The sequence below is a fragment of the Tamandua tetradactyla genome, chromosome 25 (genome assembly GCF_023851605.1).
Source record: "Tamandua tetradactyla isolate mTamTet1 chromosome 25, mTamTet1.pri, whole genome shotgun sequence".
NCBI classification, from domain to species: domain Eukaryota; kingdom Metazoa; phylum Chordata; class Mammalia; order Pilosa; family Myrmecophagidae; genus Tamandua; species Tamandua tetradactyla.
In genome coordinates this window covers 41,341,342-41,413,430 of record NC_135351.1, presented here as the reverse complement: position 1 = coordinate 41,413,430, position 72,089 = coordinate 41,341,342, and the positions used below count along the sequence as shown (strand labels likewise).

Below are 72,089 nucleotides of genomic sequence, written 5' to 3'. Positions count from 1 at the left end.
TTCTTATGTGGAAGGCACAGGATGGTCTCTGCTGGTCTTCTCTCCAGGCCCCTGGGTTCCAACATCTTTCCCCGGGGTGACTTCTTTTCTGCATCTCCAAAGGCCTGGGCTGAGCTGCAAGTGCTGAGATGAGGAATGCCGAGCTGCTTAGCAGTGCTACATTGCAATCTCTCATTTAAGCACCAGCCAATTAAGTCAAATGTCACTCATTACAGCAGACACGCCTCTTAGCTGACTGCAGATGTGATTGGCAATAGATGAGGTTCACGTACCATTGGCTTATGTCCACAGCAACAAGACTAGGTATGCTCACCTGGCCAAGTTGACAACTGAATCTAACTAACACAGCATCCAATAGCATTTTAATAATGGCAGGATCCGGGGCTAGTTTTGGAGCTCAGACTTGCCAGCCGGCCTCTGGCGGGCAGAAGGTCCGGCCCTTGGAGAGGACATAAGTGCTTTGCTGAAATGCCTGCAGACCTCCTGGCCCATGCAGGGACCAGAGAGCAGGCAGGTGCATAGGGCCAGCTGACCCAGGGTGCGGATCTCACTGGCTCATCAGGGCACGGCGGTGGGGGCTCAGCGCACACACCTCGAGTTTGGGCACCCCCTGAACCCACATGTCTTCTGTGACGGTCAAGAAGCTTCATCCTTGACCACGACGGTGGGTTGGTGCAACTTGAAACAAGGGCTCCAGTACAGCTCGGTTGAAGGTAGAGTTGGTTCCTCTGGCCAGACACTGGACAGCTTGACCAGCAGCCTCTTATGGGTGGCCTGGCTCTGGGGCGCCTTGGGCTGAAACTTTGGGTCCTCGGGGTGGATGTCAACGCATACTTACTATAAGCAAGACCCTGCAATCAGCGTTAACTATGAATTCTTTCTTTCCAAACTCACAGACTTGTGAGACAGAATTACTGTGTCTCCAGTGGACCGATGCAAAAGCTGAGGCCCAGTTCCGGAAAGCAAGGCGTTACCCAAGCTCACAAGATGGGCTGGGAGCTGAGACTGGAAGAAAGACCCTTGTGGCCCCAAATCCTGAGCACTTGGTCCTCAACTCTGAACCCAACTCCCCAGATTGGGGAGGAACAGGTCCAAGGCAAGTGGAGACGGGGCTAGCCGCTTAGGTCCAAATCTGGGACCCGGGTCAAATTACTTAAGCCTCTTGGTACCTCAATTTGTCCATCCACTCAATGGTGCCCATAATAAAGGAAAATAAAAGAGTGTGTGAAGGAGGGGAGAGCTGAGGATTGAATGACCTTCACCCACGGGGAACCCCTGTGCCCCCAAGCGGCCTGCACTGTCTGGAGAGCTGCCTCCCCTGGACGGCCCAGGAGCCCTGCTTCCCTCCCCAGCAGAGATCACTTGGATGGCTGCGGATGAGCAAGCCCTGAATGGTGCCGACTCACTCATCTCTTCTCTTCTCTGGATTGGAAGATGCATTTTCTTGACTCAACACCTGCTCAGTGAAGCAGCCCTTTAGCTGTTTTCCATTGTTTTACAGAAGGTAGGTCTTTAAGATCCCTGCTGCCTGTGAGGCTGAGGAGGCTGGGGCCTGGAGGGTGAAACTCACCGGTATATATCTCAACTCACCAACCTGGTCGTCCAGCTCCTATCTGGATGCTGCACAGAGCTCCCCTAGACTCCAGAGCTCCTCTGTGTTTGATTCAGACAGTTCCTGCCACTTTAATAGTTGTCTGGGTGGAGAGATGGATTCTTGGAGTTCCTTAATTTGCCATCTTACTGCATCCTCTCCCCTTAAACTTGGGGATGCAGTGGGTTGTGTTACTTGATTTTTGAATGTTGGACCATAACCAAAATAAATCTCACTTTGTCACAGCATATAATTTTTATACACTAGTTTGATTTGGTAATGATTTGTTGATTTTTGCACTAATGTTCATGAGAGATATCTGCGTGCAGTGTTTTTTGCTTGTAATGTCTTTATCTCGTTGTAATATTATAGAAATGCTGGCTTCATGGAAGGAATTTGGAAGTGTCCCTGTGCTTCTATTTTCTGGAAGTGGTCTGACATCCTTTTATATACAGTTAACCCTTCCACATCATGAGCATTCGGGCTGCGGCAACCCCACAATCTGGAAAACCCACATAACATTTTTTTTCAGGATTTCGGGAAACTCCGTTCTGCCTCCATCAAGAGGCAGAGGCGGCCTCTCCCTTTAATTTGACATTGTGTGGACTAAATCTTTTAAAAAAGTTTCAAACCAGCCTTTGCTGGCCTGAAAATCCATACGTGTAGACCCTGCATCTTCATTCTCCTTTAGAGAATCATAGGGATTTAACTTTTTTTCTATGACACCTATTTTATAATAATCCTGAACCCCAAAGAATGTTGCACTTTCTACCTGAGATGCAAATCTCCTGGTTTATGCAAATCCTCTGCAGTTGTTGAGGTGGCAACAGCAGCAGATTCAGAGCTTTCCTTCTCTTTTTTCTTGATATGTCTTCAGTTCAACTCATTAACGCATAATGCTGGCTTCCACAAAACTCCCCCCCCCCAATTCCCATTTAATTTCTTATGCAGACCCATTATATATTCAAACTACAATGGAAAAAGGAAAAGTCGCGATATGGAAGGGATAACTGTAGTTATATTTCACATTTATTTTTTTCTAAACTGGAACACATTATGTTTTAGTTCTCATCTCTATAATATTGACATTATAGTACATAATTTCATATGATTATTGACTTGATTACCATTTTTCTTATGAGTTCACAAAGTTTTCCCATTGTCATATTGAACAGTATAGCCTTTAAAGAAAAAACACACACATCTCTAGTTCTTTATACGTCTGGCCTCTAATTCTGTGTTTTGCAAATATTTCTCCAAGGTGATGACTTACTTTTATATGTCCTCTAGTGAATTCTGTAGTGATCAACAATTCTGTAGTGATCAACAATTCTGTAGTCATTTTTCCATATTGTTTGAGAAATTTCTCAATACCCAGGGACTTCCTCTCATATTTACCCCTAAAAAATTGTATAGTTTTAACTTTTAAATTTGTGTTTAAAAAGTCATCTTTAATTTACTTTTTTTGTATGAGGTGAGAAAGTAAACTAAAATTTCTTTTCTCTCAAACGTATAATACATTCTCCAGTTTCAAATATGAATATGTGTATATGTGTGTAAATATATATTTCTGGGGCTCCTATCCAGTAAAATTAAGTTACTACAGCATAAACACCACACAGGCAAACAATTGGTAACTTGTTCTTTTTTATTTATTTATTTATTTATTAACTAAAAAAAATGAGAAATAAAATAAAACAACATGGGCGGGCCGCGGTGGCTCAGCGGGCAAAGTGCTTGCCTGCTATGCCGGAGGACCTCGGTTCGATTCCCGGCCCTAGCCCATGTAACAAAAACGGAGAAACTGAATACAATAAAACAAGAAAATGTTTAAAAATGTTTCCCTTTCTTCCTTCCTTCCTTCCTTCTATCCTTCCTTCCTTCTCTCTGTCTTTCCTTTAAAAAAAAAAAAAAAAAAAAAAAAAAAATAAAACAACATACATAATCAGTAATTCACAATATCATCACTTAGTTGCATATTCATCATTTCTTAGACCATTTGCATTAATTCAGAAAAAGAAATAAAAAGACAATAGAAAAAGAATTAAAACGAACACAGGAGAGAAAAAAAAAAAAGATTATACCTACCATACCCCTTACCCCTTGCTTTCATTGATCACTAGCATTTCAAACTAAATTTATTTTAGCATTTGTTCCCCCTATTATTTATTTTTATTTCATATGTTCTACTCCTTTGTTGACAAGGTAGATAAAAGGAGCATCAGACACAAGGTTTTCACAATCACACAGTCACATTGTGACAGCTGTCATCCTCAAGATGACCTCAGTCATCCTCAAGAAACATGGCTACTGGAACACAGCTCTACATTTTCAGGCAGTTCCCTCCAGCCTCTCCATTACATCTTGAATAACAAGATGATATCTACTTGATGCATAAGAATAACCTCCAGGATAACCTCTCGACTCTGTTTGGAATCTCTCAGCCACTGACACTTTGTCTCATTTCCCTCTTCCCCCTTTTGGTCTAGGTGGTTTTCTCTATCCCTTGATGCTTGTTCTTGATAACTTGTTCTTAAGGAGGAACTTGCAGTCTTTACTTTTCCAATAAATAAATAATAAGAATAATGATCTTTCAGTTTCCACAAAATATGTTATAAGATTTGTATTGAAATTGTATTTAATCCATAGGATTATTTAGTAAAAATTGGTACATCTGTGATCCATTTCTATGTATATTTAGCTTTTTTACAGAATGCTCTACAGTTTTTTCATGAAGATCATTTTATAGTATGCATCTTCTTGTTAATGCTGCATATTGTTAACATGTATCTTTGGTTTTTTTGCTGGTTTGTAAAATGTAATTAATTTTAAAAGAATTTTGCAATCTTGATAAATGCATGGAGACTCTTAATTTAGCTATAGTTTCTTTTGAGTCTTCTAGGTAGCCAGCTATATTACGCATAAGTAACTCTAACAGTAGTGCTAGTGAGTGATTTTGACTCATTCTTGATCTTAAAGGAAACCACTATGATGTTTTTCACTATAAAATCATAGTAGATATATTTTAATGTTTTACAAACATATCCTTCTCTTACTTGTTTGTTTAGAGTTGTTAGTATGAGTGTATTTTGTATTTTATGGAATGCTGATTTTCTGCCTCAAAGTGAATGTGATTTTTCCCCTTATGTTATGGTGAAATACATTAATTGCTTTTTTTTAGCATTTAACACATCTTGCATTCCTGGAGTAAACAATCCTTGATCATGATGCGTTATTGCTTATGAGTATTTCTGGATTTGGGTAGCAAATATTTGCTAAGATTTTGCACTTGTGTTCATAAGTGAGATGAGTTGTTATTTTCTTTCTCATCCTGCTTTGTCAGATTTTAGTATCGACTTATAAAATTAGCTGATGACTATTTCCTTTTTATTCATTGTCATTGATAAAATTATTCGTTCCTTTGAGGTTTATAAAATGGGTCAGTAAAACCACCTGGAATTGCTGTTATCTATTAAGAAGAGTTTAAAGTATGTTATGTATAAGTGCTTCCTCAGGATTTTTTTTCTTCTGATTCAAGTTTTATAAGTTTTGTGTACCCAGGAATTCATTTAATCAAGGTGTTAAACAGTATGGTGACATTGTTCATACTATTTCATAATAATTTTAATATCTATATCATTTATTTTTAAAATTTGTAATTTTGTGCCTGTATTTTCTTTTTCATTTCCTATTTAATTTTTCCAGAGTTTTGTCACAGATGTCAATTTTTTTTTAAAGATTTTTGCTTCGTTTTATTGACCCTTTTTTGTATCTTTGGTATCTGTTTTATCCATCTATCTCTCTTATTAGTTGGTATTCCCTTTCCTCTCTTGTTGTTTGCATATTGTGTCTCTATTATACTGAGATTTAAACTTTGATAAAGAAATATACATATATAAATATAGTTTAAGGAATATATGTGTGTTTATATGTATATATACATATATATATTCTTTTCTAAGATGACATTGAGTATATTTTTCTCTGAGCACTATCATAGCTATATAGCATGAGATAATATAGTCTCATATATTATTATGAGATAATATAGTCTTAATTTAATTTTACTTTTCTGTCCCTTGACTCAAATACAATTAAGTTCTTAAATGGAAAATGTACAGATTTTTCCTAGTCTCAATCAGTTCAAATTTTAATATAGCTAATTTTAGACAGAGAAAATGGATTGGATGAAAGCATGTTTTATTGCCCTGAACACATACTTTGAAAATTCCTCTATGACTGCTTGAGAAAAACATGCATTCTGAATATGTTGAATTCAATAGTTTATCTATATTCATTAGATGAATGTTATGAACTTCATTATTTAAATCTCTATCCCTAATGGTTTATCAATTGCTGAAGGAGATATGTCAAATTCTTTCACAATGTTTGTTTTCTCTAAAAGTTCTATGAATATTTGATTTATATATGTTAAGGCTGTATTAGGGGTATACAATGTTAGAATTAGTGTATCTTTCTGATGAATTAAACTTTTATAATTTCATGGTTATTAGTAATTCTAGTAGCAACTTTTGACTCACTGTCTATTTTGGCTAATAGTAATAGACTCACACCTCTACTTTGGCAAATATTTTCCTGGAATTTAAAATATATATATATATTTCTCTATGTTGTTTTCCCATCTTACTTTGACCTCTGATGCATTTATCTCAGTTGCTGCCATCTCTTGATTTATGTGTGCCATTTAACGCGGTGCGTTCTGGTTTTCATGTCTGCAGTGTTTTGGCCTTCTTGTCGCTTTGGGCTTCTCTACCATGGAGTTATTCCTCCCCTCATCTTTGTCAATTAATTGAAAAATCATACATTTTTTTTGTTGTTTTAGTGCTTATCCTAGAAAATAGAAACTTCTCTGGTTGAATATGTATCTGTAAAATATATTTTAAACATATTTTTTAGCACATTGAAGATATATTGGTCACTGTCCTCTTCCTTCCAGCTTTAATGTGAAGTCGGTCAATTGAAGCCAGGTTTATTTCGATATTTTGAAGAAAATCTATCTGTTTTTAGGTTTGTTTTCTTCTGACTGCCCTTACTTTTTTTTTTTTTTTACTGTTTCATAATGTTATACTACTATGTCTATGGGTCTAAATGTGGATTTCTTTCATATGTAAATTCAATACTACTTCATTTATATTCTTGGTCAAATTGTTCCAGGTTTGGTTATTGAGGGTTTTTTTTTTCAGTTGGCTCCAGTATCCATTTCACATATCCCCGTCATTGTGGGTAGTTTCGTTTTTCTTTCTGAGAACTTCCTTACCTTTAGGATTCCTTTTTATTTAATCTCTTTGCAATACTTCGGTTTCTTGGATCTTGGAATTTTTGTTCTTTACATTTCCCTTAGGAATCTGGGTTAATGTTTTTTTTTTTTTCTTTTTGGACATACCCAAGAGCATAAAATTTGTATTACAATATACAGACCTACTGAATTTGATGAGGATATTCCAGAGGGCTCCTCAGAATCTTCAGCATTTGGCACTATCCAGCTTTTAATTTTTGCCAGTTAAAAAATAATAATCCTTAAATTTACATTTTTCTACTTACTAATTAATTTGACATTTTTCCATGTGCTTGTCATACATGAGTTTCTTCTTTGAAAATTGCAGATTCATATCATTTACACATTGTTCTGTTGGCGTTTCAGAATTTTCCCTGATGATTTGCATTGATTTCTTTTATATTTTAAACATAATCTAATATGTATCCTTTTTTATTTGGGCAAAACAGAATCTTTTCCCAATCTTCCATGAGAAGTTAATAGCAATCCTTAGTTTTGTATTTATCTTTTGTATTGTTGTGTCGTTTGATGGTTTGTCATTTGAAATTTTGTGTGGTAAGCATTTCTCTGCCAACTGCCCTTACTCTTTTTGCTACAAATCTAGACTTCTTCATTTTCTTTTCTTTCATTACATTCATAATTTTATCGTATTTTAAACAAATTATTTAGACATGACTTTCTTTAATGACTTTGGAGCACTCCCTTTAGGTGGGGTTAGGTAAAGAAGCAGATTTCACTTTTCCCCATATAAGTGAGCTATTTTTATCCTCACCATCGATAATATGTCTTCATTTCACTATCAATATATGGTGTCAAATTCATTCCTTTGTAACTTTCCCCATATGCATTAGTCTGTCTCTAGTATCCTTATTTTGTTCCAATGGTCTGCTTTTCTGCTTTTGAGACAATACCGTGATTTTTATTTTTATTACTGTGCAAGATATCTTACTGTGCAATAGGTCCATCAGCCCCTTTAATTTTCATGTTTAGGTTTGTTTATTTATTCTTCCATTCAATTTTTAATTTAAGTGTCTAGTTTTCATAAAAATGCAAATGTCTTAAAAATATATTCTAAAAAGTTTCCCTGTTTCTGCTGTAAAACAGCAAAGTTAAGGGATACATTCTCTCAATCCATCCAGAAAGTCAGCCAGATCAGGGCTGGTTTGCAGTTTCAGTAAGATTCAGTTTCCTTTGTTTGAATTTGTTTACAGGTATGGCTTTCTAAGTTGGATTGAGAGCCTCATAGTTCTCTGCCTCTTCAGCTCTGACAACCTGCAGGAATTCAGAGACTTCCTGCTCAACTCTTCAGTTGCCTGTCCCACAAAACTTCAAAATCAGACAGAGGGTCATGGCAGAGGCTGTCCTGAGTGTAAAGCTATCGCTCTCTCTCTCCCAGCAAGTCTGTTTCCTAAGCACTGTAGTACTGTAAGAGATTTCACACTGCTTAAACGTTTTCAACCTAACTTTTCAGCCCCTCACCAACCCTATCCTTAGAATAGCTGGAAGAGCAGTTGTCTCCATGGAGATGTTGTCATGGACTTGAGGTCCTTCAGGCTTACAGTGCATTACTCTAGCTGTGCATAGATGCTAAAATATCTGTTGACTTCTCTTTTGCAAAGCCTTTCAGCCTGAGCCAAGCAGTCTTCAGCCAGTGCTTAAGATCTACTACTGCCCCCAGGAAGAAGCTATTTGGAGACTGTTTACATTCAAAGTGAATGTACAAACAGGCAAGGGCCAAGTCATAGATGACCAGAGAACTCTGACTTCTGACCTAGACAGAAACTGGCACAGAACTTCCAGGACTTGGTCAATGACTGCCAACTTCCCTAATTTTTGGCCTGACTTCCAACTCAGGACGAACCAGAAAGTTCAGATACACTCCCAAGTCCAAGGCAGTTTGATCTCTTGCCTTCTAATTAGGGAAGAAATTTAAGTCAAGTGTCGTTAAAGGAATAATCACAGCCTGGGACAGTTCAAGTGTTGTAACCATGCCAGATGTTTATTATACAAGTAATCCTGTAACATTGCCCAAAGAAAAATTCTTCTACAGACACATAATACTGCCCCTACTTCATTCCTATAATTCCTCAACCACAAATTATCATGGGGTTTATGTTTACATGTTTTAGAGCAGGAGTCAGCTAAGTCAAGCCCTCCGGTCAAATCCAGCTAGCCTTCTGATTCTGTAAATATAGTTTCATAGGTGCACGATGGCACGTATTTGTTTGTATATCATCTGTGGCTGCTGTTGTGTTGCAGTGCTGTGGTTAAGTAGTTGTGACAGAGACTTCCTGGCTCTTTATAGATAAAGTTTACCAGTTTCTGGCTTAGAGTACATGTTTCAGATAGTGTATTTTTTCAGGTCTAGAATTCTCATTGTATTTTGTTATATAGTTTCTATATCTCTCCCTATTGAAAATACTTGAATATATTTACAACAGCTTTTTAAACTGTCTTGTCTGCAAATTCCATCATTTTCATCACTTCTGGCTCTCCTTAAATTGGCTAAGTTTTCTGCTGGTAATGGAGCATGTTTTCATGCCTCCATGTAAGTGTAGTGATTTTAATTCCACCCTGGGTTTTGTCTTCCTTTAAAGGGTGTTAGGATGTGTTCTGGCAGGCAGTTGATTTAAGCTTTGTTAAAGCACATATAGAGTGGCTTTTACTGTAAGATTTAATTTAGTCCACACTGAAGGTGTGCATTTCTGGAGTCTAGTGAATATTCTGGGTGTTTAACGATGTTACACCCCTGCATCTATTTAGGATATAAGTAAACTTGTTCAGTTTACTGTTGGTGCTGAGTAGTTGCTTTCTCCCGTCATTATTCCCGCCTTATGGAGTCTCACCCTATACATGTATAGTTTGGTATTAAATAAATATTCAAGGAAATACCTTGCAGATTTAGGGAGCTCTTTACCTTGCAGCTCCTACCTCTCTGTCATTTTACCCTACAAATAAGGTAGCCACAGCCTCCCTGCAATGTGATTTCTGTCTCCTCAACTTGCAAACTGCTGTGCTCTAAACTTCCTGTTCTTGCACCATCATCTGAAAAGTGTCTCCAGGCAGAAAACTGAGGTGGCTGTAGGGCTCACTGAGTGTTTCCCTTATCTCAGGCCTATGGTAAAAAGAGTTATTTAATATATTTTGGACTGTAATTTGCTTACAATAGAATCAGTGGTCTTTTACCAATATCTACATCAATGCTGATTGAGTCCTATTAGAGTCACAACACACTTAGATGATAAATTGAGCAGGGAGGCAAGATTTTGTTGTAATTCATGCTGACAATTGGTAAATAGATCTATAATCTTCACGTGCAGGAAGGCAAGAGCAATATTAAAATTGTTTCCAACCGGTAAGACACAATCAGTACCAACCAATAACAAAGAAACCAGACACGGCTGGGCACAACTAACTAAAGCACTAGTTGAATCTCTGAATAAATTGACTGAAATACAAGATTTGTAAAGCAACATTCTATATTCAAGTAACAAGCAATGTAAATATCTATATGAACAAATGTATTCATGGCTGGTCTTTAAGACATCTAAAAATTCATCTAAAGTTTATGTGAAATTATTTAATATATTGTGTTTCATTTTTTCTGGTAAGGTTTTTCATAGCCTTCAGTTTTTGGCATTCAACATCTTGAGAATAACTGCTATAGAAACACACATCTATGACTAGCTATAATAAAAGACTGCAAGTTTAATAGCATGAACTTTATGATATGAGAATATACACTATGAGTTTTATAAAGTAACCTTTATATATGAAGTAATGTTATTCCTCTTATTTTAAAAGTAATAAAACATAATGATTGTTATAAAAATGTGTGATTTCCAAACTATGCCTTTAAAATGTCAATCTATAAAAAAGAACCTATTGAAAATCCTCTTGCTAAATAACCCAATTACCCACTGTGGTGGCTCAGAGCTGGATATACCCCAGGAAAACATGTCCTTAAATTTAACCCATTCCAGGGGTTTGAATCTATTGTAAATAGGATCTTTTGAAGAGTTTACTTCAGCTAAGGTATCACTCAACTCAATAAGGATGGGTCTTAATCTTATACTGGGATTATTCATAAGCAGAAAAAAATCCAGACATAGAGGAAAAAACATGGGAAGGAGTCAGAAGTCAGTGGAAACCCAAGAAGCCAGGAAAGGCTTGCTATGTAATGAAAAAGCCAAAGACCAAGGACTGTTGGCAGCTAGGCCAAAATTCCACAGTCTTCTGGGAGAAAACATTGCCTTGATGACATCTTGATTTTGGACTTCTCCTAGCTTCAAAGCCATTAGAAAATAAATTCCCATTGTGTAAGCAACCCCATTGCATTAGGGCTGCTGTTAGGACACTAAAAATATTCATCAGGGTAATAGCAATAAGTGTTAATAGTCCAGCAGGTCTCCAGCTGTACAGAGAGAGCTGAACCTAGAAGAAGGGAGCTTTGAACTGAGGGATAACATAGTAAAGTAAATGGTATTAAAATAAATAAGTAAATTAAAGCCCCTGGGGGAAGAGTCTGATAATTACAAGATAAAATAGAAAACATAGAATGCCCTGAAAACGTAGGGCCAGTCGATCAGACGATCCAGTGATGGGGCCAAGAATCCCCTTCATCAGTGATTCAGAGGTTAACATGAAGCCCCTCCCAGTTAGAGTTAAAAGAACAGAATTGCGCTGATATGCACATAGCAAAAAACACAGAATAGAAGTGTTTCTCAAAATAGAGAACTACAATTTTATCCCAGGTTTTAGACTCTCCACGGGTATCCAGTGTCCCAGTGTGTTCCAGCTGTTCTCTACCTTCGAAATATCCATCATCGAGGGCTGCCCGGTCCCTAATGTTCACAGGCCCCAGTGTTTCCCAAATAAGTCAGGAGTTTTAAACACTTAAACTTGCATTTCATTAACCAGAACTTGATAAAATGGATTCTTCTTGCAGCAAGGGAGTCTGTAAAATACAATATTTTACTTAGGTGTGTCTCCTCTCCAAATAAAATTGTTTCTCCTTATAAGACAAGATGGGAAAATGGTAATCAGTGGACAGGTAGCCGTCTCTACCTCCTTTGTCAAGGACTGATGGCAAATTTGTGCAGAATGGATAAACTAAGGCCCTACAAATACACAAAAGGTCAAACAAGAGTTGCTATCTCTTTAAAGAAACCACAGAATTCACCAAGGTCATCAGAGATTTCTCCTTAAGAAATGGAAGAAGTAATTGCTGAAGTGGTCAAGAGTTGCATTAATTTCCACTTGCCATTGTGAAAAAATGAATTTCTGAGCTTACTTCTCCACTGAAACTCTGGATGTGACTGGAACTATTTGGCTCTTATCCTCTGATAGTAAGATAAGAACAGCTAGATCTGTAAAACAAAGTACAAATCCATTGTCAAGGGGCAGTAGGGCATGAATTGACTCTAATGTCTGTGGTTCATCCCAATATAATAGTTTCTGAAATGTGCTAAATGAGATTCCCATTAAGCCAAGCCAACAAAAGTTATGTTACTACAGACGCTGTATATTAAGCCTAACAAGCATTATGTTAACTATCTATTATGTAGCTATTACTTTAATTAACTCTTTATACTTCTTTTTTACCAAGAAGGCTATTGAGCTTTTAGAAGTTATTTAAGTGACAATACAATTATTAAGAGGGAAATTTGGGATTCATACCCACATCTATCTGACATCAAAGCCAGTGTTATATGATGAACTTTAATTCTATATGTAAGTAGGCAATTAAGAATCAGTCTTTCAAAATCAGACAACTGAAGCTAAATGAAGTTTCCTGAGAGACACATGTCACAGTTTCACTCTGTTCATGATATTTTCAAGTAAACTGGGACTGTGTCTCCTGGAGAAAATCATAGGGGAGAATACCCTGTCTACAGTATTGACAAGGCAATATTCTTTACTGTATTTACAATATTCTTTACTGGATCCAAGAACAGAAGTAGACAAACAGGACCAATTAGAATGTTTTGCAAGGAAGTGGATTTTTAGCTTAGTTCAATTCTGAGCTGTCACTGATGAAATAGACAACTTTCTAAGTGTGAATTTCTCATGTCAACTGAACTAGTTAAGTAGAGTTACTTAGGACTTCTTTATGCCATATTAAATGAGTGGTTGGTCTATATGCAATTGAATGTCCTTTTCAACCCTGAAAATCCATGCTCTGCTCTAAGGAGACTAAAGTTCTTAGACAAGACAGTCTTGAAGTAGTCATGGAAGATTCCAAGGAGACAGTAATCCTAGGTTGGTTCATAAAAAGCATGTTATTTTTATTATGCAGAGAAAAAAGTGAGAGCGATTAAGGTGAGCGTAACCATAAGAGCTCATGCTGGAAGGATTGCATAGGAAGCAGTATGCTCATAGAAGGACCAGGAGACCAGCTGACCAAGAACCTCAGGAGCTGCTGGAAGGATCGCATAGGAAGCAGTATGCTCATAGAAGGACCAGGAGACCAGCTGACCAAGAACCTCAGGAGCTGCTGGAAGGATTGCGTAGGAAGCAGTATGCTCATAGAAGGACCAGGAGACCAGCTGACCAAGAACCTCAGGAGCTGCTGGAAGGATTGCATAGGAAGCAGTATGCTCATAGAAGGACCAGGAGACCAGCTGACCAAGAACCTCAGGAGCTGGGGCAGGAATATGGTGAAATAAGCCTGGGATGATTAAGTGACTAAGATTCTAGATGATTATTCAGGCCAGTAAGAAATTCAGTCTTCAAGGTCCTCAGGGATCAGATGAAGGATTAGAGCCAGAAGGGTCATGCTATACAAGTAGCGTATTGCGTCAGCCTAGAATCATTTGGAAGGTTACTTAAGAAGCAGTAATTGTAGGTAATCAATCTCTGTAAATAAAATGAGATTCTGGAAGAGAATACCAGCAAGTATTCAAGTATTCTGGAGCAGGGGAAAGGATGGGGGTCATTGAGAGAGAGGCAGAACCGGAGAGAAAGATTACCAGCTAAGATGGCTATGTATTTAAATCTATTGGGTCAAGGAAAGTGGTGATGTTTTTGTTTAGATCAGCTGATTCTTTAAAGGGCCCAGTAGTTAATACTGTTGGGTTTGCAGGCCACAGGGTCTTGGGTCTCTGTTCCAACTCTCAGTTCTGCTATTGCATACCAAAGCAAAGACATTCATTTTTCCACTTGTATTTTTCCCAGGGCCATCTGATACTTTAATTGGGCTGTACTAATTCTCCCTTGGTATCTAGGCACCTTGAGTTGATGGTATTGACCATTATAAACTGTAACATTCTGGGGAAATCATAGGCACATCCAGAGGCCATCTCCCAGCCTTCACATCTCTCTGCTTTTCCCCTCTTGCTTGCATGCAGATGTTTCAGCAGGTTTCCACTTTGCAGCCTGACGTGGACACATTAGGTCTAAAGGGTTGGCCTGACCATAACTTGAAGCTGAAATCTTGGAACAGTTTATCAGGGTGAGGACTTTCAGTGGCAGGTCCCCTTTCCACTGGGGTAGATCATACCCAGCACTTGGAAGCTGCCTTCCACTGACCTGATCCCATCAGTTGGTCCCTCCAAGGGCTTGGCTGCAAGGGGACCTTTTCCCATGCTCTTTTGGACCCTTTATGCTATGTACATAACAAGACAGTCAATTGCAAAATGTTTCTGCTGTGACTGAGCCTGTGTTCCCACAATGCACCATGTAGCAACTCACTCCACAAATGCCCATTTGCTACTTTTCCAAAATGTCCAAATAGTCTCAATCCCAAAATGAAAATTAATTTATTCCTTTGATTTGGGTAAGTGATAAAGTAATATTTTTAGGAATATCTAGGTATTAATGCAGAGAGAGGGATGTGATTTACTTCTGAGAATTTTTCCAAGTAAGACTCTAAATAAACTGCAAGTAGAAAATAACAAACTGTACTAGTCGGAGAGAATATATTGTTCTTTCTTTTCAGTAATAAATTGACATTTTAACACCTTTTTGTGGTTCAGTATCATCTCATTGCAGGTGATGGCTTTTCAGCAAGTACTCCTGATTTAATCTGAATCTTTTTTGGGGTGGGGTGGGGGAGGCGGTGCATGGTCCAGGAATCAAACCTGAGTCTCCCACATGGAAGACGGGTATTCTAACCACTGAACTACCCATGCACCTTAATCTGGATTGTTTTTGATGCACAACACAGGAAAGGACTCAGTTAGGAATGGGAATACACTGTTCCATTTACACTTATCCTATAGAAATGTAAACCCAAATCCATATCTGTAAGAGCACATTTGCACATGTACATTTGAGACAAGAATATTATGTATAATACTGGCATCGTGGCATGTGGTTACTGTAGGATATACTGCAGACAGGGTATACTGTTCTGCTCCAGATCATCCTTTTATTTCTGTAGCTTTTTTAGAAACTTATGTTCTCTAGTCTAGTAAATGCTTTTCATTCCCGAGGAAGAGTTAAATGTGAAAATGCTCACTGACCTGTTTGTTTTCACCCTACAAAAAGGACTGTGTTGCTTGGTAATTCAGAATCAAGTGAATATGAATAATCTGGTAATCAGAAAATAATTTTATAACCCACAGGCTATTAATTATTCACTGTTTGAAGTATTGTGTTTATGTTTAATTTCATTAAAGCTTCTTCCAGGATAACGACAAGAAAGTCAATGACGATATGAGGAAGGAACTGTGTCTGGATCTCTTTCTTACATCATTATATACATATTTGACAAAATATTTAGGAGCTTCATTAATTTATGTCTAATCCGCTGAGTGGTTTAACTGGGTTAGTGCACACTTCAACTTGAAGTTGAATCTTAGTATGTGAGATTGAGTCTTTCTCTTGGCAAGAAAGTACAATGCTAATGAAGCCAGGAGAGGAAGAATTCCACTGTACTTTTTGCTGTATGATGTGTGGATTAAAACTATGACAGGGGTTTTGAGTATCGAAGGATGAACATGAATGATTTGGGATATTGTAACACTAGGAAGTAATTAGATAAAGCAATTGTTACCAGGCTAAAGATGATCTTTTTAACTCAATTTGAAACGTGGTGCATTTTAAATATTTAAAATATGTCTATTTACCTTGGAGTAGTAGAGTTCTGACTTAGTACTGTTCCCTGAGGCGCTTACCCTTCCTTATACGTATCACCATTTCAATTCACATTCTACTTTTTGGAAGAGAAAGATTCAGAGCCTTTGTTAACAAGGCAAAATTAAACAAAAGGAACACTGATCATTATATAAAACGTAAAACACTGATTGACATACAGGCACATTATTTCCCTGACCCAAACAAATTTCTTTGTGAAATCTCATGTCTGCCAGGCATGTGATTAAATGTATATACATTTTGTGAGGAGAAAAATAAAAAAAGAGAGAGAGAGAGAGAGAAAACACAGGGATTTTCTAATATGCTTTCACAGTCCATCTGAATTCCCTAATTTTAAATTTCAAATTGGGTCATTATTCCAAGAGGCCTGGTTTCTTATAAAATACAATGAAATTAAAATGCCATTTCAGCCCAGAGCTTCCCATGAGAGATGTAAACAAACACTCCCAGGACCTTCATTCTTCCTTAATTCAGCAATGTGATAATTAATCAATTAAACAATAAAATCCCAACGAACTATTTGTTGTTATATGATGAACATTTTCTGGGTGCTGGAGATAAAAACAACAAATAAGAAAGCATCTATGATTCCAAGCAAAATATGGTCTATTTGGGGAAACAGATACATAATTGGGTACAAAACAACGTAGTACATGAAATGACAGAAAGATGGTGGAGACACTGGCTCTTGGAAAATATTTCTGTAAGGCATTGTTTTTCCTGGGAGCATTTCCATTTTACCTGTTTATTCATTGTCTTTTCATGGGACCAGCTAGCCACCCTGTGCCTGCAATACAGAACTCCCCACTGCCATATTTCTCATCATCTATTCCAAGTTCAGTCCCAAGTCCCACAACCCTGCTCATATGGCACTTTAGTTTCAATGGGGGAGAAACTGTTAATGTAAGGGAGCTATATCTGCCAAAACACTCACTTGCTCACATTTTTTCCAAGGCTGTGGGAAGGGCCCTAACAATTCTGTAGAAGCGGTTTTCTTTAAGAAGACCTATAAATTGCATGCAATTCAAGTTAGACAAAACTTGGGTTCATCCTCTTTACTAGCCTTATATTCAAATTCTCACCTCAGTTTAAATTATTTCTAGAATGTTACTCAGGTAATCCATGTTTAGTTAAATATAAGATTTCTAAAGATAATTTCTTACTCCAGCCAATATCATAGAAAAAGGAATGAAGTCCAGATAGTGGTATTCCAGTAAGGAGAAAAGGAAATGTTTATGCAGGATACTTTCCTTCAGATATCCCAAATACGGTAAAGAGGACTGTTAGCTTCCCGGACCTGAAAGTCTGACCCAGTATTTTGACTTCCCTCCTGTTTCATCCCAGCACACTGACTCTGAAGAATACACCAGATAGAAGATGATTTTCAATTAGGGTCTTATGGACAGGAGAAAGATTTTCCCAATGGTGATGTTGGTTTTAGGCTAAGATTATTTGCTAAAGCATCTGCTACAATATTGCCTAGTAAAGAATTAGTGTTATGGGCAGAGATATGAAACACAGTTACCTTTTGCTTGTTGGAGTTAGTCCAGATGTTTTACCACATCTCCTTTCAGTATAAGGGGTGACAGACCAAAGTTCATTACTCTTGCAGCCACACACCCATCCACACTGCCCAGCCCTGGTACACCACCGAATTGTCAGCACAAATAGTTACTGCATCTCCTAGTTTGTAAACAATGACTATCCATACAGCCATTAATTCAGACCATTGGCTGATTTACCTAGTCCCATTTTTCCACCATATTGTCTGTGCTATGTTGCACAGCTCCTGCCATCCAGGTAGCAGGCTGCCAGTATGCTGATCCATCAGTGTACCAGGCAGACTCAGGTATACCACCACCTCCATCAATGGAGGGCACAGAGGCATCCACTTTAGTAGGATCAGCAGGGAGGGTCAAGTGTTGTTCTTCCATATAGGAAACCTGATGCAGGATATCATGCATTTTTGCACCTAAGAAGCTGTTGTTGAAAATGCTATGCTGTATCAGGGAAGCTTTACATTTCAATAATGTGCTCAATTGTGCATTGCCAGAGTGAGGCTTGGTGAGGCTTAGTGTCTGTATCCACCCTTGTATAGAGATGGCTATTCTAAATTTCAAAGGGCATTTCTGAGTTAGTCTTTCAGCTTGCGGTAAGACATTATAGGCAGCACAGTTATTTTCCTCAGGGACTATACTGCATTTTGGCTCTTTTTTTTATCTTGCTTTGCCTGTTGTCTTTGCCATGAGCCTTACCCAAAGCCAGTGTTGGTACTGGCCACATCTAATTCACAAGGCACATCAGGGACCGCCCCTGGTAAAGCCTGAGCCAATGCTATAGCCCATTTGGCTTTATCAAAAGCAGCCTGGTGGGAGGTATCCCATTTCTAAGGATAGCTTTTCCTAATCAAAGCATACACAGGTTTTAACATTTGGGCTGAGAGAGAATGAAGACTTCCAATATCACAACAATCCCAAGGAAGCCTTTAGTCATTATGGCATATGCAGCATAGGAAAGCATTGCAGATCATCAATTACTACAAAAGGAATAAATTTTGCCTTTTCCAACCATACAGTATCCAATAATTTAACAGGGAAGCCAAGGCATTGCAGACCACCATGATCAATTGTCCATCCCTGGCTGTTAGGATGAAATAGCAATGAACCTGAGGCCTTTTTTTTTAGTTTTGAAAAAGAGCTATTGGTTAAAATGAGATCACCCACATAATGAAATAGAGTTATATTTTTCTATTTAACCAAATTCTTTGCTATAAGCCTATGGCAGATGGTCAGGCTATGTGAATAGCCACATAGGAGCACAATGAAACTCCTTTTATCTCCTTCCCAGGTGACAGTGAAAACAGGTTAACTGACCCTATTTAAAAGAATAGAAAAAAGAGACAAAGTGATAATAATATAAGTAAGTGCTAATTCTTTATAGTAAAGGGACAACCTTTGGAAATGTGACATACAAAGGTGGCATCACCCGACCCTCTGCCTCCCAAATTTCTTCTTTTTTACCTTTTCCATTATCAGATAAAGAATCTACAGGATCTCAGTCAGGGGAAGTCAGGATATGCCCTAGCATACTAGCATTATAATATTTCTAAACTTTTATCTATAAAGCATAACACCATTCAATGCATTGTCCAAATCTGCTAATTTCTCTGTCTTTCTGAATCAGTCCATTGCAAAGGCCTCCGCAGATTTGTGGATTTCTCTGTCTTCTCAAGTCAACCTGCCATAGCTGGCCATAGCACACACTGTGGCTAACCAATTGCTGTGCAGTTGGGAGCAGGGATACCCCCGCAGAGTCCCCATTCCCCAGACTCATGCTCTCTATAGACCTCTTCGGTCTCCTGGCTGGCTTGCCAAATGTTCCAGCCCAGTACAACTCTGAGACCAAAGAACATACTAGACAGACGATTACCCAGGAGTGTAGTTAGGAGGTTATAGACAGGAGGAAGATCTTCCCATTGGCAGTCAGTTGGGAGATGAATGTCTATACGCTGTCCAAAGCCAAGAGAAAAGCGAGTGAGAGGCATGTCCAGAAATAGCTTCTGAAGTTTAACAGTCTTGTGAGATTTGGTTACAATGGACTTTCAGCAGACTTTCATTAGATTTGGTTATTAGAGGAGGTAGTTTTACAGTCTTTAACACATCTGTCCCAGTCATATAGATGGCTATGTAACTTGCTGTCAAAATGGAGGAGGGGGTGGAATCTGGGCCTTGGGCCCATACACCTACCACCTTCTTTTGTGAAATATAAGCAGAAAGAGATTATCCCCTGGGGCTGCAGAGGAAGTACATTTTGAAATCCATTCAATCTAAATCAAAACAGTGCCCCCATGGTGCCCTTCAGTAAGTCCATCATCAAATGACAAGTAATTAAGAAAAATAACTCATAGACAAAAAAAAAGCCACATACATCATTTTAAACACATTGGAAAGCTGCCCAAAGTCAATTATGTTTTTAAGAAACATAAGAAAGAGCAATCATCTCTAAATAATGTTGTTGTGTTAAATTTACTTAATAGTGGCACTCTAACTTAATCAATCCCAAATTGGATCATTAGCTAATTAAAATAGGCATTAATTGAATACTCCTGAATTTCATTTGTACCATGAGATCAAATTTCCTGATGAAATTCAGTTTGAGGATTGGATATATTTAAAGATTCTTGATGAATTTTACTGCAATAGAGAGATCTGATCGTAGGAAAGGTTTTATAGGCTGTTGCCAATTCAGTTCACTGACTGCAATATTGTTTTGTGATTAAGGATTAGATAACTTGTGAAAATCAGAAGGACATTCTTAAATATTACCACCTAATTTTATGATCCATGATGGATTCAAATTGAGATTTGCCATTCCCTATTTAAGAAACACATAATTCTAGAATATTAGAACAGAAAATATCATTAGAATCCCCAAATGGAATGCCCATTTTTTATAAGCAAGTAAACTAACAATTCTAAATAATGAATAGATCTTAATATCAGAGCTTGAGGTCAGAATATTTCCAAACTCCCAATTTGTGTTTTCAGCAATATATCACTCAAATGTGTTTACATTTAACTGGCCTAGAACCCACCCTGCTTTTGAACACACCAAGCAAGTTCTATCTTTGAAGTTGGCCTGTAACCTTGACTGACATATAGTTACAAAGTCCCATGGAAATGGGTCATGTCTGATAAGACTGCAGAAGCCTTTTCTTCTGCCATGGATCTTTTCTTCCACTAACAATAGTTGGAAGGTTTGAAACTTCCTGGAATAATACACTTTTTACAGATGTCTTGGTAAATTGTTGCACTGGTTTAAAGCTATTATGTACCCCAGAAAAGACATGTTCTTTAATCCTCTTTTGATACTGCTGGGTGGGATCTTTTTGACTGTTCCTGTAAAAATGAGACCCAGCCAACTGTGGGTGGTAATCTAATCCTCTTGATTAGATGGTTTCCATAGAGATGTGTCTTCAGCCATTCAAAGTTGGGTTGCTTACTGGAGCCATTAAAGTGACAAACATTTTAGAAAAAGCTTAAGAACTGACAGAGCCCACACAGCCAGAGATCTTTGGAGATGTAAAAGAGAATACCTCTGGGGAATACTTATAAAATAAGAAAGAGGAGAGAAAGCTAGCAGATGCTGCCATGTGCCTTTCCAGCTGACAGAGGCATTCTGGACACATTGGCCTTTCTTGAATCAAGGTATTTTTTACTGGATGCCTTAGTTTGGGCATTTTCATGGCCTTAGAGTTGTAAATGTACAACCTAATAAATTTCCCTTTTTAAAAAGCTGTTCCATTTCTGGCGTATTGTATTCTGGTAGCTTTCGAAAACTAAAATAGATTTTGGTACCAGAGAAGTGGGGTGCTGTGTTTTCCAAATACCAAACATGTTGGAACAGCTTTTTAAATGGGTGAGAAGATTCTAGAAGAGCTGTGAGGAGCTTGATAGAAAGGCCTGGAATGCTTTGAAGAACCTTTTGGTAGAAATGTGGACTCTAAAGGTATCTCTTATAAGGCCTTAGGCAGAAATGGTGTATGTGTTATTGCAAACGGGAAGGAAGGAAGGTGATCTGGAAGGAAGGTGATTTTAAAATTGCACAGAATCTTGCCAAATTGTGTACTGCTGTTGGATGGAAGTTAGAATTTAAAGTTGACAACCTAGGATACTTAGCTGAGGGAATTTCCAGATGAAGTGTGGAATATGCACCCTTGCTTCTCCTTGCAGTTTATAGTAAAATGTGACAGAAAAGAGAAAAACTGAGAACTGAACTCTTGGGTACAAAGAAAAACAAGAATTGATGGTCTGGAAAATTCTGAGCTTCCAGAAAGTGAGACCCCAGAGAATAGTGCCCCACATGAGAACTTAACTAAATGTAGAACCAGTCAGCCATTTCAGAAAAAGGCAGGATTGGAGATAGTTATCCAGGAAGTATTTATGGAAAGTCTTATTGTCTGATGATTATGATCCCTGCATACTGCATTATATAGCTCCCAAAACAAGAATGCTGTGGGAGCTATATAAACAGAACTGCTGCCAGTCTGGACTAAAAGGCACAGAAAAGGGACAAATTGGAAGAAAAATAACTTCAGAAGCAGAACCATGGAAGCTAAGGCCTGAAGTCAAGAAACCTGTGGTCAGGAGAGTGGACCCACTCAAGCAGTTGGAGAGGGTAAGTTTGACTAAAGGTAGAGGGTGGGCCTTCCATCTTAATGTTCTAGAAGAGTTGTGCCTCAGGCCTTGGAGAGGGTGGAACATATTCCTTGGGGATTGAGGAGAGTCTGGCTGCCACCCCATTGTTCTGCAGAGGTTGAGCATGTGCCCCAGAGACGGCAGAGAACCAGGTGTGCTGCAATGTTTGGAGAGGGTAGAGCCAAGGAAAACGTGGTCTCCTCCCTGTCCTTCAATGTCGCAAACTCAGTATTAGCATTTGGAGAGAGTCAGGCCACTGTGTAGGCCCTTGGAAAAGGTGGGACTACTGCTTTCCAAAGTCCCGAGGATAAATGACTCTCAGAGTTTGAAATACAATAGAGTTTGCCCTGTAGGTTTTAGGAACTGTGTGGGTCCAGTCACCCCTGTGTTCCTTCCAATTTCTCCCTATGGAAATGGAAACATGTATTCTATGATGGTCCCTCCTTTGTGTTTTGCCAATAGACAACTTGTTCTGAGTTTCACAGGTCCAGGGCCAGAGGAGAATTTTTGTATTAGAACATATCATGCCTGTAGTTGACTTTGAGATTTTTGTACTGGTTTAACTTTGCATTGTATTTATATTGTTACTGAAATGTTTTAAGGCTTTGAGATATTGTAATGGAGTGAATATAGTTTGTTTATGGAAAAAATATGTTTTTGGGTGGTCCCTAGGGTGGAATGTTCCAGTTTGAAGCTATTATGTACCCCAAAAAAGACATGTCCTTTAATCCTCATTCAATATTGCCAGGTGGGAACTTTTTTATTGTTTCCACGGATATGCAACCCACCCAATTAGGGGTAGAAACTTTTGATTAGATGGTTTCCATGGAGATGTGTCTCCAGCCATTTAAGGTGGGGTTGCACACTGGGGCTATTAAAAGTGGAAACCATTTTGGAAAAACCTGAAGATCCTGCAGAGCCCACAGAGCTGGAGATCTTTGAAGATGCAGAAAGAGAATACCCCCAGGTAATGCTTATGAAACCAGAAGCCAGGAGAGGAAGCTAGCAAACATCGTCATGTGCCTTTCCAGCCGACAGAAGTGTTCTGGTCCCATTGGACTTTCCTGAATCAAGGTGTCTTTCCCTGGATGCCTAGGTTGGGTATTTTCATGGCCTTAGAACTGCAACCTTGCAACTTAATAAATTCCCTTTTTAAAAAGCTATTTTATTTCTGGTATATTGCATTCAGGCAGCTTTTGCAAACTGAAACAATTGTCAAAAAACAGATATTCATGTTCTGGGCCCCAAATGTTGGGAGGGAGGCATTTGATATGGGGGAAAAGTAAATACCTAGAGAATAAAAGCAGTTGAAAGAAAAAAGGAAATTTTGCTACTTATTGAAAACACCTGGTGACAATTGTCTCACAGGATTTTTAACAATTTTGAGTGCAGCTTAAAGGTAACTTTTCTTATTTGTGTCTTATAGTTTTGTTTTCTTTCCTTTTTTATAATTTCCTTGCAGTTCTCCTTTACATGAAGTACAGGGATATTTTATCTTTCAATATGACAGGGAGTACATTAATTAACTTTCTTAGCATTGTAAAATATACTCATTTTAGGCAGATGTGATTAATGCCAGTGGCATTATAAAGAAAACATCTGTGAGGGACAATTGTAATCTGACAAAGAGAAAAAGGGTTAAGCAACCTTTAATTTCTTGAATTTGGCAAATCTCCCAAGGCTTTTAGGAAGAGACTGTTTATGTTTGCTGCCAGGTGGATGCAAATTCATTCCACAAAAAGGAATTAATTTACTAAGGTGTGATGCATCTTTTCTCTTTTCTATTCTGGTAATTGAATATTCATCAAAAACAAGTACTACTAATTAGAAGATTATTCCATTTACTGGCAAATAGTGAACTTGCTATTCCTATCAAATAAATCAAGAGTTGACAAAATCAAATCCTTTTAGTTGCTACTGCTCAGATAATTTTTTTAAATGGCCAAAATATACAATTCGTTTCATTTAAGGAATCTCTCTTCAGTAACTAAAGGATTTAAACTTTAATCTGTTTAGGAAATGAAGGTTTTAGGTCAACAGTTAGCTTACAAAATTTTATCTGATTTTAACAGGACTTTCTACTTGCTGGAATCTAGCAGTTTGGTGAAATTAACAATGATCATGGGCATTTCCTCAATTTTTAAATTTATCTAATGTGAGTGGTTTATTTGGGGAGTGGTTTCAATAGAAGTTTGTTTTAGGCAGTTTACTTATTCATGTGATGTTTAGCAATGAGGCTATTTACATAGTTTTTCTAAAGACTAATTAATAGTGACATAAACATTAAAACTTTTATTTGTTGCAACTATTTGACCTTTTGTTATTTTTGTGTCTTATGTTAAGTCCTGCTTCTGCTTAAAAAAAAAATAGTGAACTGATTGACAGCAGAGGCCATACTTGATGACCCTTTATCTGAAGGGAACTTGCAGTGGGTGAGGTCTGGTCTGGAAAACAGCGGGATTGGCAGAATTCTGAGTGTGAGGTCAGTAGGTCCATCTCTCCACTGCTGTAGGCTTTCCCCCAGGTAAGACTTTGAAGAACATGAAGGATTGTGTGTTGAAATGGATGAACCCAAGAGAGAGGTTTGATAAATTCCTCCACTTGCGCAGCTGTGAATAAAGTTGTCGTGTGTCCATAGAAGCACCTTTTGGAAGGTCCACCAAGAAACAGGTTTCACACAGGGGCAGGTGATCTGAGCAGAGTCGAGGGTAGAGGAAGCAGAGACAAGGAGAAGGTGGTCTATAGTGGATCCTTCCACTGAGGAGGGGGGCACACGTGCAAGCGTGTTGGGCTGCCAGTGGGGGACTCGCAGAAGAAAACACGGATTTAAGATTGTGAAATTCTCATTTTCCACAGTACGAGGCAACTGATCAATATTTAATTTTTTTTTAATTGAGGAAAAACTTTATATGTGTATTCTTTGGAAATATGACTCCAAATATGAGAAAACAAAGCAAAAAATAATAATTGTTTAGAAAATTGGGAGGGTGGTCTCATGAGGGTAGGCCAGAAACTATAGTTTCCTGTAGTACCTTTTTTATTTAGGTAGAAGTAATAGAGGGATACCTGACAAAGGGGGTGGGTTCTCAGCCAGAAGCACTCAAATGACCAATTCCTGAGATGCCAGGATTTCAAAGAGAGAAAGTTTATTGCTAGGCAGGAAGCAGGAGAGCAGGCAGCCTATGGGCCCCAGAATCTGTCTCCCCAAGTGTAGGGGGTTTAAGGTTTTTATGGATTCTAACAAGGGGAGATGAAGTCATTACAATTCCAATAGCAAGTGTAAGCAGAAAGGGAGAGAGACAGAGTTACCATCTCAATAGCAGGCATAGGCAGAAATAATTTACAAATGTAAAGGAGTGACACTGTGCTAAATCCAGTTAGTGATTGGTTTTGAGCTTATTTAAGTTCCTCCATTAGCATTAGGGTGTTTGCCCTTACAAGTTACTTTGAAAAAAGAGGGGATAAAGAAAGTAACAGCTTTTACAATCATAAGGGCACAAGATAAGAGCTTTTACAATCATTATCAGAGATCAGTGCAGCTGATCAGAGATTTTCAGTATTTCCCTCTCTGTACTCTTATACCAGAAAGATAAAAAGGGATATTTATATAATGATTCAGTGGTCATAATTAGTCATTAAATCCTAACCCCTCGGTTATGATAGAAAGAAGTGCTACTAGTATAATTAAATGGTTTACAAAATATGTATTAGAGATTGTAAGGATGAATTAGCCAAAGTTCTAGAAACAGGGCCTAATTACTATAGATATTTTATGATGGTTTAAGATTGTATTCAGGAGAAGTAAGGAGTGTGTGGGAAATTATCTCACTGCCCCTTAATCTTCTAGGATCTGGGAGAGAAAGTCATTATACCTATTGCCACATGTCCCAAAGAAGTGCTGAGAGACTCCAAGAGCTGGTCTTTGTCTTTGAAAGGGCCAAACTTGAAAAAAAAATTCTAAGGATATATATCCCAAAAATGTGGAAAAAGACATGATTCCTTCAAGGTATGATTTTGGGAGAATTTGTGGAGTTATTACTGTTGGTTTTCAGAATCTGAACTATCTAAGGGTAAATATCTATGACCACGATATCATCCAGGAAAGTGATGTTTGTATTCTACTTTGTAGTATTTATAGATCTTATTTAATTACTCAGACCATACAAAATTGGGATAATGGGTTTAGAACAGTGTACAGTTACATAACAGTACAGATATTATGGGAAATTTGCTTTTCACTTCCAAGGGTGGAAAGGCTTGTTTGAGGGTGAAGAATTTTCCCATTTTAAACACATTATTTCCATATATTCTTAATAAGGTTTTATGTTAAAAATTCAGAAAGAATGTTGAATTTGATTACTTTTTTATACCTACGTATAATTTTAATAATTTTCCACTTTGCATATTATTTGCTTTTTTCCTTTAATTATGATAAGATTAACTACATATTTCTCTCACTGAGACAGTCTAATATTTGTAAAGTAACTATACATTAATCATGGTATATTTTTCTATAAATATACATATATACTAATTTTGATAATATACAGGATTTAAGGTTTATATCAACAAGAAAGATTTTTTCTTTTAATGTATAATAGTATGTGGTTTTTAATATTAATTCTGATGAACATAACTTGAATTGTCTCTGTTTCATTTCAAGCCTTCTTCGCCTACCCCTTTGCTTCTGCACTTGCAGCAGGTTTCTTTTTCTCATGCTTTACTGTAAATGTAGAAGCACTCAGACAGAATTCTCTCATCTTTTCCCCACAAGAGCAACACACCAACCTGCATAGGTACCATTTTTCTCTGTCTTACTTTTGGTTAAAACAAAAGACTTGCCTGTGTCCCTAAGGCACTTGATACTTTCTACATATGCTCTAGTTCCCACCTGTTCTCACCTTTTCAAGGGTGAGGCTTTTGACTCATGTTCTACCTCTCCACGCCATCAGGTTCTTTCCCTTGGGGTTGGCCCACTTCTTAACTACAGAAACCTGTAGTATCACACAGCTAACACCAAAACAGTAAAATTAGAATGCTGCCTCTGAGGCTACCTCATTAATATTGCATTTCTGCCCTTCTTTCTCAGAAAACGATCAGAACTTGGCCTACATTAACTTTATCCACCACATCCCTGCCACTTATTACTCAAATTATTCTAACAGGATTTTGTTCCTGTATCGATTAATATCTTTGATATGCTAATATTACAAATATGTTATCAAGTATAACTGGTCCTTCTCTGTTTTTATTTTGTTTGACCTCCTACAGCATAACACAAGTGGGCCACTGTCTTCATCCAGACCCCTTCCTCTCTGGCATTCTGGACTCCTCTCTGATTCACTGGGACGCTTCTCATTCTCCTTTGCTAGCGGTTTTTCCTCTGAAATGCTCAGCATTTTAAGTGGATGACTTCAAATTATGCTTCCAGTCTTACCCTCTCCCTTTACTTGCATATTCAATTGCTGCTTGACGAATCCATTTGAATGTATTACAAAATCTGAACATGAACCTAAGGAGTATTCTGTCTTCCCCTTACTTAAACATACACACTTGCTTACTTCAACTAGACTTCATTTGAGTAAATGGCTTCCTAACCCTTTCAGTTGCATTAGTACAAAACCCAAGAGTCATCCTTAGCAACTCTTTTCCTTAGCGTGGCTTTAATGTTAAATCCAGGATCAAGCCTGCGCATAAAGAGGCTTTAGTATGTGCAAACCCTGTAGACTCCTAGTTGAAGGCAAAATTATCAGTCTCCCAGGTTATCTCAGCTGCCTCTTATTTTGCTTTTCCTTTTCGACCCTTGTCTCTTATGCAATCTGGTTTCCAAGATTTTGAAATTATTTTATTAATGGAATCCAAATTCTGTAGCAAAGCTACCTGAACTAGCTCCCCTCAATGAGCATGGTGCATCTCTCTATTTACTTAGGTCTTTGATTTATCAGTGCTTTGCATATTTCAACATTCAGATACTGCATCAATTTTATTAAACATATAATTTTGTGTTTTTATTGCTATTGTAAATGGTCTTTTTTCTTTATTTTAAATTCCAGTTGTTCATTCTTGGTGTGTAAGAAATGGTCAACATCTGTATTGGCCTAGTATCCTCTGCTCTTGCCATGTGAGGGCTCCTAGAGCTCTGCTGTAGTCCCTTTGTGATTTTCTACCTGGAAAAATTCACGTATTCAAATAGAGAAGTTTTATTTCTTCCTTTCCAATCCATATGCCTTTTATTTATTTTTCTTCCAGCAGTGAGAGAGGATATCCTTATTTTGTTCCGTATTTTAAGGTATCCATCTTCTTACCATTAACTATGATATTAGCTGTAGGGCTTTTGCAAATCCCATTTATTATGATAGTAAAATCCTTTCTTTTCCTAAGTTGTGATAGGTTTTTTCCTTCCCAAAAGGAAGTCAAATTTTGTTGTATGCATCAACTGAAATAATCAGATGGCATTTTTCTTACATGGTCTGTTAATATGGAAAATGGCATTGAACGATTATCAAATACTGGATCAGCATTTACTGGATCAGCATTAACTGCATGTGGTCATGATTTACCTCACTATTATATATTGCTGGATTTGATTTTTTAATGTTATATTGAAGATTTTTGCATCATAAGCACACACAGTCTTGTCCTTCTGTTCTTGTAATGTATTTCTCTTATTTTGACTGTTATTAGGGTAGCGGTGGCATCAGCATTTGTGCTGGGAAGTATGGCCTCCTCTTCTATTTCTGAAGAGAGTTGAATTTTCCCAGTGCAATCTTCTGGGTCAAGGGTTTTCTTTCTTGGAACTTTTTTATTAAACTGCAAGTTTAATTTCTATAGTAGAATTCAGGTTATTCAGGGGATCAATATTTTTGTTGAGTGAATGTTGGTAGTTTGTGTCTTTCAAGGAATATATCCATTTCTACTAAATTATTGAATTTACAGCTAGAGTTGTTTGTAATATGCTCTTGTTATCATTTAAAGTTTGTGGGGTCAATAGTGATATCTCCATTTTCATTCTTTATATTGGTAATTTTTTTTGGTCATTCTGACTAGGGGTCCACCAGTCTTATTGATATTTGCAAAGGAATGCTTTGTCTTAAATCATATTCCCTGTTGTTGTCCTTTTTAACATTTTGTTGACTTCTTTTCTGATGTTTATTATTTTCTTCATTCTGTAGCTTTGGATTCAATGAGGTCTTTTCCTCTAGGATGTTTTTTTTAAGGTGGTGGCTGAGGTTACTTAGGTGATGGTTTAGATTTGAAACCTATCTTCTTTTTTAATATAACCTTTTTCTTTTCTTTTTTTTTTTGAACAATGCATGATCTGGGAATCAAACCCAGGTCTCTCTCTAATATAAGCTTTTTATGCTATAAATTTCTGCCTAATCATCCCTTGAGCTGCATTCCGCACATTTTGCCTCTTCATTAGCACTTATTTCAAAACATTTTTATGTTTCTTCAGAATTCTACTTTGACTCATGGGCTATTTAGAGATGTTTCTTTAATATTCAAGGATTTTCTGATATCTTTCTGTCATTGATTTTTAGCTTCATTTTATCATTTTCTAAGAATATTATAAGATTTTGATTTTTCATGACTTTGTTTTGTGGCCTGCAATGTGGTCTGAATTCATGAATGTTTTCTCTGTGCTTGCTAAGAATGTGTTCCCTGCTATTGTTGCATGGCATGCCCTTTATAGGTCCATTAGGTTAAGTTGATTGATAATGTTCTGTTTCCGTATTGGGTTTCTGCTTATATGTTCTATAAATGACTGGGACTGTAGTGTTAATTAGTGTCTGCAGGTATCATATAGGTGAGTTTTGATTTTTACCCAATGTGACAGTCCTTTAACAGATTGTTAGATGAGCCACACTTAGAGTTATTGCTATGGTTGGATCAGAATTAACCACCTTGGCACTTGTTTCTCTTTGTTTCACTTGTCCTTTGTATTCTTTTTAATAGTAGTGATTTTAAAGTGCCTGTTTGTTCAAATAGCTATGTGACATATGAGTCTGCTTCTAATGAACGTTTGTCTCTTCAGAGCATGAGAGAGTTTTGGTTGCATTTTTATGGATAGCAATTTTAAATTGGAAGCTAGAAATCTTGTGAGGGACAGCACATGGTGCTGTGAATACTTTTTGTGTTTGGGATGAGCATGTCTTTCCTTGTTGTAGTCTTTGAGTGCAGGGTGTATGCTAATTCTGACTGAGCTGATTGCCAGGTGTGCTGTTGCTATGACACCAACAGCACGTCCTGGGACTGAAGTTCCTCCATTGATACCTTAGGTGTGGGGTGGGCCTGCTTCCCCAGAGGCAGTTCCTACAATGTCTGGTTCCCACTTGGCTCTGGATCTTCCCTTTGTGCTGGTGCCTGGAGATAATGCCTCCTGTCACTTTCCTAGTTGAACTCCATTATTTTCTTCACCCAGTGCTTGTTAGCTTTATTCAGCTGTGTCTGCATCTCAAGGAGGTTTGGCACACATGTAAGGCCCCTCTTCATGTGGGGCCTTAGGAATATTCAAACAGTACACTGTAACCTTTTGACTGTACTTTTTATCCACTTACTGTATTCTATAAATATTTTTATGTTTAAAACACGGCATACACAGCATGTGTATTTCCTGTTCACTTGTGCATGGGCTAAAATCAGAAAAACTTCCTTGCCTTATTACTTTACCTGATAGTTTATTTAATATTTCAGTGCCCTTTGTAGAAAAAAATATTACATGCTAAATAAATATTCTCCATATTTTTGGGGGGATGAATGTTCAGCAAATTATTTCAGTGGTGGCACACTGAAATTAATATGGTACTTATTAAAAATGCATTTAGTGTTAGCTGCAGTAGTTCTTTCAAGAAACCGTATTGGGTTTCTGCTTACATGTTCTATAAATGACTGGGACTGTAGTGTTAATTAGTGTCTGCAGGTATCACATAGGTGAGTTTTGTGTTGCAGTGCTGGGGGTCCTTTTCTCATACCTCCCTGGGTCGGGCATTTTTTGTTCACTTTCTTTCCCCCGTGACAGTTGGTTTCTATCTGTGCCTTAAGATGGGCAGTTATTGTTCCCAATCCCTTGCAGATAAAGGCTTTCCTTCTGGAGGAGGCAAAGCAGAGATTGTTCTGTGATGGATGTTGTTAGTGGTTGATTTCTCACCCACAAATAACAACACAAGAAACGCTTTTAAATATTCTCCCTTATACTCTCCATAATTCCCCGTAAGGGGCCATGAGTCCCCTTGTAGGATTCATGCAGGGAAGGTCTACAGGGAGGTGCAGTGCAGACCCCCTTATATCAATAGCCCCTAAGGGTTTATACTCAGTGTTTAGTAATTTAAAAAAAAGTTCATCTGTATCTTCTTATTGGCTTATATGGAGTCTAGTGAAATTTGCCTCATTTAAGCAATGTTTGAGTCCTGTTTCTTCCTGCAGGAAGTCATCTTTCCTTAGGTTTCTGATTACTTGGTTGCGCTGGACCTCAGTTCTCTGATAGGTTTTCAGCTTCTTGTGATTTTTCTTGACACAGGCTGAGAGCAACACTCTTTCCAGTTCTGTACAACTCTGAGTTTCATCACTTCTTTTTGATTGTGGTCATGAATTGTCTTTTTTAAAAGCTACAGTAATAGGCTAAGTTGATACATTAATAGCATATACATGATTTAGATGATAAACAAACAAAACACAGAAGTGGTCAAAAGAAGGGGATTATGGTGTTTCATAAAGCCTGAGAAGAAAAATGATGATTTTTCATTGCAATATAACTTTCAATATTTTTTGCAATTGTGCATGAATACATTTTCCACTAGTGACTTTAATATATTTAGTCCTAGTCCCTGATGTGCTAAATTATAATAATTGATTGCACTTTGTCTGTTTATTAATGGTAACCTTGTATTAGCAGTAAAAATTAACTGTTGTTCCCTTTAAAATTGAGGAATGAACTGAATGAGTCAGGAGCATAAGAGATAAGCTCCCCATCCACATAGCTCATTTAGCATGATTCTTCTCTCTCAGCATCCTGTATGTAGAAATGGAGATCTGGTCACCTTGAGAGATGCCAGACACTCTCATTAGTGGCCTAAGGCAGTTTCTATTTTTACAGTTTGACCCAACACTCATCTGACTTTAAACTGGGACACAATCCCTCTCATTGTCTTGCTCAGCATCCAAACTTCCTCTTTTTTGTGCCAAAGGACAATTATAAATTTAACCACACTGCCTACATATTAGCACAGCACTCAGTAATCAAATACCGGCATAATGACCACCTTTCCATTATGCCTGAGTTTAATTTCCAGCAATATGAGATTGTCAGCATGTCAAGGAATGGTATACTCTCTCTCCACCAGCTTGGGTAATGTTTTTCATAAAATATTGAATCAGAGTAAAGTATCAGTATACGAAGCCATGAAAGAATGATGCATAGACCACATGTTTTGTTGTTTCTGTCTTTTCCTACTTTCTAGCCAAATCTTAAAATCTAAATCTCATTATTAGGGGGTTATCTCTGTAACATACCTGATATAGTGTAATTTGCTTTAGTTCACATGAATCTACTGAGTTTATTGAATTTAAAGACCTAGTCAAGGTTTTGCCTCTGATGTTGCTTTCTCCAGTTCTGGGTGTGAGTATGTACAACAGAGGCATGCTTTGGTTTTATTTTCGTCTGTGATCAAATGGAAAGTTCATTTAAGGAGAATAAAAATTAAGAAACGAGAAATAAAAATTTAAGTTATCGGCATTACCATTTCTGGACATTTTTTAAAACAGCTTTCTAAGCCAGCCTTTAAAGCAGGTTGAACATATCACTCTTCGTTGCTTTCCAATTCCATGGTGGTAAACCACGTTTGTTGTAGATTTCTACCTAGGTTTTTTAAGAGGTGTGATAATTTGGCACTTAGGTTTTCAGGGTCATATGAAAATTGGGATTAAGTTTTCTCATCCTTAAATATTTCCTTTGTAGCTTTATATCGAACTAGTAGTCATTTCTATGCTAAAAATAGTGTTTTAATACAATTCCAACCAATATCTCATGAATACATTCATCTTCATACTCTAGATTCTGACCATGTCAGAAGTAGGCAGGACCTGCAAGGAAAATATGGGATACTTGGGAAACTGAATAATTCACAGATACTTACAGAGCAATGTAAGGTTTTATTTCATTTCATTAATTTACGTATTTGTTTATTTTTTATTAGAGAGGTTGAGGGTAGAGAAAAATCATGTGAGAATATGGAGTTCCCATATACCTAAACCCATTATTAACACCATGCATTTGTACAGTACATTTGTTACAATTGAAAGAATATAATTATAATAGTACTATTAACTAAAATTGTCCAAGGTATATGTTAATATTCTTTATTTATCTTGTATAGTCCTATGTCATTTAAAAATATTTTACTTTAGTAACATATATACAAGTTGTTCAATTCCCTTGGCTGCTGAAGCAAATACCGCCCAGTGGGTTTGGCTTAATAGTGGGAATTTATTGGCGAATGGCTTTAGGCTGGAAAAAGTCCAAACTGAGGTGTTGTCAGGTGTTGCTTTCTTCCAAAGACTGTGGTCCTCTGGTGCTGACCGCTGCTGACCCTCGGTCCTTAGCTTGTCACATGGCAAGTCACATGGTGGCATCTCCTGGCCTCTCTCTTTTCTTCTTGTTTCATTGGTTTCGGCTTCTGGCTGCTTCTTCTGTGACTTACTCTCTCTTCCTCTGAATTTCATTGTGCTTATAAAGGATTCCAATTATAGGATTAAGAACCAGCCTGTTTCAGCTGGACCACCCTTTGACTGAAATAACCTCATCAAAAGGTCCTTCTTACAATGCGTTCACACTTACAAAAATGGATTGAGTTTTTCCAGGGTACATAACTCCAAACCACTACACAGACCTTTCACTTTTCCCCACATGCAGATATACTTTTTCAGTAGTGAACATAGTAGGAAACTATGTCAGATTGTGAATCAGATTCAAAAGAGACAAAGTGAGCAAGGAGACAAGCTGGGTGTCCATGGCAGAAATTCATGTGAAAGGTTATGGGAATTTAGAATAGAGTAGAGAAATTGATCCATAGAAAAAGGGATAGATTACAGATGTATTTATATAGCAGTGAGAGAAAAGAATAATAAAAAATTAGTCCCTGGATTAGAGTTTGAGCAACCTAAACTGAGTAGGAATGTCATGAAACCATCTGTATTAAGAAATTACCAATTATAAATGTATTCTACACTGTGTTAATTCTTTTAATGTTTTTTCCTAGAAAAACTGTGTACTTAGCTATATAGCAAAGCCATGCCATGATTTGCTTCATTTGTGACTCTTCTGCTAGGAGACACTCCCAGTCTGGAAATGAATGTCCCCTTGATGGGCTACAATGACTCCCAGCCATGGACACTGAGCTTGCTTTGCTTGTCACAAATGCCAGAATTTGTTTGTGATGCACAAATGCATCACAGTGCAGTTTGTGATGACAGCTAGGATCGAGAGGTAGGAAGAATTCAAATGTGACTAATATGCAGCTCCTTCCTTCAAGTGCATATAATTGATGGGGAAAATTTGTATCTATGTGTAAGCTTGCAAATTGGCACCATAGATCGGTAAAGTTAGTATCAAATGAGCAATACTGATAGTCACAGGTATTTGAGAGAGAAAAAAAATAACACCCAGGTCTTGGAGTGTGAAGGGGAATAATTTGTTCATTTTTTAGACTTTTTGGATATATTATGTAGGCAAGAGGAAAATGTTACATTTATCAGCCAATATCAAGATGATAGATTTAAAATACAACCAAATATAACCATGTGATTGCAGTAAATATGTGGTCTACATACTCTAATTAAAAAGTAGATATTTTAGATTGGGTTTTAAAAAGACCCAACTGTAATGCCTCCCTAAAGATTGTCCACTTAAAATTTAAAGATATGAATGGGTTAAAAGTAAAAACAAAACAAAAAAAATCAGAAGAAAGCTAAAACAAGGGAGTGCAAGCACAAATAGTTGAGCAGGAAGTTTTTACTAATCTCTCCCTCCTCTAGAAAAACGAAGGAGCTGGAGAAAGAGCCCAGAATTAACTAGGTGGTGGTCAGGCATTTAGAACCGCCACAGGAAGGCAGAGGAAGTGAGTGGCTGCCCAGAACTCAGCTTTTAAGTAACAGCAGGAACCAGTGGCCAGCCCTATTGCAGCAGCTTTGGAAATGGCCATGGCTGGTACAACTTGGCCAGGGTGGCTGGAGCGGCAGGCTGGGCAGGGCTGGCAGGGGGAGCCCTCTCTTCTAAAAGTAGGCATTGAGCAGCAAGAATGGTCTGGGGCACCCATGATGGGGTAGTGACGAGGCTGGCATCAGTTTCCAACCTCTGGGCAGCAGCGCTTCCAGCTTTTGCCAGCAGCCAAGTACTTTCTTTGGCTGTTTTCTTCCTTTTCTTCTTCCTTCTGTCCATGGGCATTTCCCAGTCTGGCCTTGTGCAGAGGGCACAGCATGGACTCAGCCTTGGTTTCAGTCGCCTTGGCACCAAAGGCGTCTGGCCTCACACCAGCACCCGAGGACCACGCGCCCTGTTGCATGGGTTGTATTTCTTATTTCTGGTTCTCATACAGTTCAGTCTGGTGGACCCCTGAGGGTCCAGCACAGACGCCAGCAGAATCTTTTAGCCTTAATCCAGCATTCCCAGGGACATAAAGGGCCAGCCTACATCTTTCTCTTTTTAATTTTAGTTGGTTGTTCTGTTTTGTTCTTGTTCTTTCTCTGTTTTATATTTTTGGATTGGCGGATCTCTGAGGGACGAGCAGCAAGGCTGGTCTAGGTTTCTGTCTCAAAAACAGCTGCTTTGGACTTCCCACTGGCACGTCACAGGAGACATGGAGAAGCAGTGTGCTTCATTATTTTTTTATTTTTCCATGGGGGTGCACTTTGCTTTTATGTATTAGTACTTTTTTATTTCTTTCCTATATCCCCATGTCTCTTCTCTTTTAATTTCTTCCTTTCCCTTTCTCTTTCTTTCTTTTTACTTCTTGTTCTTATACAGGCCAACATCAGAAATAGTTGGGTTTGTTTCCAGACCACTACAATAAAGTGATCATTGCAATAACATGAGTCCCATGAACTTTTTGGTTTCCCAGCGCATATGAAAGTTATGTTTCACAACACTGTAGTCTATTAAGTGTGCAATAGCATTATGTCTAAAAAGCAATGCACATACCTTAATTTAAAAATGCTTTATTACTAAAAATTTCTAGCCATCATCTGAGCCTTGAGTGAATGGTAATCTTTTTGCTGGGGGGGGGGTCTTGCCTCAGTGTTGATGGCTGGTGACTGGTCAGGTGGTGGGTGCTGAAGGTTGGGGTGTTGGTGTCAATTTCTTAAAATAAGACAACAAAGAACTTTGCTGATAGACATTTCCTTTCATGAAATATTTTTTATGCAACATGTGGTGCTACTTGCTAGTATTTTATCTGCAATAGAACCTCTGTCAAAATTGGAATCAGTCCTCTTAAATCTTGCCCATGTTTTGGAACCTCAGTTCATGTAATATTCTAAATCCTTTGTTGTCATTTCAACAATGTTCACAGCATCTTCACCAAAAGTAGATTCTATCTCAAGAAGACACTTTCTTTGTTCATGCCTGAGAAGCAAGACCTCGTCTGTTCAAGTTTTATCATGAGATTGCAACAACTGAGTCACACTTTTCTGTAACATCTGCTGTTCTTCCACTGAAGTCGTGGGTGCCTCGAAGTCATCCATGAGTGTTAGAATTAATTTCTTTCAAATTCCTGTTATTATTAATATTTTTACTTTCTCTCATGAATTACAAAATCTCTTGATGCATCTAGAATGATGAATCTTTTCCAGAATGTTTTCTGGAAGGATTCCAGAAGGAATTTACTTTACCCAGATCCATCAGAGGAATCACTATCTGTCAGCTATAGCCTTACAAAGACTCTTCCTTTTACTTGAACACTTGAAAGACATTGTAGCATTATAAATTGGCCTACTTTAAATATTCCTGCATCTCTGGAATATGGAGGCCTAAGGAGAGGAAGAGAGATGGGGAAATGGATGATCAGTGAGACACCCTGAACACACATATTTATCAATTAAGTTTATCAACTGTATTAGTTAGAGTTCTCTAGAGAAACAGAATCAACAGGGAACATTTGCAAATATAAAGTTTATAAGTGTCTCATTTGACCATGGGAACACTGAGCCCAAAATCTGCAGGGCAAGCTGTGAAGCTGACAATTCCAATGGAGGGTCTGGACGAACTGCACAAGAGAGGCTTGCCGGCTGAAGTAGGAAGAGAGCCTGTCTCTTCTGAATCCTCCTTAAAGGGCTTCCAGTGATTAGATTGAGCATCACTCATTGCAGACGACACTCCCCTTGGCTGATTACATGGAATATGTGGATGCAGCTGACATGATCATGATTTAATTCTATGAAATGTCCTCAGCACAAAAGACAGGCCAGCACTTGCCCAATCAAACAGGTACCATCACTTGGCCAAGTTGACACATGAACCTGACCATGACACCATCTTATATCAAAACAGTTTGCAGTGCCCTAAAATAATTATAATAGCAATATCAAAGATCACTGTTTGCAGATAACCATAATAGATATAATAATAATGAAAAAGTTTGAAATCTTGTGAAAATTACCAAAATGTGATACAGAGACATGAAGTGAGCACAGATTGATGTAAAAATGGCACTGATAAACTTACTCGATGCAGAGTTGCCACAGACCTTCAATTTGTAAAATGCATAATGTCTATGAAACACAATAAAACTGAATACAATAAAACTAGGTATATCTGTGCCCACATTGGAAAGGAATACACACAATGGAATACTATTCAAACATGAGAACAAATGCAATTATGAGACATGATGCAACATGAAAAAATCCTGAAGTATTATATTCAGTGAAATAAGAAAGACACATAGGACAAAAATAGTACAATGTCTTTTATTAGAGATTACTAGAAATAGTAAATTCTTAGGAATAGAAGGCAGATTAGAGGTTAAAACTGGAGTAGTGCATTAAGGGATGGGGTAAAGGGGAGTATTTGCTTGTAAAAGTAAAAGTAAAACGTATGGAAATATCTATACCACCCTAACAGAAAACAAAATAAAATATGGAGTAACCATGCAATTGTTTATATTTACATATAAATAAAGTAAATTTAGAGCAAAGATTCTTATCAAGGTTTAAGATGGTCATTTCATAATGAGTTTGATTCATTTAGAATATGTTGAAATCTTAAATTTTATGCATCTATAACAGAACTTCAAAATATATAAAACAACACTGATGGCACTATTGAGGGTTTCTAGTTGCTAAAACAGATATCGTACAATTGGTTTGCTTAAAAACTGAATTTACTGGCTCATGGTTTCAGAGGCTAAGAGCCTTACTTCATTTTAGCATTGGTATCTTTTGGCTGGCCAGCAGTCTTGAAGTTCCTTGGCTTTTCCATCACACGGCATGCACACAGCAGAGACTTCTCCTTTCTCTTCCCAGTTCTGTTGACTTCCAGCTTCTGCATGGTCCCTGCATCTTCCTTTTCCATAGTCAATGTCTTTCGCTTAAAAGGACTTCAGCCAAGTTGGAATATGCTCATCCTCATTCCATTTGGGCACACTTTAGCTAATAACATCTTCAAAGTCCCTATTTATAAGTGGGTTTGGGTCCTGAACCTAAACATGTCTTTTGTGAGGGACAGGATTCAATCTCCAACAGATAGCCCTCTGGACCCCCCAAAGCATGTTTTTTCTATAGGCAAAGTGCATTCATTCCATCATAGCCTCCCAAAGCCTAAGGCATTTCAGTAACAAAGCTAACTAAAGTATCATCAAAATCAGTTATGGGTATGGTCTGTCCAGGGACAAAGTTCCTACCCAATGGACCTTTAAAACTTAGAAAGCAACTTATTTGCTCCTAAGACACAGTGGTGGAATAGGCATAGGATAAACCTTCCCATTCCAGAAGGAAGAATATGGAAGGAAGACAGGGCTCGTGGGTCCTAAACATATTGGAAACCCAGCAGGGCAAGCTCCGTTAGACCTCAAGTTCTGAGAGCCATCTGTGGCTTGATGTCTTGTCCTCTGGGCCTGATAAAACAATAGTCCCAACTTTACAAGCATTTATAATGTGACCATGATGTCTCTGAACACTGGAGTGTAAGTCCCACCCTCTCTGAGCAATGGTGTTGTGGCACTGTCCTTGAACAATGGGGCACAAGGCTTGCCTCCTCTAAGCCTGGGGTGGACCTGCCCTTGGCATGTTCATTTGGCCCAAGGAGACCTTTTCAGTCCAAACGTTTGCTTCCACGGTTCTACCCTTGAAGTCATTCTTCCTTCACTTTGTCCTTGCACTGTTCCTTTTGGCGCACTGTGAGCAGGGCTTGGATCAATCTCTCCGGGTACTTCATGTTACTGCTGAGTTCACTATGCTGGTTCTCTGAAGATGAGAACAGGAACCGGGTGACATGAGATCTGCAGAATGAAAAATGAGGCTGGGGTTTAAGACCCAAGAAAACCCACCACAGATTTAAAACAAAAACAAAACAAAATTAAAATGAAAACTTAAAGTCTAGCTCTGGCTCATTCAAAAATTAGGTTGGCTAATACCAATGACCTGATAATAAGAAGTGTGTTATTTTCTGGTGGTGTCTTATTTTATTTTTAACAGTTATTTTATGAAAAAGTTCCTGTTTTAATAAAACATTAAGAGAAAAATTTAAAAGTTAGCAAAGGGATCCACGGTCATTGTGATAAATATATCAAAAGATCTAATGCATAAAATGAACCATATACCTGAAGAAATGGGGACCATCCACAGATAGATGGGAGCTATGAAAAACAAGTTGAATAGAAATATAGAAAAACACAATACTATGAATGAAAAATTTACCTCAGAAATTTAATAGCAGACTATATTGAGCAGTGAACTTGGATACAGATGACTGAAAATTTTCCAACATATAGCACTGCTTTGGTTGGTTAAAGCTGCTGAAATGCTGCTGGCATGCAAAATACCAGAAATGGGTTTGATTTTCCAATGGGAATTTATTAGTTTACAAATTTACAGCTAAGGCCAAGAATATGATCCCTGCTCTGAGGAAAGGGCACTGGTATCTGGGGTTTCTCTGTCACATAGGAAGGCTCATGGCGATGTTTCATGGCCCTTTACTTCTGATGCTAGTTTCTATGGCTCATCTTCAAAATGTCTCTGGGTGTTTCTCTCTTAGCTTCCTTGGTGCTGAGTTCTCTCCAAAATGTCTCCAGTAAGGGGATTAAGACTCACCTTGAATGGTCTAAGTCATATCTCCATGGAAATAACCTAATCAAAAGGTCCTACCTACAATAGGTCTACCCTACAAGAGTGGATGAAAAGAACATAATCTACTCTGGAGTGCATAACAGATTCAAACATGCACAAATAACCAAGATAAAAAGGTAAAATAAAAAATAAAATTCCCAAGCTATATGAGAGTGTATCAAATAGACTAAAATGTGTGTACTTGGATCCCTTGAAAATGAAGATAAAAGAAACTGAATTAAATAATTGTAGAGATGATGGTATAGAGTTTCCCCAAACAGTTGAAGACATCAACCTAAAAATCTAAGAATCTTGGTGAACTCTATACAGAAAAAGTAAAGAAAAACAACCAGGAACATCATGGTCAAACTATTAAAAATAAATTATACAAAGAAAGTATTCAATCTTGGTGGGATTGAAACCAGATTCTACAGAGGGAAGCAATGATGGAAAAGATGCTGACTTCTCAACAGAGACAAATGGCATCTTTAAACCGATCAAGAAAAGGACAACCTAGGTTTGATATTCAGGAAAAGCAAACAACAATAACAACAAAAGGTTGCATAACATGGGGATAAAAACTGGAAGAAATACATCAAAGATAATTGTGCATCTGGTATCATAGGTAGTTATTTTCTTTTATATGTTTTGGTATTTTCCAAAATTTCTACAAGGTGTACCTATAACTTCAATAACTGGAAAAATATTGCATCTGAAAACAATCATTTTCAAATAGATGGTAAGCACATTTCTTGCTCAGACTCCATAGGCTGCAATGATTAAGCTATTAAAGCCTATGTTCTCCAAAGTAGCAAAAGTAAACAAACAAATAAATAAATAAACAAATGAAGGAAAGAAAGGGGGGAATGGTGACATTTTTAGATGGAAGAATCTGGATGAATTCATCTCTAGCAAACTCATAAAAGTTATGCTAAAATCCTGAAAGAAATTCTTGAAGCTGATTGGAAAGGATACCAGATGAAAGCTCAGATTTGCAAATGGAATGAAAAGCACAAGAAAAATTAAATATCTGTGTTGGTGAACACACACATGTGTGGGAATGGGTATCTGATAGACAGATGTAAAAGCACTGAATATATACTATGCAACAGAAAAACCCTGATGAAATTATATTAATATATGATAAAATATACTGTAAAATGAATAGGACCAACAGAGATGAATAAGAACACTTCCTAATTATGTAATAAGAATTACTAGATTATACATTTGTGAAAAAACTGACTCAAAATTCATAAGAAAATTTAGAAAATATTTTGAGCTGAATGATAAGGGAAGCAGAACATAATTGTGTGTGTAGAAGCTAAAGAGGAAATGGAAATTGCATTAGAAAAGGAGGTATTATTTATCTAAGACCATAAAATCCCCAAATAAGACAGGTCATAAGATTAATGGGGGTGGAAATCAATGAGTCAAGAAATGGAGTGTTTTAAGACCAAGTCAAGCATTGACTTTTTGTGAGATTAATGAAATTAATAAGTTCATAGTAAGACTGTTCATGATGATGAGAGAAAAAAATGCAGGTATCAGGATTGTAAGAGTCTACAGAAATGCAAAGGAGAATAAAGGAGTATTTTAAGCCTTAGACAATTGCTATGGCATGACCACAGCATACTATAAATCTTAAATTATGTAGATTAAAGAAACCAGACACAAAAGAATACATAGCATATGATTCCATTTACATGAATTCAAAGAATAAGAAAAACTAAATCTATGATGATGTCAATCAGAATGAGGAATTTACTAGAAAGTATCACAAGAGAACTTTCTGGATCATGGAAATATAATTCTATCATCTTTTGGAGGGTGATACATGAGTTTATTCAACTATTAAATTTCACTGATTGAACACTTAAGATATTTGCATTGTATTTTATGTAAATTATACCTCAAATAAAGCAAAGAATGCTTTTAATCCCGCACTTCTGAATATTTTACACAATGATTTATTAGTCTTCACATAGTTATTAATATTCTTAAGCTTTATTTTTCTCATTAATATTCCTCAATGTCTGTCATGTTATATGGTGTATACACATTATAGATTTGATATTAAGACACAAGAAGAAAGAGCTTTTTAAGGTTTTGTGATCCAAAACTGCAGTTGACTGTCTTTGTTTAAATCAGTTTGGCCCAGCATGGTATTTATTAGACACTTGATATGAATTTTCTAGGTAATGATCGATACATGTCAAGAAAGGTGTTTCTGTAAAATACATCAAGCTGTCGCATGAAAAAAGAAAAAAAGAGGCACTTTTTCTTTATCCCTTAAATTGTCCCAGTGCTACAATAATATTAAATGTCCTTATTAAATAAAGTAGAGTAAATTAATTGTATATGTAAGTAGACATCTAAATATTGGCCAGCTTTTGCCCTTTATTCAGTAAGAACACAGAAAATGGGGAAGAAATATATGTAGTTGATATTAACATTTCCAAAGGCCTTGTTTACCTGATCTGAGTGATAACAAGCCTACTGAAAGGAATAAGTATTGTTCTCATTTCCCTTACAGCTGGCAGATGATACGCAGACACACTCCTAATTACCTGGCAGTGTGTGAATAAGCCAGGAAAAGAAGGAAAATATCAGTAGTTGGGTGATTTAATCGTTGACTAAAATTAGCATGAACCCCATTAATTTCCTTTTACATACAAACTACTATAAAAAAAGAGCTATCTAAACTGATTTTAAGATTATTACTACTCTTTAGAAAATTTAAATAATATTATCTTATAGCAATTTTCCTTAAAAGGAAAACTGTTGAATACTTTCTCTGCTGGAAATGTTATTGAGGAGATGTTTAAATTACTCAGGCATTTTAAAAATCAAATTAATTGAGGTAGCATGTACCACCTTTAAGTATACATTTTGATGAGTTTTGACAAAATTATAGACCCATGTAATGACACAATCAAGAATTAGAGCATTTCAATTAGGCCAACACCCTTCTCAATCAATTCCACCCTCCCCATCGCAGCCCCAGGGGACCACTGATAAACTTTCTGCCCCTATGAGGTAGTATAATATTTTCCATCCTATTTTCTCTTATCTAATAAGACCCTTTTCCAAGGATATGAACCAAAGTTCTGTCTAAGATTCAAATAGATTAAAATACCGACTTCTTTTTTATAAGGAATTCTAGAATGCTTGCATTTTACCCCCTGTTCTGGTCATCTAGCAAGTTCTTACAGCCCTATTATAATGTTGTGACTGAATTAATAGATATTCAATTAACAATTGGTTTACTAGCTGCTGGAATGTGACTTACCAAAAAGAAATAGCTTTTTAAAAAAAGAGAATTTAATGAGTCACTAGTTTACAGTTCTAAGGCCATGGAAATATCCACATTAAAGCAAGGCTATAGAAATGTCCAATCTAAGAGATCCAGGGAAAGATACCTTGGATCAAGAAGGCTGATGAGGTTCAGGGTTTCTGTTTCAACTGGAAAGGCACATGGTGAATGTGGCAATGTCTGCTAGCTTCCTCTCCAGGCTTCCTGTTTCATGAAGCTCTCCCAGGGGCGCATTCCTTCTTCATCTCCAAAGGCCTCTGGTTCCGTGGGCTCTGGCTCTTGCCATTCTTGTATCTCTGCTCTCTTGTTCTCCCATCATTCTGTAGCTTTCTCCAAAGTGCTTCCTCTTTTAAAGGATTCCAGTCAACTAATCAAGACCCACATGGAATGGGTGGAGTCACATCTCCCTCTAATGAACAGTTAACTCTCACAATTGGGTGAGGTAACCTCATCAAGTTTCCTACCTACATTACTGAATAAGGGTTAAAAGAAATGGTTGCTCCCACAAGATTGATTAGGATTAAAACATGGCTTTTCTAGGGTACATAAATCCTTTCAAATCACAAATGGTAACTTGACAGTTATGTGCCGAGTGTGTACCATGTTTCAGACACACTGCTGGACACTGGTGTACGAAGTTAAGGGACTTCATATATGCTAAAGGACAATTATAACATGAGGTAAGGTGCGAGGGCATGGAGGGAAATCAAGATCTTCTCTGATCCTGATTTGAATTGACTTGAATCTAGTAGAATTTTTGAAGGAAGTGACATCTCACATGAGATCTGATGGAGGCACAAGAGTTGGCTAGGAAGAGATGGCAGGGAAATCATGTCAGTCAGAACAAGCATTTGAGCATCAGCCAAGAGCCAGGCAGCAGAAGGGCTGGGCTGGGCAGCTCCTGTGAAATTTGTCTTGAGGATTTGCTCTGAGGGTCACACAGGAAGCCGCTGAGAGCCTTTGAGGTGGCGCATCGCCAAATGTGATATTCAGCCAAGACTGTCCCGGCTTTCATGAAGGAAACTGATCATAGTTCTGGCTACTGTATGTATTTTTCAAATCATGTCAGTGTCAACCATGATAAGAATCTTAGAAGAGCAGATATATCTGAATATTTTCAAGAGCTAAAATAAACAATAATTGGGGTTTGATTAAATATTGAATGTTTGAAAGTAAGCTGTAGACATCATAACACCCCAAACCCAAAGACTTCATCATGCATCTTCTAAGAGCACACTCTACCAGGCACACAATTATCATGTAGCTTAAGAAGTTTCATCCAGTGGATATGCATACAGTCCATCTCAAAAGTCCCCAACTCTTCCAATATATCTTATAATAACTACATTGCTCTTCTCTTTCTCTCTATACATTATTCTCTATCCAGGCACAGCAAATCAATGTAAAATTTCTGCCTGTGGTCAGCAACCCTTGCACTTTTCAAGCTTATGTGAGGTCCTTGGTTGTCTTTGGAAAGCAAATTTACTCTACTTTTAGAAGGTGATGGTGGCAGGGTAAAATGAAAACAATAGGAACAAAGTGAACTGCATTCCAGGCACCCTCATAAAGTATTAACATGCTGTGTACAATGTTTCACAATTTTTCTCTTGCTTATGACACATGACAAGTATTAACATTCTGTCTTCTTCTCTGACATTTGGGGTGGCTATAGATCTTTTCATGATTTTCTGCCTCCAGCACCTTGTTTAGTTTTAAAAAGAATTATGGCTCATAAACTAGAATTTTAAAATACTTTTGTTTTAGTAGTGAAAGCTGTGTTGTATTTCAGGAAATTAGCTCACATACACATTTAGGATATAGGACTTGAAGGAAATTAGTAATTAAAATAACACAAAATTCAAATTGTATGAGCATTATAAGTTTTGGATGATATAATGCTTATTATTTTGCTTATCAATTCTTCCTATGTATGGAAAAAAAAATAGCAGTGAATGGATGGAATCTAGCTTTAAATTAATTTACCTAAATTGCAAATTACCTCCTGGGTGGATAGGAATATGGTCACCCCCAAGGATTCTCAGTTTTTGGAATTAGATTTGGAATTAGATAAGGAGGACAGGAAAGGACGCTGGTTCAGAAGGAGAACCAGTTTCTAGACCAGAACCAGACACGATGGTTTGTTTACGTTTTGTTCCTTTCTTCACTTGTTAAATTAGAATATTGGATTGCAACATTTCTAAGGTGTCTCCTGCAAGAAATTCATTGTAGAACTTTTCAAAAGCTTGAAGGCAAGAGGTTTTCCTCCTTTGGGTTTTCTTACAAGTTCAACAAAGTCAAGTGGATTCTTGGAGTCACAACATTGCAAGACTGGAAAGTTCTTGACTACGCCCAGGTCCGTCCCAGATTCAAATTCAAAATTGAACACACACACACACACACAGACATAGTTCCATATTCCACGTGTAAAAGCATCAAAACCTCTCCTTTAGCTTTTGCTAAAGAAAAGCTCACTTTTACAGTTTTGCAAGCATAAAAGTTAACAGTTCACTCCAGGGAAGAGTCCATAGAAATGGCAAACAGAAGAATACACACACCCCCAATTGATCAAAAAAATAATTTGTAATAAACAGCAAAGTAAGTACGTATAAAATGTAAAGGGAATATACAAAAAAAAAATTGAGGCTATAGTGAAAGAGCAGCACGAGGTACAAAAGGAACAAAGCCTTTGATAAGGACTATAACATCTTTTTAGGAAAATGTTGGTATCACTATCTATATCCCTATATCATTGCTGTTAATTAGAGAGTGGAGAGTTAAATATTCTAGCCGTAAGATTAAACACAGCTAAACAGCGAAATGGTGAAGTTTAATATGAATCTGAGGAAAGTATGTAAAATAGATAAAAAGAGGAAAAATGTGAAAGAGTAGTTAAGGACCAACTCTGATAGGAGGTGCAGAAGATAAGAAGTAAGATTCAAAGGGATAAGAGATGCAAATGTTTCAGAATTAAAAAGTACTGGAAATTTTTACACTCAAGTACATAATTTGCTACTCCATAGAAGTAGGAAATATGATTCCATCTCTACAAACTTCAGTGTGAGTGTCAAAAACTCAGAAATTAACTTCAAAATCAATCAGAAAGAAAAAGATTATCTACAAAGAAATGACAGACTTAATAGCAGACTTCTTTTTTAGCTTTTAATTCCTTTTCTTTATTAGAGGAGTTGTGAGTTTATTGAACAATCATGCATAAAATTCAGGGATTCCCACATACCCACTCCATCACCAACACCTTGTATTCATGTGGAACATTTGTTACAGTTGATAATAGCATATTTTTACCACTGTACCATTAATTAAAGTCTATGGTTTAATTTAGGATTCACTGTTTATGTGGTGTAGTTCCATGGACTATAAAAAAAAATTCTGGTTTCATATATGTAATCTAGAGCTAATCTAAATATTTCCACTTTTAATCCTGTTCATATATACGTTTCACTGCTGTTAATTGCTTTCACAGTATTGTGCTACCATAACCACTATCCATTACCAAATCATTTTCATAGTTCCAAATAGGAACCTTGTACATTTTAACACATCAGACTTTTTAACAGAAAAAAATTGGGGACAGAAACAAAGGGATAATACATGCACAATGCTGTGGGAAAATAGTTATCAACTGAGACATCTATCTGTTGCTCATCATTAGTCAAAGTGAAGATAAAATAAAGATAAATTTATGCATAGAACATCCCTACTTCATGATGAATATTTTTTTAAAGGAAGCTGAACAGGTGGAGTGGATGATGCAATGATAAACCAATATCTTGATAGATATAAGTAATACTAATTGAGGTTATAAAAAACAATGTAGCTAAAATACAATATTGAAACATAGAGAAAATAGATGTGATTCAGGTAATTTTTAAGCTCTTTGTAATTTTCTGGAGGAGACAAGAGCAAAACATACAAATTGGCAAAACTTACTTGTTAAGACAGATTCTTGGAGATGCTAGAAAAAGTACTATTCTTCTTAAAATGTGTGCAAACTGAATATGTAACTGTATCTTATGAAAGAACAAAAAATATATAACTTCAAATATATTTATTTTGATAAAATAAGAATTAACTAAAAAGTGGAAGGAAGGTAGAAAATGAAATTGAATAAGCCCAATGGAAAATCTGAAAAAAGGAGAATAAAAGCAAAGATAAAAGTGAGGTAAATAAAAATATAAGTAACAAAGGGGCTGAAATTAATTCAAACACATTAGCGAGATGTCTATGTAAATGGATTATTTATATATACAGGAATTATATATGTACATTTTATACTCATTCATTGAAGAAATCTTTAAGATTAGATGGGAGTAAAAGAGAGCGCACAAAGACATGTTACAATGCAAGCCTCCAGCGTGCTTGGCTCTGGGGTGACCCTGTGCATTCCCACAGTGCTTGCAAGAACAGCATCGAAATAGTTTGAGGTCTTGCTCTGCTCCACCTATGGAACAAGATTATAGAAATTTCACACAGTTGCTGCCCCTTCTGGATTTTTGTGTGCTGGACATTGTGTCTGCACTGTCTGATATAGCCTCTTTCCACATGTAGCTTGATTAAAGCTAAATTCAATTTAAAATTCAATTTTTCATCCACATCAACCAAATTTCAGGTACTCGGTAGTCACACAAAGTTCTTTTGGATGGTGCTGGCATAAAAGCATTGGAATATAAGAGAAAGGTCTCCCAGAACAGAGGGCAGGCGTGCTTGCTGTCCACCATAAAAGATGTTTGCTTCCTATGCTTAGTATCTTGCCTGTAATGGACCACTCACTACGTGCAGGCTATGCTGGCTCCCCACCGTGGCACATAACACACTGATGTCTACCACTCCCGGGGTGTTTGAGCAGCAGATTTCCATAATGCCAGAACTGGAAGATAACTGAAACATTGCCCCTTCCATGGCTGTCGTGCTGTTCCACGGACTCCATGCAATGGCTGGTCCACGTTTACTGCTTTGGGAGTGAGGAGCTGTGCTGAAGATCAGGACTTGTGGACCCTCTGAAATCTCCTGGGTGAGAAATAAGGGATATTTAATAAATGTGATTTTAAAGTTGTAAAAAAAAAGCATATTACAGAGAAGCCAAAATAAAGGCAGGTAATATAAATTCTGAGCAAATTACAACAACGTGAACACAAAATAAAGTCATTGCAGTGATATCAATACCAGACACACTGAAGGTAATTTAACATTAGGCTCATTTCTGGTCTTTTATTTTCCTTAACTAATAGGGTATGGTTAGTATCAAGATGTAGCAATGATGATGATGATGGTGAGAATGAAACAATAATAATAGCTTTTGCATGTCTCTTATATACCAGGCACTGTCTTAAGCATATTATTGCCTTTTCTTCTTTAATTATTTATTTACTACACACAACAATCCTATAAAATAAGTAGTGCTATTATTATCACTACCTTAAAAGTGAAGAAATGTAACCTGATCTTTTCTGTATTAGGATTAAATTATCATAGGAATCTATTATAAATGAGAGATAATGTAATTAATTTTAAAATATTAGTACATTTCAAAGTCAATTTTATTCGGATATTAAAGACATAACAAATTTGAGGCAAATAAATTTTTTTACTATGAAAGTTTAATTTTTCATGAAACATGAAAATAATTTCATAGAAGGATCAATTAAGAGGTTACATGAGAAAATTTAGAAGGAAATTTGAAAAAAAAAAGTTCTTTCGCATTATTACACCCTTCAAATTATTGCCATTTTCACATTATTTTTCCTGTGTGATTTTAAACATATATGTCAAGTGATGTAGGCAATTCTATGAATTAAAATTTCAAATTAAAATTAAAAATACGGAAAGGAAGATATTCCCTCTGTCACTGTTTCTCTGAGTTGGTCTTTTTTTTTTTTTTAACCTCTGTCTGTTAAAATATCTTAGAAGCAAAGGCATCCTTTGCAATGAATACACTTAGTGCCCAGACCACTTAATTTCCAAATAGCATTCCCTAATAAAGCTGATAAGGACTCCTTGAAGAAATGTATTTTTCTTTTTTAGGACTAAAAAAACCTACAATGAATTTGGAAGTTTTGGTTGTGTCCCAAAACAAGTAATGTGAATGCCAACTTTAAAGGGCTTCCACTGGCCAAATATGAAATAATTTGAACACAAATTAAATAATGATAGTAACAGGTTATTTATGTAAAAAATAATATATTATTTTTAATCAATTCAGATAATAAATAAATGAATAGATAGAAAATATGTAAATATAGAAGGGAAAGCTCTCCCTTTAGTAGAATAAAATTTACAAATGTGCAGTAAAGATTGGGAATAGAAAATCAACATTTTGCAACCATCATACTAATAATTTTTTCAGCTAAAAAAAGAATGCTCAAGTTAGCACCTGAATGATGAGAAACAGTATATAATTTATATAATTTCATAATTTCTCTCAAGAAATTTCTTACTAATTACAAATAGAAAATCATTGTAGTGAATAAATCTAGTGAGCAGACTCTTAATCAAACATTCAAAGTTAATTTCACCTGTACCGGGATGACCTGGCATCATGTGATTTATTTTATGATACACTGAGAAGGATATAGCATTTGTCTGATATCTCTGCCAAGAAATGCATAGCACAAATATGACCATGAGGAAACAGCAGATAATCCCAAACTGTGGAATAATTTACAAAAACAATTGGCCTGATTTTTTAAATTTACTAAATTAAAAAAAGCAAAGTAAGAGGAACTGCTGCCAATTAAAGGAGTTTTAATTGGCAACCAATCTGGTGAGTTAGCCTGGACTGTATCCCAGAGCAGGGGGGGATTCTATAACATGAATAGGAAACATTGTTTATATACTGATTTCAGTGCCATCAGATATCTTCTTTTCATGCTTTTATGAAATATGCTCTAAAATGCTTATGAGTAAATGGAAAATTGCACCAAATATTCCAAAAATATGAATGTAGAAAAATTTATGCATTATATGCATAGATAAATTGATAATTAGAAATAGAAAGAGTAGTCACAAATGTTAGAGCAAGAGAGCGCGAAAAAAATAAGCCAATGATAAAGCAAATTGGGCAAAAAAGGTAATTGATGAATCTAGAATAAAAAGGAGTTCCTTTTACTTTTTTAAAAACTTTTCTGGTGAAGATGGTTCTTTTGGATAGCTTGTATGCCTGGATCATTTGCTTCATGGCAAGTTTTAGAACACACATGTAATTCACATACAGAAGAAGTATAAAACAACTATTGCAAAGAAATTTTAAAACTGTAGATGCAGATCTCTCACAATTCCAGGAAAACTTCAGAAAGACTCCAAAATTTTAAGCAGACATTATCCCATACCAGATACATAGGTACATAATGCATAAATTCCTAAAGGAGGAAATAATAGAAAAAAATCATAAAAGGCAGCCAAATAATAATATAATCCATAATCCAAGAAACAATAAACATTACAAAAATCATGGAATTTTCTTTGGGAATAATGTAAGCAAAACAACAAGAAATTGGCATCTATAAAGTGTTGAAAGTAGGTAACTGTCAACCTAGATTCTTATATTTAATGAAAATAAGTTTTCAAATACCAAGATAAAACAAAGACAAGCTCAGGAAAACAAAAGATGAGATAATCTGTCTCCACTGGGACTGCCCTATAGGAAATATCGCAATGTGTTCTTCGGGCTGAAAGAAAATAATGTCTGGTGAAAATCTGTGATTTACACAAAAGATAGATAGATGCTAGAAATGGGAAATATGTGGGAAAACAAGAAAGACTACGCTTACTTTAAAAAATTATATTAAAAGAGAGATCTGTGGCTCCTTTTTCCAGGATTGAGGGGTACCCCAAGAAAGTATATAGGATAACTTTTGGGGGGAGGTGGAAATAATTGGGGTGGTTCCTACATGGCTGAATACATGTCAACATTCATCAAATGGTAAATTATAAATAATTGCATATTGTTGCATATGAATTACACATCAGCAAATTTAATTTAAAAAAATCGATGAAATCACACAAAAACCCACTGTGGTAGAATGAATTATGTATCCCAGCTTAGACATGTTCTTAATAGTAAGCTGCATGCCTGTGTGTGGCCCCATTGCAAGAAAGACCTATGAAAGAGGTCATTTTTAGTGACTTGTGCCCCGCAGAGTGAGGGAGTGTCTTCATCTGGATTTCTGGAGGCTTTTTGAAGAGCCAAAGCTGGAAGTCAGCAGGACCCAGAGCAGCAGACACAAGAAAGGAGAAGCCATCACCATGTGATGAGGGGCAAGGCAAAAGCCAAAGCATCCCAAGGATCACCAACAGCCAGCACCAGAGTGCTATGGGGTGGGGAGGGCAGCGAAAAATGACTTGCTGATATTCTGATGTTGGACTTCTGGCCTCTGACATGCTGAACTGATCAGCTCCCTTTGTAAAGCCCACCTATCGTGTGGTATGTGTGACAGCAGCCTGGCAGAGTAAGAAGACACCACTAAAATATCGTAATGTTTTGGGGTGAAAGGAGTATTTCCATATTTGATAGTAAGGGTGATTACTTGAATATTCTAGTTTGAAAGCTGCCAGAATGCAGTATACCAGAAATGGAGCAGCTTTTAAAAAGGGGAATTTATTAAGTTGCAAGTTTACAGTTTTAAGGCTGTGAAAACGTCCAAATTAAAGCAAGGCTATAGAAATGTCCAATCTAAGGCATCCAAGGAGAGATACCTTGGTTCAAGAAGGCTGATGATGTTCAGGGTTTCTCTATCAACTGGAAAGGCATATGGTGAACATGGCGATGCCTGCTAGCTTCCTCTCCAGGCTTCTTGTTTCATGTGGCTCCCCCAGGGACATTTCCCTTCTTCATCTTGAAGTTCTCTGGCTGTGTGGGCTCTTGTGGCTCTCAAACTTTTCCCAAAATGGTTCCCTCTTAAAGGGCTCCAGTAAGCAAATCCCACCTTGAATGGGGTATGCAAAAGATTCAAACTGCCACAAGTATATATCTATTAAAGAACATCTAAATACACTAAAATTAATATATTTTAGTTTGTATACATTATACCTTAATGAAGTGGGTTTAAAAATTTCACCCAAGTTTATTACCCATTAAATTCTCAACATTTTAGTTATGTTCTCCCATTATTTTTACTGCAAGGGATTTCTATCTCTAAGTCTATCATCTTTATCTGTGATTTCATTTCTACTTTTATTTCAATTTCTCTATTTCTTACTCTATATATCATTTCAAAACTGCTATACCATTTCTATTTTGTTTTGATTTTCTATGAAGCAATATTTCAAAAACCTTTGTAATAACCACAAAGTGTTCTCTTGCAGCTTGTATTTAAAGGTTGTTTCTTGTTTGCCATATCCTGCATTATTTTTTATTTTTACAGATTGCATTATTACAAGTTACATAGAAGTGAATATTTTAATATACTTATATTCACATATATTGCTGATAATTTCTTTGTATACCTTATTTAAGATATCGAGCTGTTTGCGCCATAACATTGTGATATTTAATTCCATGATGCACTCCGAAAGTATTGTATCTATGTACATTTCTAGTTGCAAGTGTATTAAGTGCTAGCTTTTTGACAGTCTTCCTAATAATTTTGTTTTTGCACCTTTCTTTTCAAGGACAAAAAGTACAAAATATATAAATACATTTTATTTGCATTTTCCTAATATTTATGAGGTTAAATATATTTTATGTCTCTTTTAAATCTGTATTTCTTTATAAATTTATTTAACAAGCATTGGCTTATATCGTGCATGTTAAAATAAGGATAATCAGTTTCAATTTACCAATTCTTAGGAACTCCTTATATATTAAGTAATCTAATATTTTTGATGTTTATTCCACAAATATTTTGGAATATTTCTTTTAATTACTTTCTCATATTTCTTTTAAATAATTTTTCTTTTTAATAGATATATTTTTATATGTGATTCTTTATTTTATACTTTTGTTGCTAAGTGAGGGCATATATTATTCATTTGTAGTTAACCACTTTTCCAAAAGAATTTATTAATAAGCCATTCATATTAATTTAATTCTGCCCAAAGGGTAACCAAGGTAAATTCCTGGTCCTAGTGTTCCTAACTGTAAAATGATAGTAAAGTGAATATTAAATCAATCAATTCATGGGTAGCTAAAATACATATACCAAACTTAAGTTTTTTCTCTCTTTCATACCAATTATCATTAGTTGAATTTATTTTATTTCTTTGGTTTTCAAGACTTCATTATCTTTTTATTATTTATTGAATTTAAAAAATTACCCAAAGCTTAATAGTGAAACCACAACTTATTACTTTTATTCACATTTCTATTGGGTGATTGGGTTCAATGTACAATCGTGGTTGTGGTCAGGAGAAGAGTCCACTTGGAGGGACGTCCAAGATGCTTTCTGAGTTGCTCATGCTGGCCCTCACCCACATTTCATTGATCACCCACGTCACCATCTATCGTTGTTTGAAGCTGTACATACCCCATAAAAACATGATCATAAACGTAATCTATTCTTGCAGGAGTAGATCCATTGTAAGTAGCCTTTTGATGGGGCTACTTCAATTAAGGTGTGACTCACCTCATTCAGGATGGGTCTGTCCTCTTACTGGAGTTCTTTTAAAGAGAGTGAAGTTCAGTCACAGGGAGAAGAAGCCATGGAAGCAAGAAGCTGAAATCAGTGAAACCCAGGAGAGAAGGGAGAGACCAGCAGACACCGCCCGATGCCGTGCCATGTGGCAGAGGAGCCGAGGATCACGGGCAGCTGGTCTTCAGGAAGAAAACATCACCTTATAATGCCTTGATTTGGACATTTTTTCAGCCTCAAAACCATGAGCCAATAAATAACATTGTTTAACCCAGCCAATTTCAAGGTATTTGCTTCGAGCAGCCCAGGAAATTAAAATATCATCTCATTCCAATTATAGTGCAAGTCATAAAGACCAAATTCAAAGGTAATGGGATTATATTCTCCTCTCAACAACATGAGTAGAAAAAGATATGGGGTTATAGTTTTTCACCTTCTTCTCAACTTAACATAAGCTTGCTGTTAGCAGGGCCTCTGTCTTTTTAACTGCTGCTTCACAGAATCCTGGAATAGCAGTTAAAATTCTCGAAAAGTAGTTTTTTGTTCCCTTTTAATCCCATCAATATATCCACTCTTGCACCTAACAGGTCGGTTATATTTGTTTTATTGCCATACATAAACATAATGACAAAGAGAAACGCTTTGCCTCTGATATCTTATTTTGAGACTATTTTGCTGGATGGAGATATTGGAAAATTAAAACATTGTGTTTTCCAAACTGGAAAATTCTGGACTATATGTACCCTCTCAATTCTGCTCATAAACGATTTTCCTAAATCCGTGTTTTTCTTGTCGTACTTATGCTTTTGCAACTAAGAAGACAAAGCCCACAATGTCAGCATTTTTTTTCCTGGAGGCCTGTCTGTTTTCCCAATTCCAAAAATTCATAAGTATATTTTCAATTTTCTAAGCTACTTCAGGTAAGAGGTTGACTAAATATTTCATCACTACGAAACACATCTCCAATGTTTCCTCCTCTTAAAGCACTCCTTTGGGATTTACCCAACTCCCGCTCACAGTTTCTTCATGGCCTACTCCCTACTGCAAAGGCCATATCAAATAGTTTAGGTTTTATGATGACAGCATTCGTTCTCTGATACCAATTTCTGTATCAATCAGCTCTTATACTAAAAAAAAAATGTTGTTTTACAAATACTCACGGGAGCTCAGTGATATAAAGTATTAATACTTTATACTAAGTAAAGCTTAAGCTTTACTTAGCTCATGAGGTTGCAGGTCACCTGGGGTAAAGTGGGGGTTAGGCTCATCCCAGCTAGGTCTGCTTTTTGAACCAGTGAACCACAGAGCATATCTTCTCAGGGCGGAGGGAGAAAGGTGCATAATCTCTTTCCCAGTCTTTGATCAGATCCCCCCTGTGAATGTCCCATTGGCTAAAGCAATTTGCAGGCTAAATGCAAAATCAAGGGACTCTTTGATGGGCACCACCTCTTTGGTGGAAAGGACAGCAGAATCACATGGTACAAAGGATGGAATATATAAATTAATGCAATCCGAGGCAATGCTCAGCTTTCTTGCTGTGCTGGTGCAGGTTCATTTCACTTTGTACTTAATATTACTTTGGCATTTCATCTTCGTGGATAAAGACCGTAAAGTATTCTAGGAAATAAATGAATAAGGTAACTTCAGAGGGTAATGCAGTTTACGGTATTGTAGATGAGGATTAATAAGCATTTAAAGTAACCTAGATTAGCTGCGAACAGCTGGTCTCACCAAAATGCACCTTGATCCCAGGTCAGGTGTCATTTAATAACTTGGCAATTCTAATGTTATGATACAATTCTGATACCTTTTCTTCAAGTAAAAGTTAATTGTATTGTGTGTAGTCCACAGGGTTTTCAGCCTGTTGAAATGAGTTATTTTTTATAAAATCATAAACAATATCTTGCATATAACAAATACTAGATTCAGTGAAGGCTATTTGACATATGGGTTGATAAACGAAACAAAAAAACATAAAACATCTGTAAAAATATATGTGTGAAAATACTCTTGGCAGAGGATGCAACAATATAAATCCAAGTCTAAAAATAGGCTGACCTCTTTGAGCAGGAAGAAAATCAGCTGATTATTTGCTCCTTCATATGACCTTAGGCACTTCTTATGTGTGGGTAAAGATGTGAGCCGGTACTGGACTTGCCATTTTAGCATTTTCTTGAATCTGGCACTTTTTAAATCCTATAAGACATGGTTGTTCTTTAAAAAACCATAACTCTTTTTAGAACATTGGAATCAATATATTTTGAAACTTGGAATCATTATATTTTCCTCAGCACGACACCTTTTTCTTCCTTCCATAAAAATGGAGACTTCGTTCTTCAGGTCCATGAGGAAAATGATTCTCCTGCTTTTTTGGCATGCCTGTCTCATTTCCCACTTACCAGGTTTTATAGATTTTTTCCTGCTGTATCTACAATATTATGTTCTATCTCTCAGTCTCTACATCTATTATACTTCCACAATGCAAAATCATCTCATTCATGACCTGCCTGCCTCATTCTCAATTAATACCCTCTTTAAACAAGTAATTAACATCTCTTCAAGGTCTTTATCTTTGAAATGGTGGAAGAGGTGAGATTTCATCCATCCATTAATTCATTCATTTTTTTTAAACCACATCCACTCAAACATACATGCATTCAGTAAATATGTATTTATTTCCTTCTGAGTTCCAGGGACTCAACTATAGGCAAGGAATACAAAAAATTTTTTAAAAAAAGCACGTGCCTCACCTGGAAGGAGTGTAAGTTTTATCTCTCTTATTGTGTTTCCAATTTAAAGAAAATGAACCAAAGACAAATGATGCAAATATGGTCATTTAAGAAAAATATGACTAATATTTGAAGCCTAAATAGAATTGTGGAAAATAGGTTTGTTTAGACACCCATTTAGAATTTTATTTTCTTAAAAACCTAGCATTTCCTGAAATGGCCATTTCTAATTTCCTATTTATTGAACAAAAACAATACTTTAAAAAATTGACGGATTCTGTTTATTCTTGTTTAAAACCATGGAATAGTTTCATAGGATCCATTACAGAAATGATCATTTGAGGGTACTTAATTTGGGGGGTTGGCAATGATTAAGTAAAATCTTGTTCTGAACAATTAAGTCATTTTGTTCATTGGCAATGCATACTTTAATTAAATTATTATCAATGAAAGTAATACAGCATAAAAATAATATTGCACTGAATTTAATGTTCACTACCTTCTATGCTATTTAGATGTGGTAAGCTTGTGTATTTTTTAAAGGAAAAATACTAATTTAACATAAATTTAAGATTACCTTTAATGAATGCATTTGGTAGGAAGAATCTATGTGTTAAATATTTAAAACAGGTTGTGAATATATTTTATTCCTGATAGGTTTCCCTACTGGGAAAGAAGAGAAAACTCGACTAAAGGAGCTTTATTGTGAAGCCATGTGCTGGTGGACTGCCACCTGAGATGACAGCAGCAGTGAATGTGGGAAGGGACAAAGGTTATATAGAATAGTTGGCAGAAAATGGGGAAAGGGAGGTGGTGGGTTTTCTTTGTCTAGATTGGGAGCGGAAGTTTGCAGGTTACCATTGGTTGGTCTTGGAAGCAGGGGGCTAAGTTGGGAGTTGGCAACTCTTCACTGGCACGGTTTAGAAGTTAAACACCACTGTAGTCATGCAGGGTTGTAACTGCTGGAAGGTGGATATTATATCAGTGGAGTTTATCACAAGATCGTAGTTGCTGGGGGCTGTAACTGCTGGAGGGCAGATGTTGGATAAGGGGAGCTATAGCAGGAATGCAGCTGCCAGAGGGGGAAGCAAGGAGACTCATGTGACTGCTGTGTGGGCTGGGGCAGGTTTGATATTGCAAGGGGCTTCCTGGAAGTTATGAGTGGGGGAAGTTTCCTGGAATGTTTGCTAAGGGTCAGTTTACTTCAAGGGGCAAGGGGTTCTACTTAACAATTCCCTCAATATCAGGATCAATTTTTAAGACCAAACAAATGTTCTATTTTATTTATTTTTTTCAATATGTGTATGCTGTTGTGTGTGCCTGTGTTGAAGACTATGTGCTAGTGTTCAAAATTTATTTCAGTAGAGTTTATTTACACTCACAAAATGTTTTTTAGTGGATGTAAGTTTTTGTCCGTACAGATCAAATACTAATTCCAGACTTCATGATGTTAAAGCTTAAGGAAAGGAGAAATCAGAAAAGGATCTAGTATATTAATAAACAAAAAGTACAGAGAAGTGATTTCCTCAAATGCTTTCTATTCTCCAGGGGAAGGATTTTATTTTCTTTAAGAGTTAAGATAATCAGGTGATATTTTCATTTCCCTTTGCTAAGTTCAACTTCATGCTCTACAAAAATAAAACATAATTAATTACCTTAAAGGAAAAGTCTATAAAATACCTGTTCAAAACCTAATGACATTTCCTTATAATATTGTGAAATAGTCCATTTCTAGGCACAGTTTCTTTGAACTGAATAGAGAGCTTTTCCATGTCATCATGTCTTGGGGGAAAGATTCAGATATCCAGGCCCCGCTTTTCAGTAAGATGGTCCTCTGGGATTTTGTTGACTTTTTCAATTGGCTTCAATTCTCAATTGGCTTCGATACTTTAGACCTAGAAGAGATTGATGTATGGATTCTGTTTTTACTCTCTGTGATTATATTTTTGAATTGCTTTTAAAATGGTATATTTAATTTTCCTGCTTAGTACTCCCCTCTCCTTGTTAAGAATCATGTTCTATTCTGTTTAGTGTGGAAATTAAGATAAGAGACTTACCAAGGATACTGATCCAAGGGGAATGATAAACCAATGACTAGAATGCCTTTGTTTTGCCTTATGTTATCCAATAACACAGTGAATTATATTAAGCCTTTATCAATTCACCACCAAAATTAAAGTGAAATGAAGTGAATTCATTTGTCTAAACTTATTTCTGGAACCTCACTACCTATTTTATTTAAAAGCAAATATGGAGGCCCAATGTGGGAAAATGATGGAGTAAGAAAGTCCAGGAAACAGTCTCTCCACCAAAACAACCACTGAACTGGCAGGAACTGTGTGAATCAAATATTTTGAAAGTCCAGATTCCAATGGAGCACTCTGAAGATTCCAGGGAAGAGTGGAAGGAAGAGGCTGGTAAATTGCAGCAAATACCAGTGAGTTTCACCCTCCCTGCAGCAGCTGCATCCCCCATCCCTCAGCCTCAGGGTCAGCAGCAGTTGTGGGGACCCCAGCTTGGGCTCCTGAATCAGCTTGCTAGTGCCAGTGTGTCCGTAAGAACTACTCCACACTCTGGGTGTGTGGGGTCTGATGTCAGCTCTCTACCTTGATTCAGCAACTTCACTTTGCTCAGGACTGACTCTGAAGGTACCTGTTGTTCCAACCCCCCTTGGGCAAAGGCAGCAGAAGAAGCAGGCAGGAGTGCAGAGGAGAATAGAAACAGTGTATGTGTGTGCTATGAATTAAGTTGATATAAAATCCAGTATGATTGTTATAGATTTAAGATGTTAAATTTTAACCCCATAGTAACCACAAAGTGCATGACAAATAGATTCAGAAATAAATGAAAAGGGACTCAAAATATATAATACAAAAAATCAAGTAAATATGAACATTAGGCACTGATGGAAGAATTTAGTGTCAAAAAAGGTACTCAGCTAAATGGCAGAAGACAGTCCAACTATCAGTGGTTACTTTAAACATAATTGGATTGAGCCCTCCAATCTAATGGCAGAGAATGGCTGAACTGATATAAAAGAATGACCCAACTCGGTTGTTTACAAGAGACTCACCCTAAGTTCAAAGACATATGTAGGTTGAAAGTGAAAGGATAGAAAAGAATATGCCATACAAGAAGTAACCTTAAAAGAGGTGAGGTAATATTAACATCAGATAAAATAGAATTTAAGTGAAAAACTGTAATGAGGATCAAAGCAGGTCTTAATATACTGGTAAAATGGTTCATTAAACATATGACATAATTGTAAATATACACGTATCCAATGGCAGAGCCCCAAAGTCTATGAAGCAAATATTGACAGATTCAAAAGGAGAAATAAACGATTCTGCATTAATATAGGAGATTTCAGTATGCCATACTCAATAATATTTAGACAGAAGATCAACAGGGAAATAGAAGCTTTGATCAGTACTCTAAATCCACCAGACCCAACAGATACATGGAACACATCATCCGCCCCAACAACAGCAGAGCATACGTTATATTCCAGTGCACACAGATCCTTCCAGAATAGAGAGGACACAAAGAACTAAAATCAGAAAGATAAGGGAGGCTTTACTATCATCCTCACAGAAATAAAAATAAATTTAAGAGGATTCTATGAAAGAACTGCATGCCAAACAAATTAAAAAGTCTAGATGAAATAGGCTAATTCCTACTAATACACAAACTACCTACACTGACTCAAGGAGATATAGAAGATGTCGACAAAACAGTAATTAGTAAATTTATTGAGCCAGCAACAACAGTCCCCTGCAACTAACAAGAAATTCTAGGACCAGATGGCTTCATGGGTGAAGTTTACCAAACATTACAAGGAGAATTAACACCAATCCTGCTCAAACTCTTCCAGAATATTGAAGAGGAGGGAATACTCCAACATCATCCTCATACCAAACTAGATTCAAGGAGAGAAAATTACAGACAAATATCCTTTATCAACACAGATGCAAACATCCTCAATAAAATCCTATCAAACCAAATCCAACAGCACATTGAAAGAACTATACACCATGATCAAGGAGGAGTTATACTAAGTATGTAAGTGTGGGTCAGTGTAAAAAAAGTAATGTATTTATTGCATTAAATTAACAGAATGATGGAAAAAAATCACATGATCATTTCAATTGATGCAGAAAACACATTTGACAAAATCCAGCAACATTTCTTGATAAAAACACTTAGAAAACTAGAAACAGGAAACTTCATCAACATGAGAAATGGCATATGTGAAAAACCCCACAGCTAATCTCATATTTAAGGTTGAAAGACTAAAAGTTTTCCTGCTAAGATCAGGAACAAGGCAGGGATGCCCGCTGTTACCACTGACATTCAGCATTGTACTGGAAGTTCTACCCAGAACTTTTAGCAAGAGAAAGAAATAGAAGCCTTCCAAATTGGAAAGGGAGAGGTAAAACCCTCCCTATCTGTAGATGACATGATCCTATATACAGAATATCCTGAAAAACTTACAACAAACCTAATAGAACAATAAATGAACTCAGCAAGGTGGCAGGGTATGAAATCAACATGCAAAAATCAGTAGTGTTTTAAAAAAAATCGATAGTGTTTTCTTACAGTAGTAATGAGCAATATGAATAAGAAATTTAAAAAATACTCATTTATAATAGCAACTAAAATAATCAAATAAGTAAGAATAAATCTCACCAAAGATGTAAAGGACTTGTACACAAGATGATGTTGGAGTATTCCCTTCTACACAAAGACTACAAAAATTGCTAAAAGAAAAAAAAAAACCTAAGTAAATAGAAAGACTCTGTGTTCATAGGTTTGAAGATTAAATATTGTTAAGATGTAAATACCTCCCAAAGTAATTTACGGGCATTAATGCAATCTCAATCAAAATTCCAGCAAACTTCCTTGCAGAAATGGAAAAGCCTTCTATCAAATTTATATGGAAATTATGTTAAGGGGCCCCAAATAGCCAAAGCCATCTTGAAAAAGAATGAAGTTGAAGGACTCACACTTCCTGATCTTAAAACTTATTACAAAGCTACAGTAATCAAAACATGAGTACTGGGTGGTGTGATGGTGACTCAGTGGCAGAGTTCTGCCATGCTTGAGACTCGGGTTGGTTCCTAGTGCCTGCCCATGCAAAATCAAAACAAAACAAGAGTACTAGCACAAGAACAGACATATAGAACAATGAACTTGAACTATGAGTTCAGAAATCAACCCTCACATTTATGGCCAACTGATTTTTGACAAGGATGCCAAGTCCACTCATTTGGGAAAGAATAGTGTCCTCAACAAATGGTGTTGGGAAAACTGGATAGTCATTTGCAAAAGAATGAATATGGACCTCTATCTCACACCATATACAAAAATCAACTCAAAATGCATCAAAGACCGAAATATAAGAATCAGAAATTTAAAACATAGGGAAGCATATTCATACCGTGTGTTAGACAATGGCCTTTTAGACTTGGTGCTCAAAGCACAAGCAACAAATGACTAAGTGTATACTTGGAGCCTTACCTAAATTAAAAGCTTTTGTGACTCCAAGGACTTCATAATGAATGTAAAAAGACAGCTTACACAATGAGAGAACATATTTGGAAATCACATATCCAGTATATATAATGAAATCTTACCCTTCAACAATAAAGAGGCAAAAATCCCACTTAAAAATGTGCAAAATACTTGAATAGACATTTCTCCAAAGAAGATATATGGTCAAAGAGCTCATGAAAATATGCTCAACTTCACTAGCCATCAGGGAAAAGCAAATGAAAACCGCAAGAGACCATGTTACCCTCACTAGAATGGATTTTATTAAAACAAGCAAACAAACAGAAAATCACATGCTATAGAGAGGATGTGGAGAAACAGGAGCAGTCATTCATTGCTGGTGGGGATATAAAATGGGGTAGCCACTGTGGAAGACAGTTTGGTGGTTTCTCAGAAATCTAAGTATAGAATTACTATATGATCTGGCAAACCCCACTTCTAGATATGTATCCAAAAAGAATTGAAAGCAGGGCCTCAGACAGATATTTACAAACAAAAGTTCATAATGGTATTACTCATAGCTGCCAAAAAATGAAAGCAACCCAGGTGTCCATCAACCAATGAACAGATAAAGGAAATGTATATACGTACAATGGAATATTATTCAACCCTAAGAAGGCATGAAGTTCTGAAATATGTGGCAACATGGATGAAACTTGAAAATATCATGCTGAGTAACATAAGCCAGGTAGAAAAGGACAAATATTGTATGATCTCACTGACATGAAATTATTAAAGCAAATTCATAGAGTCAGAAACGAGACTATAGGTTACCAGGGACCAGATGGGAGTAGGAAATGTGGAGTTAATTCTTAATTGGTACAGAATTTCTATTTGGGGTGATGGAAAAGTTTAGGCAATGGATAGTGGTGATGGCAGCACCACATTGTGGATTTAATTAATAGCACTGACTTAAATATTTGAATGTGAAAAAGGGGAAATTTTAGGTTGTGTATATGCAATCCCAACAAAAAGAAAACAGAATGTACAACACAAAGAGTGAACTCTAATGGAAACCATGGACTATAATTAATAGAACAATTATGAAAATGTTCTTTCATCAATTAACACATTATTACAAGGTGTTAATAATTAGGTCATGTGTGGGAACTCTATTTTGTGCATGATTTTTCTGTACACCTACAAATTCCCTAATAAAACAAGCCAATATGTGCATTTTGTTTTTTCTCCTTTTCATCATACCTACTACGGGTACAAGACAATTTCGTGTATATGATCCATCCACTGGTGATTCCTGTATACAAGGTCTCTTGTGAAAGTCAATACTTCAATTACATCTAATTGCACAGTAGCCTAAATATAAAGAAAACACTTGAGCCAACTAATGAAAGGGATGTTCAAGAAGCACTCTGATTCTGAAAATAATTAGGGTGTTCACCTTCACCCCATGATTTGACCTTAATCTCAATTGGCTTAGTTTAAGAGACTTTCTTGCTTGAGTATCAGTTGTAAGACATTCTGTTTACCTTTTTGTTTTCTTGTCAAAAGCAATAATAATGTTATACATTCATTTTCTTCACTGCCCTCCGCTTGTCTGTTCTTGGACTCTCCCATCATGCTTTCTTCCCCAGGCATCTCCTGTGCTGATCTTGTCAAATTCTTCATTCATCTCCATGTTGATAAATCCAACAGTCAGTTCTCAATGTTCTCCCTACTTGACTTGGCCACAATACTGGCATGTTGCTTGCTTTCCCCCACAACCTTTATTTCTAAACCTTGGAATGGCCCAGAATGGAGACTGTTTTAAACTCTGCTTTTTGCTGTCTAGAATGTCACCTTAGTGACCTCATACAGACTCATGGCTTTAAATACCAGGTATTCTGAAAATTCCAAATTTGTCTCTAGTCCAACTTCCTCCCTTAAATGAGAGACTCAGATACACAGCTGCTTACTCATCATCTCCAGTGCATTTCAAACAGACATCACAAACTCATGTTCATAACAGAGCTTCTGATCTTTTCCCAGACACTTGCTCTGACCTCATTCTTCCTAGCAACTCCCTCCTTCAGTTTTTTTAAAAGATGAAAAGCCTTGGAGTCATGCCCTTCAGGACTGTTTTCATTCTAAAGCCAAAGTGAATTTCTTCAGGAAATCCTTATGGACCATCAACTATTTCTAGAATGGAAATATTTATGCTACTACCTGGATTACAGCCATTGTTATATTTTACCTGGATTCTTGCAGTAGCTTCCAAACTTTTGTCCACGTAAACTTATCTTAACAAAGTAGCCTCAGTGGTCTTTTTTTATCATGATAAATCACCCCTTTGTTCAAAATTTTCCGATGGCTGTAACTCCTTAAGTGTAAAAGCCAGAGTTTTTATAAAAACCAGCAAGGACCTTGCTGATGGTCTGGAGCAAGCTCTTACTTCAGTATCAGCTTCTACTTCTTTCTCTCTCTCTCCCTCTCCCTCTCTCTCTCCCCTCTCCGTTCCAGCATCACTGGCCTACTGCCCCCTTGTGGAACATGTCAGACTAAGTCCAACCTCAGGGCCTTTGTACTGGCTGCTCCGCCTTCATCAACTGCTCTTCCCAAATATCTGCCAAGATACTCATTCAAGCTGTGCAGATGCCATCTGTTTAAACTTGCAACAACTCCCACACAACACAACCACTTCTCTTTGTGCTGATCATCTTTTCAATCTGTATTATATAGCTTCTCTTTTTCCATTCTGATGGTATATTCGGATTCTCAGGGAAACAGACCAACGGGAGATATCTGTAAATATTCAGTTTATGGAAGTGTCTCACGACCATGGGGCTGCAGAGATCCAGAATCTGTAAGGCAGACCATGAGCTGGCAGCTTTGATGATTCTCAGTGAACTCCCCAGGAAGGCTGGCTGACAGAAGCAGAGAGAGAGATAGCGAGATTGAGTCTCTCTTAGGAACTCTCCTTAAAAGGCTTGGGAACTCTCCTTAAAAGGCTTCAGGTGATTAGATTAAGTGTCGTCGCTACTGAAAACACTCCCCCTAGCTGACTGCAGATGTGATCAGCCATGGATAAAACCAACGTGCTCATAATTTAAGTCCATGAAACGTCCTCACAACAACAGACTGGTCCCTGCTTGCTTAAGTGGAAACCTGGCACCGTCACCTGGCTGAGTTGGCACACGAACCTGACCGTCACACTTGGTTATTTGTCTATCTCCTTAACATTGAGTTTTATCAGGCAAGGATTTTTGGATTTTTCTCACCTATTTGTCCTGCAGAGGCTAAAACAGTGCCTAGCACACATTATAAGCTCAGTAAATATTTACTAAAATAAAGAATAGAGTTATAAAATAAAAGCTATTGACTACTTCCCATGTACCAGGCACTGTTCTTTCCTTGTAATATCTTATGGCTTTCATGAAAATCCCACGAAGAATAGAGTAGTAGTATCGGTTTTCTCAACTAAGAATATGATGGGAAGAAACAGAATTTAAATTGAGTAGCATAGTCATATCTCAAAGGGAATGAAAAGTGAAATGAAGAACTTTATCAAATAATACAAATCAGATTAAATTGAAATTTTTATTTCATGATTGCATTGATGTAAAGATGAATTCATCATCATTATTATTATTATTACTAAAACACATTGCTCAAACTAGAAGTCCCTTTTTTCTTTTGATTTTAAAAGAAATTAAAATGTTTTTTCTGGGCTCCTAAAATGAGGTGGGCTCCAAGTTCCGTGGCTGTGGAGACTGTTGGAAACATGGGCCCTGATCCTAAGGCCCTCTGTGGTCTGGCCTGGCTGCCTGCCCAGCCCCTGACTCCACCCTTTCCCTTGCCCTCCCTGCTCCAGTCCGTGCAGATCTTGAAGAAATAAGGGCATCCTCCAGTCCCATCTGCCCGCAGGAGGCTCATGTGCTGGCAGGATGCCTTGGGGAGGTCTTTATCAGCAATGTGTCCAACACCCTCTGCTTACACGCTCTCGAATAATGCCTCCCTGTGATGCTTTGTCTTGTCCACCTAATATCAACCTTCCCCCAAATAAGTAATCAGACAGCAACTTTATGGAAAGCATGGGACTGAATAGCAGTGGACAGAAACTGAACACAGGTTGACCTGTTAGGAAGCCATTGAAGAAACCCAGGCTGAAAGTACAGAGCATCTGAACAGGGTCAGCGGGACCAAGGAGGGCCAGTCTCCGGATAGGCTGTCACACCGACAGTTATCACACCGTGCCGAGTGCTTTGCTGAAAGGGTTTGGTGCAAATGGGACCCTGTCCCTTTCTTACTGTGATTCAGGAACTGATCACCCACCCTGTGCCCCGCCGATTCTGTCCCTGTATATCCAGCAGGATTGTTGTAGGGCCTCTGCCTGCTCTGACAGGTGGGAAAGCCGGCTGTCTCCTGGCCCTGCCTCCATGCTTTGGTGGAGGAAGCGTCCGGCTGCCTGATGGTGGGTCTAGTAAGCGCCTTACGTCTCTCTGCCTTTCCCTGGCTTTAATTAGCATCAGTGATTCAGGGCTGACTACATTTTTCAGCCAAGTTTTTCTTTCAAGTCACTGATCAATAACTCATTAATGAAGCCAGAAAAAGAGAATGAAGTCTTCTTAAATGTCCGCTACCACTCCCTAAAGCAAAGAAATAAACAAGCCAGGTGCTGCATTAAAGAAATTATTCAGCTCAGAAAACAGAGCAGTGGCTGGGAGGTGGCATAATTGATTTAGCGAGGAGGGGCTGATATCCCTAAATATTGAATTCAAAAGGTAATATTTAAAAGATTGTTTTAATGGGCATTACCTTATCCTTTTCGCAATGTAACTTCACTGAAATGTCACATTGGCTGATTAAAACAGTTGTCAAGCTCCCTTAAGAGCCGTGAATTCAGCCTTCTCTAAATAGAGTTCTTCAGGAGACCATGACACTTTGCATCTGCAAAGAAACCGAGCAGTGTGAGCTGCATACCCTCGGTGTTCAAGCTGAGACACCCGGAAGGTTTTTGCACTTGTGTGCCAGACATTTCAGAAATAGGCGAGAACATGGAGGTCTGGCCGCGCAGTGCAGGGCGCAGCCACTAGGTGGCAGGAGCGCTCCTTGTGCTTCCCGGTCTCCTGGTTGGCTGTAATTAGGTCACTGCAAGTTAAAGTAGGGCTGAGAGATGAATAAAGTAGATTTCCTCCTCTGGAACACACTGCAGTTTAATTTCATTCTGCCTACATTGTGCGATGAAGGTGGATTTAACTTTTAAAGGCAAAGAGACAAACCTCTTTCAAGGATAAATGAAAAGACTCAGGGAGGGCAGCTGACCCAAAACAGAAAAGAAAGGAAGTGCTTTCTGACTGTTTTCTAATTTTGATGCCTTGGCCATGGTCAGAAATCATTTTCAGAGGTGAAGTGCTGTGTGTGTGTTGTAGCAGGAGCGGGGCGACTTCTGAAGCCTAAGGCGCCCAGACTCATGGCTATTGATGTTTAAACATGTTCCCAATTGGTAGCATTCAATAAAATAGAGCCAGGATCTCCTTGAAGCTGTTTTTCTAATTTTTCTAGCAGCCAGAAGCATTTTAATCTGAGGGGGTGATCCACAGCCCATATCAGATTTCCCTTTCCTGCAGCTAAGGAGGCAAGAGGTCCTGGAGGTAAAGGTCGAGACTGAACTGAATATGCTCCAGAGGCTGTGTGTCATGGGCTCTGGGGGGCACCGGGACCTCTCAAAAACTGGGCTCTGGCTCCGGGCAAAGAGCAATGGAGCTGTGTGTCACACGTGGGCTGCTTTGCCACCAAAGAGCTTCAGATTCACTGTGTTCACCCATGAGGGCAGTAGTGGTGAAAGCAGAGAGCCCCCACAGAAAATTCTGTCTTCTCCAAAGCTGCTGATTATGGCATTGAATATGCAAGGATCAGACTGGCAACTGAGATATAAACCTAGACATGGCATCAATAGTAATGCTTCCTGATTCTAAATTCTTTGGCGTTTGAAAGCCTCCAGCTGATTTGGATTCCGTTTCCTTGACTTACAGGTCATCTCACAGGCAAGGCTAACCCTTAGAATTAGGGTTCCCAATAGATTGAGTGTGGTGCTGCCGTGGCAACTGAGGAAATAAACCGACTCCACACACAGATGGCTCTGATCTACCAAGCTTCTGTGAATAATTCTTGGGCTTTCTGAAGAATGCTTTGGATTGGGTGGGAGAGTGCCTTCTCCTGACACCTTGTCAACGAAGCACAGTTGCTGCTGTCTAAAGTGTTGCCCGAAGATTTGTTCAAACATATTGAAACTGGTAATCCACCTGGCCAGCAATCCCTCCTGTTTGTGCAGTCTGTTTTCCATCTGTAGCCACAGATGATAGGACTGTAGACTTTGTGTGCAATTCAGTGTTCTTATGTTTGCCTACGGAATCGTAGGCAATCTCATTAAACTATGTGTAAATATGGTACATGACTAGATTTCCCCGTTCTTGAAATAATGTTCTCTGTGGGTCTCAACACTGCAAGTGGCAAATAGAGGGTGGTAGAGAGCAGAGAAAAAGATGGCATGGCATAGAGAAGGATGTAACAAAGACTCCTGAGATCTTATTTCAAGGGCACCGGCACCATCTTATAGATTCTCTTTCCAATCTGCTGGCAGACCCTGATCAGATATGGGACAGCTAGAACTGTACTTCTTGATGAGGCCAAAAACAGAAGAGATAGTCAGTGAATTGTGATGCATAAGGATAGTGAACTGATCCCCAATGTGTATCTCAGAAATCAGAAAGATATTTCATCCTATTGGGAATTTGGAGACAAAAGTTTGAAAAATATTCTGTTAATCAAGTTGTATTGAAAAAAAATTACAGTGTTGCAGTGCAGCTAAAAAAGAAACACACAAAGGCATACACAGTTAGTATCTTTTAATTTAGTACTTCTTATTGGAAAAATTTTTTTTTGCTTAAAATTTAGAAACCCAAACTTTCCTTTTGTTTGTCTTAGAATATAATTTGTAAACTGAATTTTAGGAAGCAGATATTGTATTCATTTGTGAACTTTATGATAGTCAATTGAAACTTTTATTTTTTGCCAAAAGTCCATAAATCAGGACTATTTGGAAATAGCATTGCACTGGTTTGAAGCTATTATGTTCCCCAGAAAAGGCCATGTCCTTTTAATCCAATCCTGTGGGTGTAATCTGATTATCGGTGGGATCTTTTTTTTTAGGTGTTTCAATTGTGATGTGACCAACCCATTTCTAGGTGGGTCTTAATCCTTTACTGGAGGATAAAAGCCAGTAAAAGCTCAGAAAGAAGTACCCACAGAAATCTGAAGGGAGCTGAGAGAGAAAGGTCCCGGAGATAGTAAGAGAGGACCACAGAAGCTCAGAGAGAAGGTCATTGGAATAGGAGCTGGAAGCAATGAGACACGGGAGGGAAGGATGAGCCGATGCTGGCCATGTGCCTTCGCTCTCTGACAGAAAAACCCTGGACATCAGTGGCCTTTGTTCAGGGAAGGTATTGTCCTGCTCATGCCTTAATTGGGATATTTTCATGGACTTAGAACTTAAAATTTCTAATAAATTAAATAAATTTATTTATAAATCAAATGCATCCTATTGTAAAAGTCAATCCATTTCTGATATATTGCATCCTGGCAGCTTTAGCAAACTGAAACAAAGTTTGGTACCAGGAGTGGGGTGTTGCAATTTGCAAATATCAAAAATGCTAGAACAGTTTTATAAATGGATGAGGGGAAGAATCTTCTGGAAGAATTTGAGAAGCTTGATAGGAAAGGCCTAGTTTGCTTTGAGGAGACTGTTGGTAGAAACATAAATGCTAAAGATGCTTCTGTTGAGGTTTTAGATCGATATGATGAATGTGTCATTGCAAATTGGGAGAAAGGTGAACTTCATTTTAAAGTGGCAGGCAATTAGGCAAAATTGAGTCTTGATTCAAATGGAAGGCAGAATTTGAAAGTAATGAGCATATTTAGCTGATGAGATTTCCCAACTAAATGTGGAAAATTGCAGCTTATAGTAAAATATGAGAGGAAGGGGATAAACTGAGAATGGAATTCTTGGGTACAAAAAGCCCAAACAAACTAATTTGATTGTTTTGAAAATTCTGGGCTTCTAGAATGTGAGTCCACAGAAGCTAGTGTCCCATGTGAGAATTTAACTGAACATGGAAGAACCAGTCAACCATTTCAAGTGAGTCAGGATTGGAGATTGACATATCCAGAAAGGGTTTGTGTCTAATGGTTAGGGCTCCTCTGTGCTGTATGCAAATCTGATGAGTTTTTGGCAAGATCTGTATGGATGAAATCACTGCCAGCATGAACTAAAAGGAGCAGATCGAAGGGAAAATATCTTTAAAGGCAGAACCATGGAAGCCAAGGTCTAGACCCAAGAAACTTTGTGTGAGGAGAGCAGACCCACCCATGCATGTGGAAAAGGTGAGTTTGCCCCAGGGTTTACAGAGGGCAGATCTTCTTTCCTGTTGTTCAGGAAGAGTGCTGCCACCCCAGATCTCAAAGGGGGTGAAGCACATTCCTCAGGGATTGGGGAGAGCCTGATCACAATCCCACTTTTCTGAGAGGGCTGATCTTGTGTCCCAGAGATAGCAGGGAGTCTGGCTGCCAGCCTCAGACCTCAAGAGGGTGGAACTGAGAGCATGGCCACCTCCCCAGTGTTTGGAGATGTTGGAGCCCTCACCTCACTTCTGGCAGAGAGCAGAGCCATTGCACAAGTCCTTGGAGAGGGTGTGACTTCTACTTTCTCAAGCTGTGAGGAGAAAACATCATTCTTTAGGTAACTTACAACCTGGAAATCTAATACTTGTTTGCCCTGCAGGATTTTGAAACTGTTTGGGATCCTTAACCTCTGTTTACCTTCCAATTTCTCCCTGTGGAAATGGGATCATGTACCCTATAACTGTCCCTCTCTTGTGTATTGGAAGCAGATAACCTATTCTAAGTTTCACAGCCCAAGGGGAATTTTGCCTTAAGACAAACCATGCCTGTAACTGATTTTGATGAGACTGTAATTAATATTATTACTGAAATGATTTAAGGTTTTGTGACATTATGATGGACTGAATATATTTTGCATATGTTAAGGATATGTCTTTTTGGGGGTCCACAAGCTGAAATGGGGTGGTTTAAATCTGCTGTGCCCCCCAAGAAAAGGCCATGCTCTTTTAATCCATTCTTGTGGGTGCAGATCGATTGTAGGTGGGACCTTTTGATTAGGTTGTTTCAATTAAGATGTGAACCACCCAATTTTAGGTGGGTCTTAATCCTTTACTGGAGTCCTTTATGAGGATAAAAGACAGAAAAGACCCAGAGAGCTCAGGGAGAAACATCCAGGGAAGTTTGGAAAGAGATGAGAGAAGAAAGACTGAGCAATGCTAAGAGAAGACCCACAGAAGCTGAGAAAGGAGGCCTTTAGAACCAGGAGCTGAAAGCAATAAACCTGGGAGCTAGGATGAGCA

The 72,089-nt window shown here is 37.4% G+C and overlaps 1 non-coding gene across 1 annotated transcript; it reads left to right on the top strand.

The window, feature by feature from the left end:
* The first annotated feature begins 48,169 nt into the window (after positions 1-48,169).
* Positions 48,170-48,304, top strand: LOC143669380 (small nucleolar RNA SNORA9). The gene has a single exon (XR_013168892.1). It is a non-coding gene; the product is annotated as a small nucleolar RNA SNORA9 (small nucleolar RNA).
* The last annotated feature ends 23,785 nt before the right edge of the window (positions 48,305-72,089 follow it).